This window comes from Myzus persicae, unplaced genomic scaffold (assembly GCF_001856785.1).
Source record: "Myzus persicae strain clone G006 unplaced genomic scaffold, MPER_G0061.0, whole genome shotgun sequence".
Classification (NCBI taxonomy): domain Eukaryota; kingdom Metazoa; phylum Arthropoda; class Insecta; order Hemiptera; family Aphididae; genus Myzus; species Myzus persicae.
In genome coordinates, this window is record NW_019100858.1 from 56,185 (window position 1) to 128,273 (window position 72,089).

The window sequence follows — 72,089 nt, forward strand, 5'->3', positions numbered from 1 at the left end:
AAAATATCCTGCAATATAATATGCAATGAAATGCATATAAAATTTAGAATCCACCTATCGGTATAAAAAAATATAAATACCTCTGTCCACGGGTATTATTTGCAATAATATCGATTATTACAATACCGTACATCAATATTATGACGTATCATGTTTTCACAATCTTAGTTCACTGCAATGTTTGCATAATATTGTATTATAATTAGGGCCAGTTCTTGTGATTTATTACACATGGGAAAAATTGTTGACGCCACTATAATGATTAGACCATTCTCCAAAAAAGGCCAAAACCCTATAGGGCTATTGGATATTTATACTAAAAACTATAGTATCAAAAGTAATAGGTAATAATAAATTAAATTCATTTGTTCATTGACGCAATATTATTATATGAAATCTAGTTTGCATGTAATTTTCACTAAAAATAGTGGTTTATAATTGTATAGATATTTTCAATTCGTGTGCTCCCGTGTATATAGAAAACCGAAAATCATCACCACCAACAAAATCATTTGATGATGTTTCTCGAAGTGTTATTGTGGCAATGTTAATAGTGCAGTTATTAGGTTTAGAACCTATTTCTAAATACCCACTAGTCGTGTGGACATGAACGTATTATGCTCGTGTCTGGAAACAGTGGAAACACGAAAATCGTTCGTGGGAATAAAGGGAGTATGCCTAAATATTTAACCGTCGGGGTTACCCATACCTATATATTATCACGTGAAGCTACACATATGGGACGTACTGCTCACATGCGTGTGCCGAGCATACGCGTTTATACGAAAAAGGTACAATGAATAATCAAGTTAATTATCAAGTGTACCTATATTATGCGTACGAGAAAATAATGATACGCGTGATCTCGGGCATTATAAAATTATAGTATGCGATCCGGCCGCCGTCGATCTGCTGGCGTGCGACGCCGGTCCTCGAGAGCTCGTCCGCCGCTCTCGTCCGTCCGCACACATCTATCATCCGCGATCGTCCGCGCTCGCGTGTTTGCGGGAGTTTGTGTCTGCGTTTGTGTTCGTGTGGATCAGACGAGTGCGATCGCGATAATGTCATCTGAACGGTTGTATACTTAATTCATGTCCACACCGTCGTGGTAGTCGATCCATCGATACATTATTTATAATAAGTAACCGAAAACCGGGTATCATATTCACGCATCATCGACATAGGTAATAGCCGATCGTCGTTTTACAAATATTATCGTCCCCCGTTAACCGAATCCTACCTCCGCAGTTGCAGGCCGGACTGAGAGTCGCCAACACAAGCACCTCAACACAATACGTAGAAAGTTTTTTAAATCGTACGTAAAATTGAAAATCATTTTTTATTTTTTATTTTTTTTACATAATTTGTTTGATTTTTTTTCATGAAATTATACGCTCGCAGTAAAATAAATAATCCGTTGTGTAGCTCACATGTTGCTATAAAGTACGTTAACGATAATCGGTATAGGTTAGGTTATGTCGATCCGTATAAAATATATAATAATATACGGTCTAACCTCGATAACTCGAAACAAGCGAGTTTTTAAGTTGTGACTGTGGTAAATAACTCGAAAAATACATACCGTGTTGAATTTATATTTATTCCCCTTGAGATTCGAGTCAACCGAGAATCAACTGTATTATTATAGGGATCTATATCGATAGCTTAAAATATATTTGTCGTATAGCCCAGTGACTCGTGACAGTCGGTGGTCGCGCGAAACGCGAGAGTGAATGTTTCGAGAGCTCTTTTATTTAGGACACTATAACACCGTCCATGATCCATTAGGCATGTCCTCGGGTACGTCTATAAACCCACTCACACATAATATATAGGTATACACCATAGGTATAGCATACATGTATTCAGATATACCTAGGTACTATATTGTAGGATATAATACCTATATCGTCTATGCGTTATGATAATGTTAACTCATAAGTTAAACAAATAATTGATTATTTTTCCATGCACGAAATCACAGGTAATTCCCATAAAAGTTTTCGAAATCCAAGCATTATTATTTATCAATGTTTTTGAATTAATACTTTTTCTTTTCAGGCTTATAAAATAATAATAGTGAAACATTTTTCTCAAAAAAAAAGTAAACATTATAATCATCAATATTTTGTTGGTATTTTTATTTAAGCTCAACAAGAAAAAGTCATAATTCAAAACATTAATAAATAATAAAGCTTGGATTTTGAAAACTTATGAGGAAATTGCTAGTAATTTGGAAAAAAAATTTGTATAACTTAAAAGGTTATATCGTCATGATTGCGATGGTTACGAATGATGCATATACATATACATTGTACAACTGCATTTACACTAACAAAATAAACATGAGTATAATATAAAATAATCAAATGATTAATATATTGCATCTAAATTTGTTGACTTTTTTTAGTAACTACGTATTTGTGTCTACTTAAATGGTCCTGGTCGGACTAGCATAATAACATATAGACTGTATTTTAAACACACTTAAAGTAAACCCATTAGTTTTTAAGTTTTAAAACAATCAAATTTATGTTTTTTTTTCAAATAATTAGTTTTGTTCAGATGTGATTTAAATGACCACAGTTTTTTTCAAGTTAATGGTCGACGTTCGCGTTTACTTGTCTTCAATAAAATTGTATTACGTAAACAATAGGAATATAGATTAAGATTATTGACATAATTTTAATCAACTTACTATTAAAATTTAATTTTCGAATAATTATATTTTTTACTTATTTTTAGACAATTATAATTGTTTTCCTGTACTGTTTAATAATATAAGTATATCCGATAACCTAATAAGTTTACTCTAGTTGTCATTTATGCATAATAAATAATCATTGTATTTCAGTATTTGTGTTGCCCTGCCGGATAATTAATCACCTTGTGGAGAACAATATAAATTTATTTTTTATTTTAAGAATTACAAAATGTCAAGGTATTTTAATTCAACGCGATAATTATATTATTAATTATTTTGAAATGAAATGAAATACATTTATACTATATTATATTATAATACACTATACCTATTTCATTTTCCCAAGTACAAATTTGTTTTATACATCATAAACCTAATTTTTGGCCCAGTCTCACCTATCTTATTTACTTTATGTGAATAATGTCATACACGAGATGACCATATTGTATACATATATAGGTAACCAGATTGGTATATTTAAAACCACAAACAATTACGGCATGTCGCAAGTAATACTTATGTAATTATATATATATTTGTGTTTCACACTTAATATTTAACAGCTAAGTACCTATTTCAAAATAATTCCCTACTTAGATATTATGTAGCTACTATTGATATTTAATACCAACTATTGTAGTTCAGTTGTAAGACAAAGTATCCACGTATGTCTCAAAAACTATTATCGACAAACACGTATACTCCTATATTTATAACAATCACTTATTTGTTGCATTTATTATTATTATTATTTATTTACATTATTGTAGGTAAATCAAAAGCAAGGTTGTTAGTGTTGCAAATGATAAAAATAAAATGAAATAACAAAAACACAATGGCATATTAATTTAAATACGATACAAAATATAAGATATGTAATAAAGAATGAATAAAAATTATTAATGGATAATAACATAGGTAGTTTAAAAAATATTTTAATATAACCCTGCTATGTGGATGCATTTTATGAGCCGAATAATATCTATATGATATATTTTATATTTTGGTCAAAAGGTTACTCGTGTTATTATTTACAGATATAGTATAATAATGAGTACAATATTATCACCAAACACAATTAATTTCGTTGGGTCGACTCAAAGTATGACTCATCTTTAAGTCTAAATATTTTAATAACGAATTATATATTTTATTTGAACTGATTAATATGTTCATCTTATTGGGTTCTAATATTTTTATCACTAAATATGAATTATTATATTATATATACTTCTTCGAATTTGTATTTTATTTTACCACTGTGTTATGTAATACATAAGCTTTCAAATTTATTTGTTAAAAATACAGATTGTATATACTTAATCAATGTAAATAATAATAATGATAACGGAATATTATTTTATACTTATAACTTATTAGTTATAACTTTCCGATGTATGTAAAAAAAATGCATTAATTAATTGCTCTAGCCTAAGCCTAGTTTTCAAATATTATATACAATAACTATTTTATTTTATTTTAATTGACTAGACTATTATATACTTAATAAAATTGTATAGGAGTAAATAAAAAAGAATTGATTGTCAAAAGCAATGTACCTATAGACTCTAACTACTTATTAAACTGTGCTTAATTTGACAGTTTAAATCCATTGACTAGCTCCATAACTACCAAGTATGAAGCATTCAAGGCCTATTCGTTCATTTATACCGGTTGATATTTACTATGGCAATTTACTGTTTACATAAATTATTTAAATACACTGCATCTCAACAACAATACATTTGGGCGTGGACAGTTTAAGTAACTATTTTAACTTTTAAATGATTTGGAGAAATTCAATAAGTACCATTATTTTATGCAGACTGTGGATCAATTAGTTAATTTTCCTATTTTAACAGGATAATTATTATTTCATTTCAATACAAAAAAAAGAAATTACAGTGGAAAAATATTTTTATTTATTTATGAAAATGACCAAAATTAAAAAAAATAATGATGAATAATTGTTTGTAATTTAACTAATAGTTAATATTAAAATATTCATAAATTATAACACAGGAAAGAAACGTATAATAGTGTAGTATAGGACTTAGTTTTTAATTGGTTTACGTTATAATGCTTTATTCTATTATATAGTACACGTACGTTGTACATTGTACAATGTACATTGTATAATGTACTTAGGTATAAACCTATTATATTTTCGTATAGTTTGGGTACAAATTATTTGAAATTTTTAAAGAATTTAAAATCAATCGAATTACAACTATTATTGAACCTTAATCTTTTATCATTTATTTAAGTAGGTACACATTCAAATTCATGATTGTATCAACTTCCTATTACGTATTATGGATATATACATCATCAATAAAGTCATTAATGATTCATATGGTATATCACGCTTATCTACACCATAAAAAGTATAAAAATACCGTGTTATTATCGGCAGAATTAATTATTCAAATGGATTTTAAACGTCAATATACTATGTAGTTTGTTGAAACACTAATTGCAGCATTTAGGTACTTATGTGTAACAACCAAATTTGTAGGGCAGTTTAATAAATAATTCGTTGTATAAACATTATATTGCTGTATTATAATAGCAGTAGACAGTAATCTACCATAACTATATTACATAATATTTAACTTCAACTATTTTAAACACAGTTTCTGACTATACTAAAGGGTGCTCGTAGTAAACATCTCAACTCGATATGCATAATACTCGTATGTGGATAAATACAGGTTTTTTATGACACTATATATATATACACAATTTATATTTTGTGGTACCAAGTACCAACCACAGGGTCATCACTTATTAGCCGACAAAATATGCTTCAACAAAACTAATATAATGTTAGGTATACTATTACGATAAAATGTGTTTGGTGAAATATGATACTATATAGACCTTTGTGAGTACTAAATAGGTATATCTACTTAAAGTGATTATATGGATATGAAATTTTTTTCATATTAAACTGTCTTCCTATTAGATTAAAATTTTAAAACGATATTTGTGAGTCGTGACTAAAATAATTACAACTAAGAGAGCTAAAGATTATATTAAGAAGGCATACAAAAACATCAGTATAATGACATCGTAATTGCAGCAATCTTAATGACATATCACATATATACTACATACATATGAGTATAATATGACTATTTATACTTTTGTAATCACAAAAAAATATAGATAAATATTAAATGTGGAAAGATATATAAGAACGTGATATTATATAAAACATAAAATACAGCGCTAAATCGCGGTGTGTCTCATTTTAAGTGTGTCTCGATCTTAGTGTAGGTACTTCAGTTTACAGGAAAATCGCTGTTGATGTACCACGCTTTTTGAACTAATTCGACGGAGATAGGAAATCCATCTGTGGCGAACGCAGTTCAAACTACTTTCTAAACTTAATTTTGTTCTTAAGAACAATCTCTGAAATTTTCATCAAAATTTATGGAGTAGTTTTTGAATTTATAGGTGATAGACATCGGCTTACACTGCCTTTTATTGAAAATTTGAATAACAAACAATAAAATAACATGTAAACTAAATACTATTTTCTTCATTAAAAAAAATCAATAGAATCGCATGGCGAGTCGGCTATTCTAAATAATTTTTTTTAACGTGGATATGTTTTTAGGCTGGGTACAACTTTTTTTCCTAACCTAATTTTGCAAGGCCGGTTATCATGGCGCTTTGTTTACTACTATAGAGACGCAAATCAACAGTAAAAACAAATCAAAAACAATTTTAATTAATTCCAAACAAAATATAGGATGTTACTATAGATAATACTATAGATAATTTTCTACTGCATACTACAGACAAAAACATATTTATGATTCATCAATTTTCTTTTCGGCGGAAAAAATAGCTATTAGCATAATGCTACTTATAAATTATAATACATACAAATGACATTTTCTATACTATTTTAAAATGTCATTTCTTCAACCAATAGCAGCTCTATGTATAAACAAAAAAATTATTCGATGTTCGTGAGCCTAAACGAAATTAATGTGTGAAATGTGAGCTGTCCTATAGTAACCCTTAGGGGTTGAAAGAAGCTCAAAACACTATCCGAGTGTCAAGAAATCTAGATTAATATAATTAACTAACATTCATAGAGTAAAGATCGTTAAAAAAAATTATTAAATGGGACAGTTCAGAAGTTAAAATTGCATGTATTTTACTGAAGTCTAAAAAAAACATATTGTTTTACTTCTCCCGATAACTAAATTTCAATCCGAGGTCACTGGATAGAAATATTTCGTGTTACAATTTAAAAGAGAAGCACACTGCTATATATCATATTTTCAGCTATTAATGTTGTTTACTAGTTTCTATATACCGGTTAGAAACTTGTCGATTCGTGTTATACGTCATAGAATACATGTTTATTTAAATTAATTTAATACGTATTTAATTTTTATATATTATCCATCGAAGATATGGATAAAAAACAATACGCTAAATATATGAGGTCGTACGATGAGTCACGATTGTTTTAATGTTTTTCCATATTATATCCAGAATGTCCCCATTAAAACTGTGAGATTTGTTTCATTATCTCCTTCCGAAATTACAGGGCGAACTGGCTATGTAACGACTGAAATATTATAGGTCTTATTCAATGTATCAATCGATCGGAGATATTGCGCAAAAGACAGGGATCAGGTATAATTTGCATTGGTTGAACGACTTAAATGTATAATGATAAATAAAAAATGTTCAATATTTTCGATGTTCGATGATGGTAATGTACTAATGTGTATAAAATATTGTTGTATTCCAGTAGTCTCGCTAAGCCGATACCTATCATAGGTATGACTTGTGAATACTGACCCGGTTATAATGTATCCTAATTCCTAATATAGTAAAATGTCTTTAAATACAAAAAATACATTTGATTTCATAAATTAATTAATTAATCATTTTAATTCATAATTGTCTTTACAATTAAACTTCCTGCCAATAATCAACTAAATGTCGACAAATGTTTGGTTTTACAAATCATCTTATTTATCATTACCTATGCTCTCAATGAATATTGTCTTAAATGAAAACCTTAAAGAAAAAATGTTGCACTCTTCAATGTTTTGTGCAATATAAGAAATGCATAAATGCATATATTATTGCTTAGCATAATACTACCTATATAGAATGCAGCATTGGAGCATATTGCATATTATTCATTAGTTGTTTTCTCGTTAATATGGTATGCAGGTAAGTAATTGAGGTAGTTAACGAAATAGTAAATTCCGATAACATACCAAATCCATAATTTTTTTTGCTCTTAATGCGATTATACTAGATTGATAAAAGTATAATAAAACATCATTCATTGCATTGAAGCAAATCATGTAACCTTGACATATTTAATCGATAAAAATTAATATTTTAAACATAATCAGGATTAAGCCATTGCTCAGCTACTGAGATAATAACATTAATTTTTAAAAAAACTTATAATATTGCAATAAACAAACCTACGGGGAAAGAAATTTCAAATACTAGTACCTATATAGATTCTCGACTCATCGAATTCTCGAGCAACCCTTCCCCCCACCCACCGAAAATTTGTTCTCTATTTGGCTTTGCATATTATATTATCTCCATGTTTTCTTTATTAAACGATTGTTCGCTACAGTATGGACTAATACCTAAATTCCTACATATCTCTTGCGTGTACCATTTATACCTATATGTACCTAGACATAATTATTATATTTATATACATAAAAATTCAACTATTGCCATAACTGCGTGCATATTTGTTGGGGTAAATATTAATCAACGAGCAACGCGCATAATATATCCCTCTACGCCCGAGGATAATGTTTTTAGTTTTTTTTCATTAAGAAAGAAGCCGAAGCAACTTCAATACATATAGCCATTACCTGCCTGTATATGTATATTACACATATCAAATATGATTAAGTGCCTTAACGTCAATTATAACTAAATTAATAGGTACATGTCCAGTACATTATATTATATAATAAAAAGTTTGGATATATTTGATTACAAACTTGTATAAACGATTGAGCGTTGAAATAATTGTTGGTGGATGTGAGGTCTGGACAAAGAGTGATTCGGTAAGGGTTGGAAGAATAATATATGTGAAGACAGTTTTGAATTCCAAGTATATACCTCTACATTGATACCACCATGATACCACGGTACCATCGTACCAATGTAGGTACAAGCATTTTAAGAGTATATAGTGTCTAAGACCTAACCGTTACTGTAAATGTAAACTTGTAAATTATAACTTTTCCAATTTGTGATTAGTAAATTTGTTATGATTTAAAACCACCTTTTTTTTTTTTTTTTTTTTCGGTTTAATCGACGACCGGGAGGGAACCACTTTCGCATTACTTCCTCCCGGGATTTAAAACCACCTGAAATATGTATCCGTGTACTTTTATATACTACTAAAAAAATTAAGTGGAAAGTCTTAACTTTTTTCTTTCAATAGATATACTTTATTAAAAAAAACAAAGCCTACCTATTCACGAATCCCTCAAAATGACAACCAAAAAAAAAAAATACCACCGTATTATTTACGATTATATAAATAACTTAATAACCTAATCTAAACTTTTGGTAATTAAGCGGTCATTAAAAAAAAACCGCATAGTCTGCAGTTCATGCATTGTTGTATATTATAAACGCTAATCAATCGATTGCTTTGTTATAGACTACGCGAGTATCGTCGTCGTCATCGGCGTCATCATGACGATATACGTGCCGAAACTCAAATCGTTCAAAACGTTCCGTTGCGCGGTGACGGTGGAGCCCATGCTGTTCTTGTACTTCGTGGCCACCGTCCTGTCCAACAACGTGGGCACGAACATGCTATTACACAAAGGATGTAACCCGAACGCGACCACGGCACCGAACCTACACGTGTCGCCAGAATGTCTTCTGGAGAACGTCGCGCAGCACGGTGTCTCGTCCATCAACGTGTGGAAACACATGATCCAGGAACTGCTGTCGCTGGTGTTCATCATGTTCGCGGGCCCCTGGAGCGACTCTCACGGCCGCCGGCGCCGGCCGCTGATGTTCGTGCCGGTGATCGGACAGATGACCTGCGACGCGTTCAACCTACTGGCCACCCTGTTCTGGCCCCTGTCGCCCACCGTCACCGGCATCACGCAGTCTCTAATCGTGTCCGTCACCGGGTCACAGCACTGCTTCTTCATCGGCATGTTCGCATACCTGGCCGACATCACCGACATGTCCAACCGGACCATGCGCATTGGGTTCGCGTCAGCCGTTCTGCCGCTGGCCGCCACCTTGGGCGCACTGTCCGGTGGTTACCTGAACGTGAGACTCGGGTTCGCCTCCGTGTTTGCCTTAAACATGGGCCTGAACGCTGTCGCCCTGTGCCTGGGCCTGCTGTTCATTTACGACACGTCCGAACCGTACAAGTCGACCGGTTCGTTGTACAAGAACACGTTTGATCCAAATATCGCCGTCCAGAGCGTCAAGACCGTGTTCGTCAGGCGCGACAACCACAAGCGCTTTATACTCTTGCTGATGATCGTCGCCTCGCCGCTGACCGGCGGTCCTTTTGTGGGTGAGATACAGAGATATTGATATTATGTAACCTAACCGACCCTGCAGTATGTCTAAGACTGTATCGCTTTAACGTTGCAACAGCGCTGTTGCTTTTACACTGCTTGTGAACCTATTTATACTAAATTGGAGAATTGGTATTAAGCTTTAATCATTCAGTTATACACTGTTACACCATAATTACACCCAAATACTATTTATTATTATTTCTCCAAATATGTGGATCATTTTTTCACTCACAAAAACCTATTTGAGTCATGGCCCCTAAAAACTCCATCATCAAACATATAGGCATGTGTTAGTTATAGATTTACGAGCATAGCTCTTATTTAAGTTCCACCTTTATCCATTTTTATGCCGTAAAATATTTTAGGATTTTTCAACTCATTGTAATTTAATGTGTGCTAAAATTTTTAATGACAATTATTCAATATGCAGAAAATGATATTATAGTCTGTTTCTCAAAACGACGTTGCTGAGGGGAGACCCTGGTAAATGGTAATACGAACTAAAGATAGTGTTTCTGGCAGCGTTAGCTACAGATTGAAGGAAAATAATAAATGGAACAGTGTATATGTGCCTATTTAATTTTGTAAGATATGAATTATTCATTTAAATAGTATTTCTTTTTATTCATTCACAGGTGAAATAGGTCTAATGTATTTGTATTTGAGAAAGCAGTTTGGCTTCAAAGAAATTGATTTTAGTTTATTCAATGCGTACTCAATGGGAATCATGCTATTTGGTAAGATTTTCATAGTTTTTTTTTTGATAAAGATGTAATATTAAAATGAAATACATTTTAGGATCACTGTTTTCCCTTGGAATTTTGAGTCGATACCTCAAAATGAACGATGCAATGATCGGTCTGATTGCTACTTTCTTCGATATTGCAACTGCTGTCGGATTCCTATTAGTTACTAAACTGCAATATATATTATTTGGTAAGTAAACATATTTTAATTACTGCAAACTCCCCCCCCCCCCACACACACACCACACACACAAACACAATTTTTGGCCTCGGTACAGTAAAAACAATTGTTCCCTTGTTATAATATTTCATTTACCTTTTTTACATAAAAATATTTGATAAATCAATTTTAGGACCTCAGACATTGTATACTAGACAAAGTTATATGATTTATATTTGATACTTTCTACTGAAGATATGATTAATACCTATTTATTTATCTTGGATATAAACTAGGTATTCATTTTTATGATAGAATAATTTATTTTTAATTAAAACATACACTTATTAGTATTATATTAATACGAATTACAAGCACTATCAGCCTATAACAGTCTTGTAAAAAAAATGCAAATAATTCCACTTGATTAAATTTTGAAGTACACTACTATATAGGTATTGACTGAATATTTTTCCTATATTTTTTTTTCTATGCAAATTTATGCTTCTAGCTGTTACTGGTGGAGTACAAAATATTCTCAAAGAAAGAAGTACTTCTAAAAATAGATTTTTTTCATACATTTCGTCGTTTAAAAGTTATAATAGAACGTATTTTCAGTTTCCGTTTGAAAAATAATGAATGGTAATAAATATTATGGTATACCTATATATTATTTTCTAACAATAAACGAATACTAATTATTGCAACTTAGTATTTACAATTTAGTATTTACCATAGTTAAATATATATATAATATATATTCAGCCATACTTTTTATTAAATTATCCAGTATACACACTGCAGTACTAGTGTATACTACACAATAATAGTCCAACTTTTAGACTCAATGACATACATTTACTTAATGTGTAAATGTTGTCTCTTACCTACAACCACTATAACTATATTATAGTATACACGAACAGATACCTACGATTTATTTTGTATGGAAAATAATATAAATATTTCTTTTAATATTAAATTAGGCATTTTTAGATTTTTTATTTACGTATTTTTTTTCATAGTAATGCACAGTTAATTATAAATTCATATTTTTCTTTTAAAATTAAATAATATATTAATACTAGAAGTGACGGTAAAAATATTGCTTATAGTTATTATTAATTATATTGTAGGTACCTACTTAATTTTACAATATTGCGGTTTACTATAAAATCAATATTTATACCTACCTACTTATTACTGATATTGAGTACCTACCTACTTGAATAAACGTAATGCAAATTATAAAATAATTAATCTGTTTATTTTTTTAATGTAGTACCTCCGTTAGAACTGTTTCGTGGTGCGGCATTAGCTCTCTGTGGTGCCATAGCTTCAAAATGCGTGGAATCTCATGAACTAGGTAAGTAATTAATTTATAACTAGTATCTAACGAAATCTCGACTTACTTCTCAAGAACCAATGTTTAAAATCGTTTAACATTATTATAGGGTTTTATTTTCTAGGATTATTTAAAACACATTCTAGATTCCTTATGTATTTAGTAACTTATTTACTTACCTACATATGTTTTTGTGTTTATATAATAGGATCTATGAACGCTGTGAGAATGGCCATGGATAACTTATCGAAAAGTGCAATCCTACCGTTGTATAATATAGTGTACAACAAAACACTGGAATCTCAGCCAAGTGCCTTTTTCATCATCAGCATATGTTTAACCATTCCGTTAATCGGATGTTTTGCGTAAGTTTTTTATAATGACACAATAACATAATACCTATTTGTTATTATTGTCGCTCAAATTTGAAAAATATAACAAGTCATATTCTTGGATTTTAGCATTACTTATTACTTGACCAGAAATCAAGTGACACCGGCGGTTAAACCAACCCAGAAAAATAATTTGGAAGATACATCAAATGATCTCAATTCTAATACTACTACTAATACCAATGAGATGAAATCCGACAATGTTGAAGGACTTGTACACATGTAAATTATTTATTTTATTTATAAGAGTATTAAGACGTACCTATAACATAAAAACATCCTAAGTTGTTTGATCACCTGTGGTAAAAAATAGTTAACAAGGCATACATTTCTTAAATATTTGCATTGCATTAAAAAAAAAAATATATATTATTAAATGTGAATATTACATTGAATAGACATTGTATTAATAATTTTGTCCAATGATGTTTGAACTATTTTTAATGAACTATTTAGTACATCTATACTATAAAAATTGTATTTATTTTTCGTATTTGTATAACTGCAGGCATATTTATAAATATGTGTAAGTGATTATCTCCTGCAGTCTTATTGTTGTTCGTTTTATTTTCTGTTGAGTTTTTACATTTTTAATTCAATCTTAAAATGTGTTTTTTTTATTTGTAGTATAGAGTTTTATATTTAAATTGATAAGAATATAAGATATTTATTTATGATTAATTATCATACCCATAGTACCATAAGAATACCTAGTATGTACATTTTCAATAATATTGTCGTGGAACTTTGTAATTTGTCAATAGATTGACACTTAAAATTTTGTGGTGAAAAAATCTACAAAACACTATCATTATTCTTTTTTAAAATCTTACTGGTTTGTGATAAAAATATTTATTTAACATTGTATTTTTCAAATTGAGATGAAAATTATTTGTTCATTGTTCAATTTGATTCAAGAATAATGATAATTGATGTTAATATACAATATTACGAGAATCAGTAGGAATTTAAATCTTACATTTAAAAAGAAGTTGTATGATTATGAGTAAATAATGTTAATTTTAAGTATTGTACATTTAACTATCAAAGTTAGTTTCATGTAAAAAATATATATAAATAGCTCAATTTTTGTCCTTGCCACACAGTATACTTATATTTAACTGTTAATCACAAAATGATCTATTATTTCTAAAAAAAATAAAGTCATCAATTATAATATAAAAGTTAGGAAGTCACTGCTTCCAAACATAATATTACGTACAAAAAAAGTGACTCATTCAAAATAAACTCAATATTTGCGTCAACACTCAACCTGCACAGGAAACCTATCTAATACATGAGTTTCTTTCCTACAATGAATTATTTTAAATTAAAACATATCAATAATATATTATATTATTATTGCATGAAGCTAATACTGCTTATTTCATTAGAACATTTAGACAAACAAAATACACATCAGATACATGGGTTAACGCTCCCCCAAATGAAATCATAGATTTAAAAAAAATATCATCTGTAATATAAATATTTATAGACAGAAAACTTTCCAGCAGGAGTCCATAATTCTCTTGAAACAAGAGTACCACGAGTATAATAGGTTGTACGTATATAGGCAAGTCATAGAAGTCTACTTCATAGGAACTTCAAAAAATAAAATATGTTTTTAAACAATAAATATTATAGATTATATTGAATGATATACTTGTATTACTATACTATTACTACAGAATTATTGCATCTTCATTTAGTAAACTACCATACTTTTTATTGCTAGAATGGTTTTTTAGAAGATTATAATGATACAATTTGAAATAAATAATAATGTAATGAGCAAACTACAGCTAAAAATTAATGAAAAAGCATTGCATATTATACTTGAAGATATAGTAAATAGAAGTAAATAAAAAACAATTTATACCAGAATCAAAGTTGATCCCGTCTTTGTTTATTTTTTTCTGCCACAACAGCCGCATTTCATCATCTTTGAGGAACCTATTCAACACTGTTCTAGAGTTTAAGAGAACCAACTTCTTTTTGCCTACATCCACTGGAACATTATTCGAGCGTTTTAAAATTGAGTCGAAAAAAATGTTAAATAAAGCGTAGAAATCAACGAATAAACATTCAATATGGTTGCACTTACAAAACAATCAATGAAGTTTTATATTTTGGCGGCAATAACATTGCAGACCGATGATATGCGAAGAATTACGAGCAATGTTTTCGCAGATTGAATAGTGGGAGATGCGCCAACAGGACGAAAACTGGTGTTTTGTGATCATACCTATTTTTTAGTCATGCATTTTACCTTATATCATATACCACTAGTATATTAAGATCGAAGCTTATTAGTTTATTACATTCCTTTGACCTTTGACTGAGCATCGAGCATGCCTTTGTCTGGCGTGGTTGGGTTGATGAATTAGGAGCGTGTAGTCAAAGGCATGAAATATACATATCGTGGAATAAAATATGATTTAAGATATACTGGTTACACAAACAATATGTAGAATAATAATACGAATGTGTGGTTCCTTTCATTATGTTCATGATTGGGCCATTCAATCTCTTTTCAATCGATTAGGCTCTCATATGAATATTGTAAAGATATCTTTAATCGTGGTAGGTACTAGGTACCCTCACTGCTCAGGGCTCAGGCAATAATAGCGACTACAGCAGCTGACCACGGTGGACTTACCCATAAATCTACCTTGCACTTTGCAGTAGACAGAAGCAGCCGCGCAGCAAAGCTATTGTTCTGTGTTATCGCTATGGCAGCAGCAGCTGATGGCTCTACGGCGTGATAACAGACAAACTAGTCAGTGAACGTCGCCTATTTACTTACATAAATTATTATTATTATTATTACAATTTATTACTATTATTCGTATTATCATTAAATATCATTATAATAATAATATATTTATTATTATTATTCGCGTAATCGACATTCGACAACCGCTCGTCTTGTTTTTTCGATTTGCGTTTCAACATTATTGTCTCCTCTCGCCCGGCGGGGGACCGTCCATCGTAGTTGTTATCGCCTCTGTCCGTTGTTTTTGTTCCGTGTAGACTCTACACTATACTGTAGACCACGGTTGACTGGTAGCGTCGTCCCGCAGTACAGACTGCAGTAGCACGTACGATTTTCCTTCCTGGCACACAGTATTGACATCACCACACGCCGCTTTCTGGCGCCGACTTGAGTTTTTCAGTACGAGTTTTGATTTGTTTGTGCGTGCGTCGAGCGCTGGTTCAGTGTTTCGAGCTTCAAGTCAAGGTCAGTTTAATGTACACAATACTTATGTGGTCGATGATTTTTTCGACAAAATATATTATTCCTGTTATGCAAGACTATCGCAACGCATTTGGACAACACCAGCTCTGCATTCAGTTGCGTGTGTTGCTGTAGACTGCGATGTCCATCGAATAGTAGTCATCTTCATGTCTAATATTCGATGACTATTACTCGTCGAAATTTCAAACTCTGTTGTCGTTGTTTTTATTATTACCGTCAAGAGTTTTAAGCTGCTATAATTATTATCGGTGATAGAAATACTGATCCTGGACCTGCTCGCCACTGCTGAAGTCTTTGTTGATTAGTTACAACATTTTTTTTTGCAGATCATGATCTACGCTGAAGGTCAGATTTATTTCAACTGCCAGTTACACATTGTATGCCCAGAATTACTGTAACGGTTTGCCAGGAAATAAGTAAATAAACGGGTTCTGAATACATTTATATTATATTGTCTTATATAGATTTATTGGTCTGTAATGTTAATGTAATAATGTCAATTGACAATTACTTTCGAATAAGTTATTTTTCACACGCATTATTGCTAATGATTGAAGCATAGAATAATAATGAAAGTATTTTTAGCTTAGTAAATCTCTTGTTAACTTGTATAAAAAAAATGATCATATATTAATGACTTACACCAAATACTTCATCAGTGCTAAAATCCAGTCATTTTGCTTAATGTGGTTTAGTTCATTTACTTTTTACCAGTATGTAAACACCAACATTTAACATGTATATTTAACAACACTTTTTGTAAATATGATTAGCTGATAAGATAACATAATAAGGTGTAGAATATATAACACTGTAACAGTATAGGCTAGGGGTCTCCAACCTTTTTTACGGCGAGCCAAATCTATGAAACATTTCAGCATCACAGGCCAAATGTTTTTAGATAGTGATAGAGAGGTAATAAAATTGCAAATAATGTATACAAATTATTTTTAGTAATTAATATATTAAAAACAATAACAATATATTTTCAAAACATCAATTAACTTGCCGAGACTAGTTCAAAACGCATGGTTGGCCAGAACTGGCCTGCGGCTCGTAGGTCGAGAATCCCCCGTATAGGCTATTATTCTATTTAGTGTTAACTGTTGTGTATAATATTAGATAATTTTTAATTAATTATTTAGATTAGATCAATTAATGCTCACATGTCAAGCACATAGGAAATTATTAAGTAGTTGAGATACCAAGTGCACATATTAAAAGTAAAACAGTTTATTTTATTTATTTATTTATTTATTTATTTTGGCATAATTAAATGACATATTAAGTTAGAGTAAATTATAGTTATATGATCTAATACTTATACCTACTGTATCTGATTGAATTTGAATGAAACGTTAACTGCTGGTAGAAAAATTATTATTATATGTTTTGATACATCTTTCTAAATATTCAAAAATTCTTTAGAAGTACATATATTTATATGTATATTCATATATATTATATTAGCCTTTTAGAACACTAGCTTGTAAAACATTTTTATGATAGAAGCAAACAATCTGAGAAAAAAATATTACTAACTTAAATATCACGTCACAAGGATGGAGATCCAGGAATGAAAAAGAGGATAAAGTGGCCATAAAAACTAGAAATAATGACCTAAGAGTAATTAACTTAAAACTGTTCATACACAAAGACAAAAGTTATTAGTTATTAGTATGAAAAAGGACAGTGGAACATTGAAAAAATCTGATCGTTTTAATTGAAAATATGTCATTTTAAACGCATCTAAGAATAAGATCTTTGCTACCATACACACTCGCTCTAACCTTATGAGAAAAAGACTCAATCAATTATAGGTACAGTTGGTGGAGTTTAATTTCCCACTAGCTACTAGGATGAGATTACCTACAAACAAGTCCTAAAATAAATTATTATTTGCATTTTTTTAATATTCTGATCTTTACACAAATCAAGTATGACAACCCAATCCCCCATTCAATAAATTAAAAAATACATAGGAATTATCTTGGACAAAATAGTAACATGGGCAAAACATACATATACATAGAAAAATAATTTGAACATACCAATGGCAACCCTATGCAAATAAAAAAATATTTGTTTTTCGTGAATCAACAAATCTCTGTGTGAGTCCCTCTTTAAAATGCAAAATTAAAAACATTGGCTTTGAAGTGCACATTTTTCGGTTTAAGATTATCTATGTACCAATTTTCAGAACCATAAGTGTGACTGTCTTGTCTGTGGATTGCTTACACACACTCTCAAACATTTAATTTTATTGTTTTATTGATATAGATAATAATATAAAATATATATTTAATGTGTCTCGACAGGAAGTAAACCAGTAGGCATCATAAGTATACCTTAAGTTAAGGAAAAAACCCCTATTTAATTGGGGGGGGGGGGTTCTACCTCTTATTTTTTTTAACAAAACAAAACTTGCACATTTTCTGAAATTTTTTATTACACAACTTAAACTTTATTTTATTATTATTTTTATTCAACTTTAAACTTATTTTTTTTTACTTTCAAACTATTTTTTTTTACTTTCAAACTATTTTATTTTGCTTTCAACTAACATAATTATTATAAAATTGACATTTTTAAAAGTAATTAATATACAAATTCAAGAGTTGAACCCCCTTTAAAAGGATTTTTTTCATAATTTAAGAAAAAATCCTGTCATATGACGCCGCCTGTTCAATATCTCCAGGGGCATGTACTATATTTCAACACTTTAATTGACCTGCCAAATATATAATCGTGTTTGAATGATAACTTATTTACTCTTTCATTTAATATTAAAAAGTAATAGTTCATAATTAATCTTGTATATTTGGTAAAAGACAATTTCTTATATCATTTTTATTTGTTTTAGTTGACTATCAGATGCTGTACAACTTTTATCAAAAATGTTTAAAAAGGCAATGGCATTTATTGCCTTAATAGCCTTTGTGACCACAGTAAAATGTGAAATTAACATATATAACGAGGAACAACAACAGCTAGATTTAGAGTTTTCAGATGCTCCATCTCTTTTTGGACCAGATATACCTTCAGATGGCATTAAAGTATTTCAATAATTTATAGATAAACTTGAAATCAAAATGTATATTTATTTTTAAATTTTTATATTGTTTAAGGGTTACATTTTGCGTTCTAAACCTGAAGATGGTTGTACTAAAATTGAATCTCCGCCCAAAAGCGGAAGTTTTTTTGCCTTGATTAAAAGAGGAAATTGTAATTTCGACGTAAAAGTGAGGAATGCTCAAAATAGCAACTATACATTAGCCATTATATTCAATGTCAACTCAAGTTTGATTTGTAAGTAAATTGACTTTGAATACCTAATCTTGTAACACTAATAAAGGTGATATTTTTATTTTTAATAAATGAAATTACATAACATCAATTTAAATAAAACTGGTAAGTGGATGTCGCTTTGCTGTACAGTAGGTTACATGTGGGTCACTATAATAAATGGTGTTTAATTTGAATTCATATAAAATCATTGTGTACAAAAACGATTCTGAGCGAAGACAGTCTGTCAGCCTATAATACAATTTAGTGTATTTTATGACGTTGTGCTGATTAAAGTAATTTATTTTACTATTAAGCATTAGTACTACAGTAGGTTAAATTCATTTTTGCCAAAAATAATTACATTTGAAAAGTCATTGTGTATATAAAATATAATCATATACTCGGTAAAGTTTCAAGTTCCCACAAATAATATTTTTAAATTAGAACAATCAGTCACGCGCGGACAGCCAAGCTGAATGTACACGTTTTTCATGCCTCCGCGTTTGTTTAATGTAATGTCGCTCAAACTTGTCGGAATTTTTCGTTCTTTATATCAAACGACTCAGTTCTTAGTGTAATTGCTGACCCCAGTGTCTACCAGCTGCCAAAACCAGCCTTTATTTGTGGAAATAGATTTAAGTTTACTAAGTATACGTATTTAGTGCATGGTTATATAATATACCTAATCTCACTACGAGGCATCGCCGCGGCGGTGACCTTTGTCCACGCGATTACGATAATAATTAATATTATAATAATATTATAATAATATACGCTACTCGGCGTAATTAATCGACTTCGCAGTCCGTGAAAACTTATCATTCTACAGTTAAACATTTAAATATGACCAGCCGTAATCATAATAATACAAATAATGCAAATCTTAATAACAAGACCTCAAATGCAAATCCTAAACCCAGGTCACCGAAGACACCTGTTAATAGTGATAAACGCAATCACTCTAGTACGTCCAGTTCAGAACCGTCGTCACCAAATCTACTTCAACATGTAAGCAAAAAACTATTCGCGACTCCTAACCGATTTGATGTATTAAAACCACCGGAATCTACAGAAGAAACTTTTGAAACTACTGCACAGGAAAAACAGTCAATTGCTGATCCAGATCCAGTTCTCACTTACTCTAAACCACCCCCTCCAATTTTCATACGAGGCGTAGAAGACTTCCCTGGTGTTTGTACAAAACTAATTGAATTAATAGGTGTCGATAATTTTATCTGCAAGTCAACGGCTGATCATTTAAAAATCCAAACTACCAATCCAGGAGCGTATAGAACACTAGTTCACTACTTAAGAGATGCGGAAGCTGAATTCCATACATTCCAGCTAAAAGAAGATAAACCCATGCGTATAGTTATTCGTAACTTGCACCCATCCACTCCAACGGAAATGATCAAAAGTGAACTCGAACTTCGCTTATATGAAGTCAGACAAGTTACGCAGGTTATTCACAGAATTAGCAAAATACCCCTGCCATTATTTTTTGTCGACCTCGAGCCAACAGATCACTCAAATGAGATTTTTAAACTTGAATCCTTATTGCACACAAAAATAAAAATAGAAGAACCTCACAAGCCTAAAATTATTAGTCAATGCCAGAACTGTCAAGCTTATGGTCATACCAAAGCCTACTGCGGATATAGTCCTCGTTGTGTCCGGTGCGGTGATGACCATTCTTCATCTGCCTGTCCAAATTCACGTCAAGACCCAATGCGATGCGCCCTCTGCACAGGTAACCACCCTGCAAACTACAGGGGATGCACAGTTTACAAAAACCTCCAGCAACGTAAGAAAACCAACCTAAATAATCAAAAATTACATGTAAACTCTAGTCATAAGCCTAACAATGTACAAGATAGCCACCCACGCAATACCACTTCCAACAATCCTCCTCCTAGCCAACCTCAAACGTATGCTCAGGCAACTCAAGGTCAACATCCACAATCTAATATTCCTCTGCCTACTCCCGATATTAATTCGCTAATGGCAAGCTTTGTAAGCGAGCTTAAAACTCTCATCAATCCATTAATCTCACTACTTACTCAGGTAATCTCAAGCTTATTGGCAAAAAAAAATGAATAATTCTGCTACAAATAAGTCCCTCCTAGTTTTACAATTTAATGCTAATGGTCTTAAAAACCATGTAAATATTTTACAAAATGTATTATATGATAAACGTATCGACATCGCCCTTATCACAGAAACACACTTCACTAAATATACACATATCTTCATACCTGGATACCAACTAATTAAAGCAAATGCTATTTTCTATAAACGATTCTATTATAAATTAGAAAACCATGTAAATCCTCTAATAAAAGGCTTACATATCCCGTCACTTCCTGGAAATCCCCGTCGCAGACTGAAAAGGAAATGGTGTAGGGATCATCTAACCTAATCCTAATAAGTTATAATAATCACATAATAAACAAGCTAAGTACTACCGTTGGGTGGCTTCTTACTCACGTAACCCCTTAATGCTTTGTTACCCCTATCTCACATATACTTATTGTGCTTATCTGTATAGATTGTATATTTCTTGTAAAAAAAAAAAAAAAAAAAAAAAAAAATTAGAACAAAATTACTTTTTTTTTTTTTTATTAATGTATACACAATCTATACGCAATTGGCACAGTAAGAGTATGAGCTAATGACAAGGAAAAATGACATTTTGTATGAAGAAGCCACCCACCAATGATACTTATGTCTTTAAATTATTTTGTTTTAGCCTTATTCTTTTTTTTTTTTTTTGTTAGGGATTAAGTAGGTCTCTGCACCATTTTCGCTTAAGGCGATGAAGAGGGTTACCAGGGATGACTAATGAAACTAGATTTTTTATAAGTTTGTTTGGATGAGAGTAAGGCGTAGGTGGAATCGTTTATAATAATTTTTTGCCTTTTCCTGAATTGTTTTCATGTGTATTTCTTTATGGAGGGAGTGATTTGGTACATATGGTGGAGAATTGGTAATTTTCCTTAATATTTTATTTTGGAACCGTTGAATTTTTTTTAGATTATAAATTTTCGCTTTCCTCCATAGCTGTAAGCTGTATGTCCAAATTGGCTTTACGAGAGATTTGTAAAGGAGTAGTTTAGTATTAGGTTTTAAGTGTTTGTTGTTGACGATTAGGGTTTTGAGCATTTGTAAGCGGGAGTTTAATTGTGATGTGTGGCTTTGATGTGGTGAGCCCAGGTGAGACAGCGATCAAGAGTTAGCCCGAGATATTTAACGTTTGGGGATGAGAGGATCTGAGTACCAAAAGGCAATACCTCTGGACATGGGGCTAATTTAAGTGTAAATGTAGTATGTACTAATTTGGCTTGGTTTATTTTAAAACGCCACTTTTTATACCAATCTTCCATTATTGAAAGATAGTTCTGTAGGTTTTAGGAGGGTAATATAGGATTTGGACTAGATTATATTATGACTTAGTCATCCGAATAGTCTGCTACTAATGTGTTGGCGTGGTTGGAGAACAAAATAACTTAAATCATTATTCTTGGTCATTTAAGGGGATCGGTGGCGGTGACGACTGTCTTTGTCTAACACACGCGCAACATAAGAATTCAGAGGTGTTTTTCGGCAAACGTACCGATTGATAAAGTGAAGCGATAAGAATTCTAAAACAGATTTGAATTTGTCGTCAAGTCTACTTGAGATTGGTCAGTCTACATTTTTGATTTTAGATTCTGAGTGAAACGATAAAAAAAAAAATAAAAAGACATTCATCGTTTCACTCAGAATCTAAAATCAAAAATGTAGACTGACCGATCTTAAGTAGACTTGACGACAAATTCAAATCTGTTTTCAGTATTCTTATCACTTCACTTTATCAATCGGTACGTTTGCCAAAAAACACCTCTGAATTCTTATGTTGCGCGTGTGTTTGACAAAGACAGTTGTCACCGCCACCGATCCCCTTAATATGTAATTTTTTTTTTCATTATATAAATAAATTTACAATCTGTAATAAAATAAAACAATAAGTAAATGTGAGATTTTTTTTACAAGGTTTGGAGGCTTGACTGAAGGGTGCGTCCATTGACACTACTTCAAACTGGTTTTTTTTTTTTTGTAATTATTTAGCGAAGTAAATCACGAGGCCAATTTCGTTTTAGTCGACGGGGAGGGTTATCCGGGAGAGTCTTAGAGGAGAGGTTAGAAATTAGCGGGTTTGGATGATTATTTGTTTTGGAATGCAATTTTTTATAGTGTGTTGAAGCGAGGGTGAGAAGAGTTGGAATATTCAAGTCTTTATGGAGTGTATGATTACTAACATACCAAAGTGTCAGAAGACGGAGACTGATCAACTGAAAGGATTGGAGAAGATTTAGATTTGAGATTTTGGTTGAGCCCCAGATTTCTATACCGTATGTCAATGCAGGACGAATTAATTGTTTGTAAACAAGAGTTTTGTCACTAAGTAATATTTTAGAACGGAGAAGTTGATGAAGTTGATGAAGTTTTATTTTCATTGATTTTCTTTTGGTTTTGATGTGAGTGGCCCATGTTAATCTTTGGTCTAGATGAATACCTAGATATTTTACAGAACTTTCTCTAGGGATAGTTTCGTTATTGAGAGTAACCGAGGGGCTGTTATTTGGTCGAAGCGTAAATGTTATATGTGATGATTTGTTTTCATTTATTTTTATTCTCCATAGATTAAACCAATTTGGTAAGTCATTAAGATGTGATTGAAGGTTCCCCGTTGAATTATTTATATCTGGATCAGAAAATATTATGCATGTGTCATCGACAAAAGTAGCTAGGCTAGTAAGGTTAGAGTGAGGAATATCAGATGTGTAAATATTATAGAGCGTGGGTGCAAGAATGCTACCTTGGGGTACACCTACTTTTGCAGAATGAGTTTCAGAAAGAACATCGTCACAGCGCACTTGGAAGGTATGATTAGAGAGAAATGAGTTAATAATGAGGTAGAGAGGAGCAGGAAGAAATCGGGTTTTGTATAGAAGTCCTTTGTGCCAGACTCGATTGAAATATGTTATTACATCCAAATTTTAACATGAAATAACTATTTTAAAAACGGGTATTTTATGGTTACAGAATTTTTTTTTCTATATATGTCAATAATATTTTATTGGTTGGGTCAAAAGTAGGAAAATTTAATTCAAGACTTGATATGTTGTTACAATAACAGTTGAAAACTATTAAAAATACATAGGCACAGTTTTTTTTATAAGCATTTGAAGTTTAAATTTTTACAATATTTATAGAATTAAAAATGATATTGTAATTAAAAATTTAGAAAATGTTCAATTTTTATAGCTAAGGATTGAAAATTTAAAACAAGGTTCCACTTAAGCGTTTTTTCTGTAACTAAAAAATCTAAGAAATTTATAAATATAGTAATTTTTTAGACATTTTAAGTTCAAATTTGCATATTAACACAAAGTACACGTTTATCATTTTGTTGTAATTCGGTTCCAAAACAACCCAATTTTACATAGCTATTTTTAATATTTTTCCAGCAATACTGATAGTTTTAGAATAATAATAATATAACTTACCGGGTATCAAATTAATAATAACTAATAAGTAATAACAATATAAAATATCCTATACTGACGCACCGTCCCCGCTCAGAATCATTTTTTGTTTATGATGATATATTGATATGATATTGAATTCAAATTGAATGCCAGCCATTACAGCAACTTCCTAGACACCTAATGTACAGCAGAGTGACATCCACTACCCTGTTTTTTTTTTTTTTGATAACTTCTAAGAATTTTCAATTTTGACCTTTTGATTGCACCAACTAGATTCACTGTCCCGTTGGAAAAGATACTGAAGTTGAAAATCTAAGCATTATTTCGACTACTTAATTGTACACTATAACAAAAAAAAAAAAAACATTAATTTAAAAAAAAGCCTGTCATTTTAAAATAATTGGTTTTCTCAGAATCTAAAATTGTAGTTGGTCCACCTTAATTTTACTAATTAAAGAAAGTATATTAAACACACTTCAAGTTGCTTGAAAACTAATTACTGCATTCAATTTAACTATTAATTCGTTTTTACTTTTTGTATATTATTAGTGCCAATGAATGGTAAAAATACAAGTGATATAGTGATTCCTTCAGTTTTTGTTGGCGATAGCACAGGGCTTATGTTGAGAGACTACTATGATTATTCCAACAAGTAATTATGATATTTTAATGAATAAGGTCTTATTTTTAATAGAATTAAATACAATTTAATACAATTTAATAGTTAATACAATAGTTAATACAATTTCATTGGAATAGGTAACACTTGTTTCTACCTTTTTTTAAATAAAAATAATTTAAGAACATTTTTGGAAATCTTAATTAAAATTGAATTATGTATTATCACCATAAGTGTGCACGGGTCATCGTAGCAGGAGCTACAGTGACCTAAGAACTCTAGAGGGATAATTAGCCCACAAAATTCTCCTAAACCCTTAAACCCTTTTAATACCATTAATATGAAATCAAAATTATGTCCATAGCCTTATATTATTTCCTTAAAAAAATATTCATTTGAGGTTGAAACATTTTATTGTGTCAGCAAGACAACCATGAGTTGATCCTTAAAAGCAAACCAGACATTTTGAAAATCATATCATTAAATAAAAATACATCAGAATTTTAGAATTTATATATTTCTCAAAATTTTCACATGGCTTACAATGTTTGACTGTAGTTTTAATACATCTAAGTCATATTTCTTTTTAAACTTGTTTCAATTTTGTCCAACTCTTCCTGGTTTGTGGTACTATGTAATTTTGTTAAGACCATTGCAAATATAGAGAGGCTTTTTTTTTAATCAATAATATTTGAATGGTATTAAAACATAAGAAGATATAGATTGTCCATCAAAACCTAAAAAATACATAGTATGTAATTTTATAAAAAAAATTCATACAAACAATTATAATTTTGTAAATAGTTTACAGTAGTGAAAAAATCTCGTATGGAAGGTCCCTCATGCCCCACTTATGATAATTATCCTCGTGTTATACTGTTCAATTATTGCCATAAGATCTATTTTTTTTATCTTATGTTATAATAAAAAATATCTGTAGCTTCTATTACATTAACTAAAATATCAATCACATTATATTAAAGCGCACAAAGCGGTGTTTTTAGATGTTTAGCTTAAGTATTTTTATGGCACAAAAAGAAAATTCAAAAATTCAAATATTCTATTTTAATAATGACTCCTGTGTTTGTATCATTGTTAGCTAAAATATAATGTTTATTTCAATTTCAGTTGTACGTACAGAAGTAATTATTCAGAAATCAAATTTATGCCAGTACTGTAGCCATAATTTTTTTAGGGGGAGGATCTAAAATATTTTATTGCTAGGGTACTACTGGGTATAGTAAGTTTGATATTTTTTTTGGGGGGGGGGGGGAGAAGACTTAAGCCCTAAAGAATTCCCTAACTACTGCACTACTTAGTACTTATACATTATCTTAAAGACAACATTATCTGTATTTTATTGTTGTTGATTTATTTCCACTTTCACTTATGATAGTTATCATCTGTAAAAAAATTGTATAACTTGGTTAATATTTAAGTTTTAAGACCAAACATTGGCTCTTGAAAACTGAAAGTTTGATTTCTATAGCAGACTACAATATTACAGTTTGAAAGTTCATTATCTATGTATTATGTTTTTCATTGTTATTATTAATAAAATTCGGTATGATTTAGTTTTTCTTAAATAATTTCATATTTATATACCTTTTTTTTTAGATTTTATGTGATTGTAGACAACAGTCAATCCCCATTTGATATAAACTTGAATTTATTGTTGCCATTTGCTGTGATTGTTGCGGTATGTTTCTTCGCAATGCTTGGGTTTATGGTAATATATATTTATAAGCTCTATCCTTAACGGATAAAAATTGTATATTATTATAAAAAGTATAATAAGTACTATACATAATGTAAAATAGTCAAAACAATCTTGAATACATAAACAATAAGAAAATATTTTTCAAACTATTATTTAGTTTTATTAAATTTGTTTTAAGATATTATAACAATTTGATTCAAATGGGTTCTTGTTAATATTTTGTTCGATTGTATATTTTGACCAGAAAGTTTTAAAGTCTTCAGTGTTGTGTAGTACTCACTAAGCAAAATACACATTAACTATTGCAGCCTGACCAATAAAAAAGCGTCTGATAATTATGTATATGTATTTTATTATTAAAATATTTATATATCGATTTTTGATTTATTATTTTGGTAGCCAATTTTATTATTAAATTTTAGTTATTTACTTACAACAATTAACAATAATTATGTCAATAAATTTTTTATAAAAATGTCTATAACAGTTTATCAAATCATTAAAATAATATAGAAAATATATATCTTAAGACTTATTGTTTGATTGGCTGTTGTTGATATTAAAATTATGAGTAATTTACAGTTAATTAAATGGATTAAAGATCGAAGACGAGCATTTAGACATCGATTACCTGCATCTATTCTTCGTAAAATTCCGATCTCAACATTTGTGAAAGGTGATCCATATGATACTTGTGCCATATGCTTAGATGATTATATGGATGGAGACAAACTAAGAATTTTGCCATGTGCTCATGGTAAGTATTTATTTTTATATTTTATGTCTGATAAAAAATTTTTTTATTAAATGCTTACAGCTTATCACTGTAAATGTATTGATCCGTGGTTAACAAGAAACCGAAGATTTTGTCCTATCTGTAAACGTCGAGTTTATGGTAACAATGAAGATCTACATGCTGTGGCATATTCTTCAGATACTGATAGTGATGAGCAGCCCAATGATAGGACTCCATTAGTTTCACCTGGTATTAATAATTCAAATTCATTGGGTGTTGGTACATTCCGTAGTTTCAGAGTAAGTAATAATGATTTTTATGTTGATATACAATGTCTCATAAGTGTTTTTACAGGGGCGTGTATTTGCTCGTGGCAGATCTGCTAACACTGTTGAAGTGCATGCTCCAGTTTTATCATCAATAAATGTAGCCAATGCAGACTATGATACAGTTTCATCTCAAACAGATTCATCAGACTCAATGTTATCAGATTATCAAAATCTGTATGATCCACCACCAGCAGCCCGCCAAGCAGTTCCATCATCTTTGTCAAGTAAGAGAAAAAAGAAATTTGGTTGTATTTTGTACACTTTTAACTTTTATATCTTTTTCACAGATTCAGAAATTAGTTTGGCTCCAGAACTGATGAACAACACGGAACCAAGTAGATCAAATGTGCAAAACCATATTGTTTAAACAGCTTATCAACAAAAAGGCTAATAATGTTTTTTGTATTGGTTTTATAAATTATATATCGCTTTTAAATAGTAACAAAATATGATTTATATTTCAAAGTTAAATATTGTTTTATAGGTCTTTGATTTATTGCTATAAGTTTTTTAATCATATAAATTATTTTTAGTAATAAATATATACATTTTAAATAACTTAGACAAAAAAAACAGACTGCTCACTTTCAAATATTGTTCTTATTCCATTAACAATTATTTTCATATATACTTAAAATTATTTTAATTATTCGTTTTCTGATATTAGTTAAAACAATAATCATTAATTTAACATGTGATAATTGTTATGATCATAAACAATAGTTTTGTTATTAATATTGATATGATATGTATAAAAACAATTTGTTTCTATTCATCTATTTTGATAAGTTGACAATATCAAATGAGCATTATAATATAATGTTCTGTCAATCCTATATTTACTTATTATGTGTATATTTTTTTTGTTTTTTGTTTTTTTTTTTTATGGTATTATAAATACGCTTGTCAGAATACCCGTTAGAATATATATTTTCTGTATAAGAATAATATATTTGTTTAAATAGTTTAAATGTACCTGCAAGAATGATATATAATTTCTTTAAGATTATGTATTGTTTTTATATTATTTTTCATTATATTTTTAAATATTTAAATACCTTTTCTAATGTTTATTATTATTTATATTCTCCTTAAGTTGTATTTTGTTTATGGTACAATATAATATACATCATGTATTACATTATTTGAATACATTTTTCGAGCAGAGAACTACTACTTAAAAATTAAATTGAAATATTATTTTACTCTTTCAATTTGCTTTTAGTTCTAGAAAAAATCTTAATTTACTTATTTTTTAGTATCTTTTATTTAATTTTTATAGTAATCCACCTTTGAAAATGTGCAAGTATTTAAAAATTTATTCTAAAAGTCTTAAAATACTTAGAAATTTATAACAAAGACAACTTGTCTTTTTTACTTGAATTACTCACTAGAGCTTAAACATGACTAAAATAAAATAAAATATAAATGTTCTATTTCTAAATTCTTAACTGTTCAAACATGGTATAAAAGTGTGCTAGATTTACACTTTAATGTTTGTTTTTTTTTTAAATGTTGCTAGTGTATTCTCTAATTACCTATCGGAAAAAAATGTCTCATTGCCAAAGACAAGTAAAATGCCCCTTCCATCTTATTTGTATTTTATTGATATTTATTATTGATTAATAATCTCTTCACAGTAGTGTTATCGCTATCCCTTTATTTTGTCAATTTAATCATTTTATAGATTTATTTTCATTTTAAGTTGCCTTCTTTTTGATAGTTACAGAAAACCATTCATGAGTGCCATGCTCTTGTTACAGTTGGAAAAAAATACTACACGCAAACATTAGAATTTTTATGTACCTATTATCAATACACAAAAGTCATCATAATATTCACATTAATGTAAACTATTTAAAACAATGACTTGATTAGAGATATATCTGCCATAATATTATACAAAAATAAAAAATATATTAAAACCATTTCCATTGGTACCTATATACTTTAAAGCAGGGGTTGACAACTTTTGGCCAACAACTCATCTGGTCCGTATACTTAATTTTTCTGTTGTACTTGTATTACATTTACAAATTATTTTGTATAATTTTAGCAATTTTAAACAATTTCTTGAATTACTGGGTTTTTAGATAGATACAAAAAATGTTGAAAGTGTTTAAAAATGTACCTGTTGATAATAAAATAATATAATATATCCCACGTTGTAAAGTTATAATAATAAAATATGACAATGAATTTAATTTTGAACATTTCATTACCCACTTAGCTGAGTTAGTTGTAGAATTCAAATAACGATTTGAATAAGTTGAATTGATGCGTTCTCAAATAAATGTATTTAATAATCCTATGGCAGTTGAAATTGAAAAGCATGATGCTTCACTTCAATACTAGGGATATCTGAGTTGTAAACAGATCCATTTTTATCTACAAAAGAGACTGATATGTCGTTGTGGAAAACATAACTAGTTAAAAAATATCCATCTCTGCGAGATATTGCACTAAAAATGTTACCCATGTTTGTTACTATATTATACTTAGTACTTACACAATATGTGATATGTGAATGTATATTTTCCAAAATCCTGCATAAAACATATATAGGAAAAATCCAAGGAAGACAAATCGCCAACATAATATGAAACGTTCGCACATAAATTATATGTGTTCCATCTTTCAACTACAGAAATATAAGTCGATTTTGTTGAATTAGCATCTACAACTACAAATTTTCAAATTTCACATTAAAACATGTTTTGGAAATTGTAATGCTCTTTTTTTGTTGCTTTCTATGCTGTCTAGTCCGCTAGATTTTAATATTCTAAAAATTGGTTCTCTAGCACGATTGAAGATAGTGTCTTTAATCGTGTTCTTTAGTAACTTTTAGTTGCCCATCCCTGGCCCCTGCTGTATAGGTAATTTACTTAAGTGTTTATAAATTTCATGGAAAATAATACTGTGAAATAATTCAGAATTTTATTAAAATTTTATTTTTTTTTTTTAATAAATTATTTTTTGTTTTTACGTATATTATATTTTTTCATTACTTTTATTTAAATGTGCTTATGTTTTTACATTTAGTCACGATAACAGTACAAGCATTATAGATCTTCGTCGACGGTAAGTCATTTTCCGGGGAAAACCGAGTTTTGCTATAAACAGTCGATAACATGTGCGTACCGATATGTCTATATTATGTACCTATGTCGATTTTGCATTAATAATTAATACCAATATTTATAGCTACAACACATGAACTACCTATATTATTATTAACTGATACACAATTATCATCAATACGTCTTGTATTAAAAAAAGTCTTATGCTTCACCTTTTTTTTCAAAATTATATCACTATATCAAGTTACCTAGGTATGTTCTACATTATTATCTAAATTAAATAATATTTTATGTTAGGTCTTAGGTATATATATTTTTTTTTACATTCGTTATGACTAATTAGATATAGAATCTATACACAACAACTAATTTGTATACATTTTATTATAATATGATAGTATGATAAAGGAGTAACTTATAATTACTTAAAGGAGTCACTGACCAACAGCCAAACTTCAAGGATTTTTTTTTTATAGGTACATTTCTAAACTAGTTTTTGAAATTTTTATTTCTAGAAGATACGTTTATATCACATTCTTTTATAAGGAAATATTATGATATGGATTCCTATATATGATAACGAGGTGCTTTCTTGTACTGTTTTCACGCGAAGGCCTATGAGTGAAGAATTTTATCTAAAATAAAAAAAGGAACGGTATTGATTAGCCAAAATATTTTGTTCTGTATAGTTTGAATTTTTTTAGTATTTATTTTTTTGGCACAGCCTCGGATTTGGGAGTACCTATTATTATGTGCTCGCAGTAATATGTCGCAAGAACTTTTGCATCATGTGGGCCAGGCTGAGGCCAACATTTTTAATTTATATATATATATTACAACCCCATAATTACACCCAATAAACCACACCATTAATTGTGATTAAATTCTAATAAAGTATAAAACTTAAAATATTTTTTATTTACAATAAACATATATTGTAATACCAATTTAGAATAACAACAACTTATTGACTAGTAAAGCGTAAAGCGTAAAGGTAAGCGTTCCGTTTTTATTACAACTATATAAAAATTATAAAAGCAATACCTACTTAAAAGATAAAAATCAAAAACAATTTATGTTGACATAAAAAAAATTGAAACACATTAAATTAATTGGCTAAATGAAAAGTAATAATAACTAATAATAATCGTATTATGACAAATAATATTAATAATATTATAACACAATTATCATCTTAAGAATAGTTTTAAAAACCAGCTAAAAATAACATATTTTTTAATAAAAATATTCGCATATAATTCATTTTAACAGTCTATCGTTATGACATTCAGTAAGATTATTTATAATATCGTCAATATTTAACAAATTTGCTTCAGAATTGTCCATAGCAGTTATACTTAGAGTCTTAGACAATAATAGCTACAAGTAAGTATCTGCTAGTGAAGCAGAGAATTTATTTTTCAAGTACATTTTTATCCTCTTCAAAATGAAAGTGTTCATTCATATACTGCAGAAACAACCAACAAGTATTGTTAATACTAATTACTAATTTATAATAATTACAATGAAATTGTAATAGTGGGTACCTACCTACCGGCGTCTTGCTAGTATCTACTAACATCAATTTACTTTCTTATCATATTTAGACGCTGTTTAACACAAGACACAAGTCTATTTAGGCGGCGTAAACACACATTTTTCAACCCTTTCAAAACGATATGTTTATACATAAATACACTAGCATTACAATTTACAATATTTAAATACAAATTATGATTACGTTTCTATATTTTTGTATTCTGAATCGTTATATAAGTTATAATTATAGATAATTTTCAATGATCGATTATAATTTGTTTCAAAACCATAAGAATTTAATGAATTCTAATAAAATTAATTTAAGTTTTAGGACGTGGGTAGGAAAGGTAAATCTAAGCCTAGCTCAATCACTAGCCTAGTCTATTTAGTATGTTTAAATATAATATATAAGTGTAATATACATTTATTACACAATATATTGTTTTTTTAAATATAACATTGAAAAAGACTGACATATTATAATAAATAAATTTAGTTATCAATTTTCAGTTTGATTTTATTAAAATATTTATAAGTGATTTCATTCTAAATTTAGCTCAAAACCAATCACCGGTGGAAATTCGACGAAGGTTAGGTATTAAATATCTGCATAACAATATATCGCCTGTCGGAGAATATAGTCGAAGGCGAGACGGAGATGTTAGTCGTCGCCCGTCGATGTAGGCGCCTACCTCACCTCAAACCAAATCGTATATATTTAGGACGTTTTATTTTGTGCGCTTGTTATTGAAAAGCGAAAACACAAGTAGATCGATTTTATAAATATCCATGAGAAGTTTGGCACTTAAGTCAATACTCAAATTCAATGTCTATGGTCTAACTATTTGCAATACAAGATTACTCTAAAAAAAAACACTGTGACACCGTCATACACATTTTTAAAATTATTATCTATTTAAAATTTTAAAGTTGTAAAAGATAAACCAATGGTGGCCCTAAATTGCCTACACACAGCGCCGTCGTTTATTTACGATGGTTAATAAAATTTGATTAATATTTTGAAATGTTTTTTCGGCCAAGTCTTCAGAAATATATATATTTTTAAATAATATAGGGACTTGTCATTTACTTAAGTTAATTCATTGGTGGATAACTGGAGGTAGTTCCCTCCGGTTGAATTTTTCACTGATCGATTGAAAGAATAATTGTTATATTTTCCTTTATGAATATAATATTGTCTTTGTAAAAGTACTTTGTAAAGAATATTTTTTTAATTAAAGTGAATATTGTAATATTTAAGTAAATATTTCAACCGAACATAATTCGCATTATTCATTTTTCGTGCGTAAACGATAACCCTCGCCCCATCTGTCGCCGCTTAATAACAAAAAAAAATCATCTCCATCGCCATGATGTATAGCTAGAGTCTATATTATACACACATAATTATTTACCGATGCACACTTTTTATAATATCATGTATTCATGTTATGAGTTATGACATTGTAGTATTTAACATTTTTTTGTCTATAAATATTGATAAAAATATGTTCACTTTACCAAACACCTTAAAAATCTATTACAAGGTTCCTCCAAATATTATAACTGTAGTTAAAAAATATTAAAGATATGTGGGAACGATTTTTTTTTTATTAGCATTTAAAGTTGACATTATGCACACAATATTTTGTAGTTGAACAATTAATTTTGAAAAAATTCTATAGCGAAGGATCAAACATTCAAAACAAGGTTTCTCATAAGCAGTAAGCTTATACTGTGACCAAAAAATCTAAAATATATACTGCTGATTATTAATGGTGAAATAAATTACATTAATAGCAATAAATAATAATATCAGTCTTCGATCAGAAACGTTTTTTGTATGCAATGAAGGTATTATTTTATCATTGAAATCACATCCAACACATTTACAGATCCATTATAGTGCATATATAGTGGCCTAGCTAATCAACATCTTCTACTGTAGAGCTGGTGTACAGCAGAGCGATGATTACTTGCATGCCTTTTATTTTTTAAATTACATTTTAAAATCTTCCAAGCATTTAATGTATCCGATCTCAGTTTATTGAAATTAATTAAAATATAATTGCTAACGCCATCTACTGTATGCAGCTTCATCTATTGAGCAAATACGCAATTTAAAATTGTTTTAAATAGGGTTAGAAGTTAGGACATTGATTCAGTAAGTATACTCAATCAATGGTTAGGATAATAAGGCAGGGAAATTGTTTTCCCCAGCATCTGGTCACGCATTACCCTGTCTCCGTGGCCCATACGGTTTAACCATGTGTAAATGTGTAATTATTACTTTGTGACTTGTGTACCTAATAATTCACTGTGATCATATTAAGTATTTGTGTGTGAGTGTTGTGCGCATGCGTTTGTATTCGTACGGCGACCTTGGTGTATCCACAGCGGTATAAACAACACGCCGAGTTCACGGCCTATCGAATTATCTTATCACACAATACACTATTGTGATAAGATCGACATGGCGCTAGGCAGCAGCAGCTGTAGTTTTGAAATATAAATTATATAATTTACCTATTTAAAGTAGTCTATTATAACATTAAACTATTTAAATTTAAGTAAAATATTTTAAACCACGAGAGTACTATACCGCGAGGTTTGTATTTTTCGAACATTTTTTTTTATTGTTGTGAAAGTCGCGTGAATTGTGATTTGTGAATACAACGATAAGCGGCGTCATTGCCTATTGGCATTTGGCAATTAGTGGCAATTGGTGGCAACCCTCCCGCGCGAAACGGAATGAGAAGACGTCGCAAATTCACAACAACAAAGCCGCGGCCGTCGAGATTGCGTCCAAATCACCGCTAGATCACGTCGTTCACGACCAGCGATTTCTTTATCTTCTCGCTCGTCGTTGGTCGTTCGCAAAATTCTCGAACGCCCCCCCGCCCCCTCATCACTGCCAAATGTTCAGACAACAACAATAATAATAATAGTAATAATTCGGCGTATTGCGCGGTTAGCAGGGTGCGCGCGCACGCGCTGCTCTCGCACACAACGAATGTTTATTGCCGTGTGCGCGTGCGCACGTTTTATACGTGCGAGTGAGTGCGCGCGCGTGTGACAATAATATTATTGCCGTAGTGCCGTGACAGTGTGTGAATGCGCGCGCATCAGCCATCACCGTCGTGTCCGTCCGGTCAAAATATCTCCTCAGCGTTCGGTACACGTTTTTTTTACCCAAAATTTGATATCGATCGTCAGGATTTTTACGTTTTTCCGATCATTTTCGCTGCCTATCGCCCACTGTATCCGACGCGCGTCAAACAACGTTGTGCGAGGCCCCGTGTACCAAGATAACTGGAGACTCTTATCTCGTTGGCGTTACTTCGATAGTGATCCGGAGCAGAACGCGTAGTGTCGTTTTGTTGAGTGGCGGCAATCTAAGACGACGGCCTCGTCCCAAACCATCCGGAGTGGCGTATGCCGATCCGTCGACGACCGTGACTTTTTGGACGACTTGGTGGCGGAGCGGTTGCTGCAACTGCTGGGGTCCGCTGAACGCTGGTGGTTGCAAAAGTCCCGACGTCAGCGTCCGTCCGACGCCGTCATCGTCCCTTCGACTGTGGAGGTGGTGAACAAGCAATAGTCGGTCCGATGTGCCTCCATGGCGACCGCCACCGCGTCCGCCGTCATTGTTCTGTTCCTGTTGCTGCACATGTCAACAGTCGGCAGTGTCGGTGAGTACACAAACATCATTTAACAATGTTGGTTGTAGGTGACAAGCTTAATATTAGCAGCGGTCGGTAGTAATACCCCTGTTAAGATTCTGATGAGTGCACTTAGTCCTATTTTGAGCTAAAAGCGTACGAATAAAGTCATAAAAAATATGGTTTGTGATAGTATGATATTATAATATATATTATAATGTTACTATCATAATTAGTATATCTCGACAATCGTCTTCGCAACATCTTACACCATCTACGCGAAGCGTAAGGACTTGCATCACGGTATTTTGCTCGACGATGTGCCTATCTCATATTATTGTTATCATTCCGTCTCCGAATAGAGAATTCGGTGACCAAATGAATCTTTATCGCTAGACAAATGATAATTATTGTTTTTGTTATTCGGCTACACGTGATAACGGCGATAGGGCGAGTGTACCACGACTATCGAGCCATGCGGTTTGTCTACTGTCTAGGAATGTCGAAATTTGTAAAACGTCACTTATCAGTTATCGCCAGTCATTGGCAGCGGTATTCCGTTATTCGGTTATCGCTTTCTGATTAAATATTATGTTTTTTCACGTAGTTATTCAACGTGTTTGTCTACCGTTGTTGTCTGCTCGACCGGCCCGCCGCCGATTGGACTTGTCGATCTGATATCGATATGACGATATATTTCTATCTACCTATACACATTTTCCCTCCCCCGTTCCCCCACCAACTTTTAACGATTCAATTAATGATCGATTACACGGCTGAAATGTTAGTAGGTTCGCTGTTATCTCAGCGCGCAGGCCGCAGACAACAATTGTCGTCATTCATCGCCGTTTGCCGTTTTATACTTTTATTTGGACCGTCTTCGAGAGTGGTCCGAACATGCGTTATAATAAAACTGTCATTATGTACACAAAATATCCTGATCGATTTCAGATTCCAAATGCAAACGCTAGCATTGTGTGATCGCTCTAACTGTGTTCATCTAATTGCTCGTGTTGAAAAAATCACGTATTTACTTATTTCCTAAAACATTTAAGTCTTTTAGGGTTACGAGTTACCCAGCTTTACATAACCTTATCCTACATCACCACTAGTTTTTCAATATAATAGTATTATACTGTTGTTAGTAGTAGACGTCGACTTAATCACAAAATTATTTACATTGGTTTGATTATTTTATAAGTGATGTTTATTCTAACTTGTTGGTATATTAAATACTTGTACCTAATAGTTCTAGCTCAGTGAGCACGATCCCCCAGACTGTTATTTTTAAATATATTATTATTTTTGGGTATCGTACTCTGGTTGCGTATTTTTCCTCTTCAAACATAATATTATCTTGATGTTTGCGAATTTCTAATATTTCAAAGTCCAACCAAGCTCTGTTAGGTAGATACATGTTTACTTTATGTACAAAATAATGTAAATATTTATTTTAAGTGGTACGGGAACCTAAATATTACAAAGAAAGCACCATTATGTAAAATACATTATTTTACATTACTATAGGTATAGATAGAATTGAATAACAAACAAAAAATATTAATGAAAAACATACATAATAATATTACTCTGTATAATGGCCGTCTTGGGGGTTATTACTTATTAGTTATTACATATGGCGGGGGTTGCCGGGGGTACCTACATTTTTAATCAATAACCGAACTGAGGTTTTATTGACGAATCGAAGGTTACAATATCCGTCTGATATTTTACTAGTTTTATCCTTTGACATTCAGTTGCATAGGATTGTTTTGATAGTATATTTAACAATTTTTTTAATGATAGTTTTATAGATTAGAAATTCAGTATTATGCACTCCTACGACCTACTTATTTATATAATTCATTTTTCATAAAGAATAAGCATTCATTCACTCATGTATATTTATTCTTATAAAATATTTATTGTAATTATGTAATATTTAATAAAAGCAAAAAGATGTTTTAAATTTTAATACAACAATTATCACATTCCTAATAATAATATGATCATAAGTGTTAGTTTGATTACAGCATGTTTAGTGTTTACATTATGTAGGCACTTCACAAGTTTGTGCATTTTCTCGACTGTCCGGAGAATTGCTGAATATTTCGTTAGATGAATTCTTTTTAGTACCTACCCAAAATTGTAATTAAGTTTTTAGAGATGCTACATACAACTTTTTGATCTTTTTATCACTCTTTAAAGTGTTGAACTATTAAAAATAAAAATACATCACTGTTGTAAAATCACTAAACAATATTATAATTCCCTCTCCCACGCAGAATCTAAAGCAAAGAAAATAAACTAGAAACATATATATATATTTTGATGTAATATTTTTCGGAAAATGTACGGTGTTTAAACAACAGTTACTGATAATTGTATAATGATATGCATGTATCTAACTTGCGTAAGTTTAAATAACTAGTCCTCAAAATTAATTTGTTTGTAATATAATCTGGAAGAAAAGTGGTTTCTGAAGATATAAATTAAAAATACATTTATTAGTCAACCGTACAGAACTCATTAATCAGCTGACAACTGGCAAGTAGATAGTGCCATAAAAATAGTGCAGTAACCAATAAGAAATCAAATATTTTCAAAATAATTCCCATAGTGAAACAATTTAATTTACTGTTGTAAATCCCGGATGGTAATATCATATATTGTTATTTATTTGTTTTTATTATGAAATGCAGTTTCTAAGTAATTTAAATGAAAAATGTTGTAAGTATAAATGTATAAACAAATAATTAAGTAGAGATTTCAAAACACTTTATTTTTATTACTTAGCTTGAGGACGCCTCATCCGCATGCATTCTTACAAATGTCTACATACCAAATTTATGTTCAGCAGAATCAATTTTGTATTTTTAGCATTTTGATTATCAGTAAATTGACCTAAATATTATTAATATAATTTCAAGCTAACACAAAATTGGTTCTTCTGAACTCAAATTTGCAATGTTGTACGTTACACGACGGAGACAACAATATATTTGCGGTCGCGTGGGTAATGGGTATATTACCAAAGCGTCTAAAGGCTAAGTTTATTTTCACGATTCTATAACCATATTCTAGAAATAAATGCAACATTGAGAATTTAATAACTATTGATATTTTAATATAAACAGAACTTTTAACACGTCCTAATATTCAATTGATTTAGGTACTTAAATCGTAATTTTTTGTTTGTGCGTGGTTTTAAGATTTTCTATAGGATTAGTATCCTACTATATGTAGTAGGTAGGTAATGAAATCCAAAAATAATTTATGGATAGTAGGTATTTACATAAAGTTCTCAACTTTCTTTTGTTCCTTATATTAGTTTTACTTAAATTGTTGATAGCGTGAAATTTCCAAGGTAATAAACGGGGTAATAAACTTACAATATTTCGTTTATGATAAAATTGATCAGTAGTCATAAAGGGTATTTAGGTATTTATATCTATTAATTATTTATTATTTATCTCTATAAATAGTTTTTAAGGTATTAATGAAATTGTAAAAATATATTTAATAGGCTACATTTTAATAACTACGAAATCATTAACCTATTTTAATTACTTAACAATATTCAGTTCTTAATAATTTATCATTAAAAATTATCATACATTGAATTTATGATTTTGTAATATAATACAAAATATTTGTGCATAAAAATGTCTATTTTACACAACGTGTTTAATGTGATATTGAACATTTGAATTGCAACTCAGTAGCCAATGTAGTAGCGTTTATAAGGGAGTTAGGTATTTGTTTATCATCTCGAGGGATTCTGCCGGAGGTTGTATCGTGCGCGCTTGTTATTATTGCCAAAAAAAGAACAGCTGCAAAAATCTGTCGGCAAAATGCGCACCGGTATGGATCTGCTGAAAAGAAACGATTTATTGTTGGTCCAAATCGAGGTCCAAATGGAAAACTGGTTTCTTTGGATCTCTGTCTGATATTGTGTTATAGGCCACCTATGCCTCACCACGGGTGTGAGACATAACAAAGGTTCTGTATGACTGAAGGCGAGGGTTGGGTTTTACTGGAGATGCCAACTCAATAATATTGTGTTATATAGTATACAGTATTACTGCAGTAAACACACCATTCGATACCATTAATAATAAAATTATATCGAGGACACAAAATTCATATTTATTATTTCATCATTGTGTCTTTTTTCATGATTTTCGTGCAAAGGAATGTATCTGTAATTTTTTTTATATTCCCTGCGTATAATAATGACCTGAATTTTGCAAGTTTACAAATCAATAAATGATCTTATAAGAAGGTAAAATATGGGTTATAGTATATGGCTAATAATCACATCATTTCGGTTTATTATGATTTTGTATTCACAGTACTTATTTTATAGAATAATATTAAACATTGATAAAAAAATATCCAAAATATTTACCTACGTCTTTTTCTATGTTTTTCGGTCTGACATACTTTGTACCTGAATGTAATCGAAAAGTAAAGTTTTTATTTTAAAAATTAATTAAATAATAAGTCATTATAATATTATATACTTAGCTATTTACATATAATGTAAATTAGCTATTAAAGTAAAAAATGTATATAATCCCTATAGGACATCGTCTGTATGGAATTTAATTTGAACGAAAATACCTTTTACATCAGAATTAATACATCAATCATAAGTAGTAAATGTTTTAAATATTTAATATTATTGAATATTGTTACAAAAACATATTTGAATAAAAATAACAAAGGTCAAAATGCTTATAATCACGTGATGATGAAAATGTACTAGGTAGTTATTAAAATAACTATTAAATAGTTAAATACAATTTATTAGTCTAATTTAATCCTAATTAAATTAAATTATAATATCTTCAGTGTGGTTATAATGTATATGAATTTGAACTGAAAATTTCTTTACAACAATCAAATAAAAATATCGTTCTTAGAATTGTTGAACTCGTCGTAGATAAATAAAAAACACTTCTTTTTTAATGTACTTTGTATATTTATTCGCCGATCTCGTGGGTTAAATACAAATTAAATTATTTTTGGCGTGGTTAAATTAACTGCCATTTCATTATTCGGTGGTCTTATTTCAACGAACTTTGCACGGGGCGTTTATAAAGGTGTTGAAGATTTAGTACTTGAATAGTTCTGTATAATGCGTGAATCACGATTGTGAAATTTGTAGTTTCGTAATCAGTCACAGGGATTCTGCGTGCTGTTTTCTGGATTTACCCTTGTTCTAGAACAATAGACCTTAGCGTTATAAATAGTACGAAAAAAATAACAACACACATTCTTGTATAAAAGAGTTCATTGTCCTCATTTTTAAAGGGGTAACGTTAACATTATTAAAGTTCGTCTATAGTTTTTTTCACTGAAAAAAGGTTAGTGGGATACGTGTAATTCTCAGTTAGTCACAGCTATCGGTATGTATTTTTTTGATACTCAATATGTTATTCGAATAATTCTACGTGACTGTTCCAATGCGTATGGGAAATATTACAATTGAACAATTTTTTACTCATCAATGCTATCTAATAATTTTGTACCTGTCATTTATATTACGATGTTTATCTACGAAATATTGTGTTCTCATCATTTTAGAAGAGATGTTGAGCGAGAGTGTATTTATGGCAATAGGACGTCTTTAGATAGTGCAGTATAATATTTTATTTTATTTATTATAATAATAACTTGTTTTGCTACTGTAGGTCAAAAAATACTTAGGGCCGATTTCACCAACAAAGTTAATCACGGTTAACGCTTAATCGGCTGATAACAGATATTTAACCGGCCAAATTCGGCCGATTAACTCCGCGATTAACTTTAATCGTGATTAACTGTGTTGGTGAAATCGGCCCTTAATCTGTCGAATATTTTCTATTTAATGAGTGTCGATTAATTATCTTATTCCTAGTAAACAATTAACTAACTTATTTCTCCTTTTAAAAATTGATTATCGTTATTTATTTTAATTCGCTGAATGTTCAACTCTTATTCTTAGCATTGATAAATTATAATTTGAAGTTGTATAAATATTGTAAACATTTGTGTAATAACTATCATGTTTATTAGTATCATTAGTAAAATAGTTGTATTTGTTAAATCTTGTTTATTTCGTGACCAATAAAATATGTTATAGATAATCAAAAAGTTGTTAAATATTTTTTAAGTCTAATTTGTTTGTTTACTTAATGATATATTAACAGTGATTAATGGATTTGTCTTTAATTTTTTTGTTAGGTGATCACCGAAACTATTAAAATTAGATTAAAATTTAAAAGTACATTTTTACCGATTGTAATTTTATAAGTACCTATATTTGAAAAACCATGGAATTCGCTCTACTATATAGTAGATTTCGATTTTCGGATGCACCTCATCAATTATCAGTAGTCCTATATAATGTACATCGTCATACACTACTTGATTTTTTTTGGTGGAGGGAGGGGGGTACTTAGGTCCCCCGTAATATTGATTAAAAAAAAATTGGAACGTAGTCATCTTACTACCGGATTATTTTTATCGATTTATAATTATTATGTAATTTGTAAGTACAGATACAAATTATTATTGACTTAATTTACATTCAATATTTATGTTATTTCTATTAAGCAAACAGAGTAGCTGATTAACTCACATAGGGATATATAATAAAATATTATATGGTTATAGGAGTTAGGACGGTTGTAGGTTACATGCTCATATTATTTTCTTACTACATTTTCTACTGTAATTACAATTATTATCATCTATTTTTATATTACCTACAAGAAATACCTACTGTATTCGTATCTACCACAAACACAACATTTAAAATATTTCTTTTTATCATTTTGATTGGGTTTATTTTCAAAATTGTAAATAATAATGATATTTACTAAGTGCTTACTCGATGAAGAACTTGTCCTCCCAAGTCCTCCTCCCCTCTATTTTAATGCTTATGGATGTGTTACATTTGAATTCAATGATGAATTATTGTAAATTTGTATGTTCGAAAAACTATTTTGCGTATTGACTAGATACAATTCGTTTTATCAATAACCATCCTTAAAATTAAAGATTAAACTATTTGAAGCATTTTTTTTTTGATCCAAAACACGATGATAGACAAAAAAAACATCATTATAAAATTAATATTTACCTACTTTCATTGCTCCACTCAAAATCTAAAACACAATTCAACTCGTTTAATTGGTTATTCATTATTCGGTATAATGCAATATTGTTATATTTGTTTAAAAAATGTATAGTTTGTTATACTAATTTATGGTCGTCCATATTAAAATTTTTAGTTAGTTATTAAAGTTAAAAAATTAGATCGGTAAAACTACAATTGTTACATAATAATACTCGATAACAACGAATAATGCTATTTTCAATTCAATATTAAAATAGCCGTTCATTGAAAACATGCATTTGTGATTTTCCAAAGTCACTCTTGTTACAATTGCATATATAATTATAACTAACCTATACTACTTTGTGTATATAATGATAGTCGATAGGTCAGTAAATGACGGTGTGCAAACAACGATTGGTGATGGTAGTGGACTATAATAGTGGAAAGGGTGAACATCAGTTCACATTATGCATAATATAACACAGTAATACATTATCTCTATTGCATTTATCTTTTTTTTCATACGATGCATCTATATACAAATATCAACTGTCATTCGCCGACACATTATACCATTGTTAACTTGTGCATTATTCCATTATATCGTATTCGTCCGTGAGATCCAAGAGCCATATAATATTATACTTATATTCGTTTTCAATCTTGATATTTTAAAACTACACTCTGTTAATAAATAATACTAGGTATACGAAAAGTCGTTCACATTTTTGGCATTTTCGACTATACAATTTACTGAATTTAATTTGGTTTCCGATAGATAATATTATAATTTGAGTAACTTTTTAGTTTTTTTCATCTGGTGTTATGTCAATATTAAGTATTTATTCCGTTCTTCAGTAAGTAGTATATTTGCTTGTTAAAATATAATTTTGTATTTTATAGTTTGTGCAAATGTTTTAACGATTTATATATTTCTACAATTGGAAATGTACGTGTAGTTATTATATAGGTATTGCACTTATTACTTAGGTACATAAAATATGCTAACTTAATACATAAGCAATTTTAACATTAAAAGCTATTATTTTTTTTGATCTTTAAATAACTATTTATAATTTATCTACCAAAGTTTTAATTGGGTACATTAGTCTTGTATTTCACAAAAATTAAAAATTGTATTTGTTTTGTTTTAAATTCCGTTTAATAAGCGAAAAATCAGGGGAAAAATCCTACGATGAAAAATTTGATTTTACTTGGTTAAGTAATTAGTTGAACAAAATGTAAGTTAAGAGGCTCTCATGAGATAGGTAATTACAATTTAAAGTTTTTTTTGTTAGAATCAGTGTTTTTAGTGACGAATAGTCTATTTAACTGATTATATCTTTATTTAACTAATTTACAAATATGTAATAACTAATAAGTAATAACCTATTGTAACAGTTGCTATAGTTTATTACCTACTAAGAGCAATTAAAAATTCAATTATTATTATTCATCGCATCTTATACCTCGGATTTAAGTATTAAACATTCAGTATATTATTAATTTCTGTTTAATGGATTTGTTGAAGTGTAAATTTGTTACAAAGATTAAATATGCATTGTCTATTCCTATTTAAGTACTAATTATTATTAAGTCTCTCATAATAACATCCTCCAAAATGTCTTATATTGTAAAAGTTTCTTCTTATTTAAAATAAAAATGTATAATAGTTATGTACCTACGTAGTGGTTGGCAAAATCCCCCTGATGAACAATATACTTATGATGTAATTATAACGATAATAAAGTATGTGCATTTTAATTATCACTGTCATCTTAGAAGTTTTTTCAAGTACGAATAATACCCGGAATAGTATACTCGTACTATGTTTACATGTTAAATTTTCAACATTTTCATTGACATATTAAAATGCCTTAAGTTCAAATATTTAGTAGTGTATAAAAAACCCGATTGGTTTTTAGTATTTAAAGCACTATTAAGTTTGTAATCATGAATAGTCTTAAATTATACAACAATTTATTATCAGGACATGTTGCTACAAAAAATAAAGCCCCATTAAAATGTATGCATCAATGAATAGAAGTGGAGAGGTGGCCATATCACTTTATTTCTCTTCTCCGAACGTACTTGCAGTTTAATATTATTAAAACAATGTTGTTGGATTATTATCTTAGTTTTGTTCGTATTAATAACGGAGGTAAAGTAATTTTTATTTGATTTTGTTATATGTAAATATTGTACCGTTCTGATTTTGAATTTTAAATAATGATTAAGAATAATAGGTTGATATATTTTGAACTGTACATATAAAATAATATATTAAATAAAATAATAATACCAAACATGTATTTGAATTAACCATTATTTGGATACATTAATGGAGTTTAAATTTTTTTTTAACTGTACACATTTAAAATAACTCAAATTAAAATATTTAATCAAGTAACATCATGTGTAATATAAGAGTACTATAACTTATAAGGCTATTAGAACATAATATTAATATCTGTGTCTGATACGATGTATAAGTAAAAAGAAATATACATTAGTGCTCGAAATACGTCACAGTTTAGTAGAAAATGTTTTAAAAGTTTATAACTTAAATCACTGTTTTTCTTACTGCGTCGATTATAAAATATTCTTTTACTAAATGTTCAATAGTCCTTTTTAGGCTTATTGTTTTCTGTTTTCTATACTGCTGCCATACCTATGTATACATGCAGGGCGTAACTTGTGTCGCGCGGCGGTCGTACGCCATTGATTTTTTCTCTGTGAATCCTTCCGCGACGACATTGACGTTATCACTAAGTATAAAACTGTAAATAAGCCCAAGAAAAAAATGACAGTGAAAAAAGGGCCAACTTTTCTTGAATACGTCGTTGTTTATATTTAATCTCCCTATGCGCGAGTCGATCGCTATTTCCTGAGACTATTCTCCGATCGTTATTTGTATGCATAGAAAAAACAAGACCGACCAGTCGTGGTAGTTAGTCCGGCATGTACAGTTTAAAATGTTTAAATAAAAATGACGTACGTATATTCTCATCATCCGTCAGAAGGGGTGTGTTCGGTTGTGTATTGAGCAAACGTAGCTAAACACTTATTGAAAAGGGGATGGAAGTAAATTAAAATGCAATTTAAATATAGTTCGTGTTTGAAAGACCGGAAATTATAATGCGTATAACACTATATAACGTATAAACATTGTTTTTCATTATTCATGCATAGATATAATATAATAAAATGGTCAATTGTAAGAAATGTATTGTATATACCTATCTACATAAAAATATTGTGTATAACGACGTGTTAAAATGAAAACCTGCTTTTTACCTACTGAAATTATAAATAGTAAACCGTTGATGGATAAAAGGACAGTTACTATAGTAAGATATTTTGAAACCATCATTCGAGCAAAAAACAATATATATATACATTATATAATAAGCTTATTAAATAAAATCTTATTTTCATCATCTTTTAAAATTAAATTATATTCTATTTAAAGTTTTGGTTAGTATTTTGTAATATTTTAATTTTTTTATATACTTACATTTTATATTTTAAATTCATTTATGCCACTGAATTAAATATTGATAAGTTTTTTTTTTATAACAATCTAAAAAGGTCACATTATAATAAGTGTGTACTTTTAAAAAGGCTAATAAAAAAAAAAAAAATGTATACAGAATCAAACAAGTTATAATTAATTGTAATCGGGGATGGAAATAAGAAAATGTATTTTACATATTGCAGTCATATGCGCTTATACTAAACGTATATTTTGTTTTACAGAAAATGTTATTGTGATTCAAGTGTAAACAATAGATGGCTTACAGGTTTTTGCTAACGATGGTTAGCATTATTTTATTAGAAATACAAATGTGTTAAGATATTATGCATGGCTTAAAATACGTAGAGAATAATATTTACTTACATTTTATTTCAAATTTCAAATTTCGCAAAACTTAAGCACATACGTGTACCAAAAACAACTTCATTATTACGGATTTAATATGCAGAAATAGTATAATACACGCGGTTTGTAGTACCTACTTATGTATTCAAAATATTTTATTATATTAAGTGTGTTAGGTTCAGGTGGGATCCTCTCTTCCGTTCGCTAGGCAAACATCTAATTTGTTACTAAGTAGTGTAGGTACTATATCAGTTATAAATTACATACGAGTTTAAATATATAATAATGCAAAAACAATCTATAAAGCTACATAACATTTTTATGTTTTAAACTGTTGTAGATACGTGAATATATTGAATATAGATGATAATTATACCTACTGTAGGGTAGTATATTATACGGTGGTTCTTTAATCAGTTAATCTTCTTGGTTTAAAAAATATTGTTTTTTTTACTAGGTATAGTTTGAAGTTATTACAATAGAACATTTTGAAAATAAAAATTATAAGTATTTTTAAAGTTTTTATTTTCAATAAACAACAACAACATAATGATTTTTGAATTATTGTGTTGACATATTAAAATATACACTCTTGAATAAATAATTGAAATATAAAAATTCACAGTTGCCAAAAATATTATATATTTAATTATTTATATTTCCAACGTATTGAGGCGTTTTATAGTACTAAAAAACTCCCCGAACTTCCAATAGTACTCAAAAGCTAATACGACCTAATACAATTACTATTTTCATTGTTTGATTATAAATAACTGTATTATGTAGAAATTATACTTGTTTCTAATTTAATAAAGTAATGATAAATTATATTATCTTTGACTCTACTTGCAAGTCGATGACAGAAAAACATCCTCTTCGTGGGCAATGAGGATATAATATTATGTCGTGCAACGATGCAGTAATAATACCGCTGGCAAACCACAAAACCGTTATCGGACAAGCTGAATTTTGAACTCTGTTGAGGAAAAAAGCAATATTTAAAGAAATCGTTTCTGTATCGCGGAGAATATACATAAATACCCGTTTAGATCGCACAATTTCCTTGTATACAATTATATACTTAATTCTTTAACATAAATACGCAAACATGTAATCGGCGAATATTTTAAAATTAAAATCCGTGCCGGTATCCGATTGCATCACGCGGTGAGATGTATATAGGTAAAAACAAAGAAGCTTGATTATCATAAATTTGGGTTTCCAGAAATCCGAAATAATTTCTTGAGTGTGTTTGTATTAGAAGCCGACCTACGGTATAGGTAAAGACCGTTCGAATAAAAAAATAAACCGGTTTGCGCAATAATAATAAAAACGCGTGCCCCCGTTGATTATTTGGCCTCAAACGAATTCACCTGCCGAATACACGCGCAATAACCTGGGTGTTATATAGCAATATACGATTTTTTTCCAGCGAAATATGTGAAGCATGTGTGCGTGTGGTTTGCGATCGATTTCGAATATAATATATACTGTGATTTTTCGATTTGTATATATTTATTTACTGTATTAGTTCCTATAATATTATTCATTATTATGTATAGAAGACTTGATTTTTACACTAAATAATATTATTTTATGATATACCCGTTACGTGTTAGGCCGTTAGGGATTATTATTATTATTATTGGGTAGTGTGTAGTTGAGTTGGAAGGGTGCTATTTAACGCTGACAAAAGACTAACGCCTGTTGGTAAAGAAATAATAAAAAACTCCACAATGATGATGACATTGGCCTTGAACAGGACGACGAGGAGAGTTTGAAAATATCCATCAGCGATAGCACACGCGGTTGATACGATAAAAGACGTAATAGTCCACTCGAAAACAACTTACTGATGCTGCGTACAGTCGAGGTCATCGCCAGGACGGATTATTACTATTTTTTTTTGTTTGTTTTTGTTGGCCGCCCAACGGTGGGGGTAAAATAATATAAGTTTCTTAGATAACTTATCAATTTTTTATTTTTTTATTTATTTTATGTGATATTATAGTAGTTGGTATAGGTAGTATTTATTTTCAGCTACTACTTATGTCTACTGTTAGCTGAGCGTGTTTTATCAGTGTCGTATTTATGGAAGATCCCAGGTGGACCCTATCCCCGCACAAAAAAAAATGTCTAAATGTTCTGACTTGGTTTCACTTTGCGATCCGTGAGTTATGAGGTACAAATAAAATATAGTATTTAATACTTGAATTCATACCTAATATTGGTAATTTATAATGTTCAACAAATCTCGATAATGACGCATCCTCAATGATTCGTAATTTCCGTTCTAATTTAACAAGCTCGTGATTAATATAATATTATGTTTTATTACGAGAATAAGAGTAAAAACTATTTTTGTACGATTTCGCTTGATGTATACTATAAATTAATATTAATATGGGTAGTATATACTTATTAGAATAGATAGTCATTCGGTCGGGGTTGCGTCCTGCAGACAACAAAGATTGAAGGGAATCGCTCCTCGGGGATTGGTGATATGGGCTGTATTTATAATTTGGTTACAAAATCGTAAAAATATGAAAGAATTATGGAAGGTTAATGATGATAAGTAAAGTAGTTAAATTGAGGTTGGCCTATTTTTTCTAGCTTCTAGCTATACTATACAGTATGTATACTATATACAGCATACTACCCAACCCAACCTATATGTCCCAAAAGTCCCGTATTTATAATACGAGTATTTAAGCTTATATAATCTCTGTAGTTGTAATTCAATCTATTAATTTATTCATTATTAATTAATATAATGGGTTTCTTAACAGTAAGTACCTAAATAATAAATATCTGTACAAGAAAATTCCAATTTAATGTCATCAATTAAAAAATAAACATTTTTGTGGTTCAATTTTTGAAAAGCCATTTTTCAATCTTAATTTATTTTTAAAATTTAGTTTAAAATTACCAATAATAAGTTAGGTTTTCGAACATTGTGAGAATTATTGTAAAATTTAATAATATTTAAATATTTTATTACTAAAATTTAATACAACTAATTATTTTGGTATTATTATGATAGACTTTATAAGTATCACTACAGGTTTTCAACCTGGATTAATTTTAAATTGTACTAACAAGTCTACTTATCATCAAATATACAATAATTGTATCAATTATACCTCTTGAGGTTGAGTTAGACAAATGCGATCAGTTTTAATTTTTTGCTAATAATTATATTATCTCGCAAATGCAAAAACTTAATTTTTAAAATTTTAAGTTTATAACTTAATTATATATAATTTTCTTTTTAATTGTATGTAAAACAAAATTTAAAATATCTATTTAAAGAAATTAAAAATTAAATTCCACAAAAATAAATTTTTTAAATAACCTCTATTCAATTTGAATTTTTTTTAAAGATTACTGTTGAAAAACAGCATTGAAATATTTTGATTTATTCTGAGATACCAGCGTTCTCAACTTTCAGGTCGCGTTAAGTACGATTCGATGTTTTATTTTAATATTACCTATGGTAAACTTATAACATTTTAAAATATATATAGTGATTTTGACTCTCAGTATAGCATCGAATATATTATATGGCATCATTCATCAGGATCATATTGTTATTATTATACGATTGCGATGATGACATACGGACTTGGATGAGGCTGATGGATATAAGGAAGAACATAGGCCATATCAAACGCATGTGGTTTACTGTGCACAATATGCACGACTAGGAATTTTGCGGACATGCAAGTACTAATGTACTATAATATTTATGTATAGAAGGTATATTATATACGAGTACTACGAATATACTCCTAAACAATGTCGTCGTCGTTATTGGTTTTGGGGCGGGGGCGTCGTAGGGTCGCCATCGTCGCACTCCTCCCGCTTAAATGTGCTTTCATTGATCCGGCATATTTAGTACATATTTGCCCCTTTGATTCCTAAGAACTTTTTATGTATCGCCACTACCGAAACCTTCAACCTGCGGGGCTTTTCGTTTTATCTAATTTGTCGTTGATGTATAAATCAACGTATTTCACGTCAGTGGCGTAGCCATAGGGGTGCAATGGGCCACCCCCCATTCGCTGTATTATTTTTTTGCGTAGTCGTATTTTTCTTCGGTTATATACAAATTGTACGTTGCATTCTACCGTATACTGTATAGTCATTTGTTTTTCTACGTCAGGAGCAACAGCGTAGTAATATGTATTATAGACGAAATACAGCGTGGGACTGAAATAAATCTTAAAAAAAGACCGTATACAATTCATATTGATTAACCTTAAAGATAAAAAATTATAGCAAAGCAGTTGACTTCCTGTATAGCAAATCGTAACTGTTTGTTCAATTAAAAATTAGCACGGGGCCTGTGAGATCGGTGTACTCGATATACCTAAATATTTTTTATACTTTATAGTTTCTAGTTCATGGCATATCAACTATCATCGACACTGTGCATTGTTCTCTGTTATTTATGCATTTCGACATCTCAATATAATATTATTTCTTGATCATAATCGTTTAACGCTCGTACAACGCGGACAGTGATTATAAAGTATAATAATATAGTTAGACTTACACCAAAATGAAATGTGAAAACGATTTAATAATCAATCAATTTTATTCAATTTTAATTTTCTAAATTAACTTAATATCTCCCTTTATTATATATTTAATTCGTCCCTTTCATCTGGTATTTCTCGATGTATGGAAATCTTGTAGATATAGTTTCTCTATCCCTCAATATATAGGCAACTCTTATTATTGTCTCTTTTACCTACTTTCCTTAATTCCTAAATAATTAATATAATATATCATTATCGAAGGTCTGACTAGGAAAATCAACAAATTATTGCTTCTTTTAAGTTTAGTAATTTATTTATTATTTTTAAGTATAAAAGGTCCACATGGATCAATTCTATACCATAATAACAAGTAATATTATTATGATTAAGATTTATTTTTTATAATTAATAACATATCATAATATAAACGATAACAACATGACAAAGGCATTTGTAATAATAATTTAATAACATTATAATACAAATATGTTTGATAGCATTATATCAATGAAAACAAATAATTAATAATTATTACGACACGCAGGCATAATATAATAAAGAACATAACCACAGCGTCTCCCCAGTTGGACTGAACCTTCTCAACCGACCGCCGGTAAGCTGATAGTCCAAGTCCTGAGTGACATGATCATTTGCATGTATCTAGAATTCTAGAATGCTGATCCTCTTCAATGTGATTTAAATACACTCGCATAGTGGTGTGATCAAGCAAAAACCTTTCCATGAATGTAAATTAATGTATTTCAACCAATCCCGTGTTATATCTGTTGCATACATAACGTATATTTAGAGCGGGTTCTCGATTTTAAAGACCTTGGTGCCTTAGCATTTTCTTTTGATAGCAAACTGACATTTGACTCACATGTTATTAAAATATATTAAATTCCAATTATCTCCAAGAACTTGGTTTTATCAAATTTTCTGATGGCTTATTTGATAATTTCAACGCGTTGTGTCTTGTCTATATTGTATTGTGGTCTTTCATTATAGGCCTCCTTCTTTCTTAGTTATCGTAGAAATATTACCGTGTATAGCAAGATTACCATACATCTTACTCTCCAATTTACTGCAGGTACTTTTACAATGCATCTGAACTTATTATATTTATTGAAGTCGGTAACGGAATCATCTAAAAAATGTATAATTTTTATTTCGTTCCTATTAATAGTACCCGTTATAAACCTTATTACTTGTATCATAATATTATAGGTAAAGGGAGTAGTACGACGAAATCATTGTTTCATGGTTTAATTTGAGTTTTAGTACCTAAGGTTTGGTTTTAAAATAATATTTTTTCTTCTTAAATACTACGACTAGGTGCTATTTAAAACCATGATGATTTTTTTTCATGCATCAGGAGAACTGATTATTTTATATAGGGTTATTTTGCATTGAATACATACATTATACATACATATTATTATCTGTATGCTATACTAGTAGACTATATAGGTATGAATCAAATATATATGTGTCACGTTCGTAAACCACTGATTGTGTATTATTCGGGTACCTATTTTTGTGTAATAGGTCAAATTAATTGACCCATTATATAATCATATTTTATTTAAAAATTATCGTTAGTATAAAAAACTCACCCAGTTTACATCTATGACCATATTATATGCAAAATAATGAGTCGATTTTATGGAGCCTTGCCTCTCAATAACTACTTAGTCTATATACATAAAAAAAGACAAAGAAGAAAATCCATCAATACTCAATAATGTAGTCAAAAATAGTTTTATTAAAATTCATTATAAAAATATTTAACGTGTTATAAATTTCTATAAGTTAAAAATCGGAAAATGTTTTTTTGTTTTTTCTAAAGTCGTTCTAAAAACTGATAATACCTCTTTCATAAATTGGTAGTTATAAATGTATAGAAAATGGTTCATTAGTCATTAGATTCGATTTTAAGGTTGATTACAAAAAGTTCACTAAAAATCACATTATAACTTATACTCTTATCTCTATATTTGTTGATAAGTGTAAAATTCTATGTTATTCTGTGGTTCAGCTTGGCCCGGTATTCTTGATCTATCACGTGTGTGAAAAATTGGCGGAGAACAAAATTGGCTACAAAATTATTTTTTCGATTTATATTAAAAAATTAACTGTATGATATTTTGCTAAAAAATAATTATATTATGTTCTAATAATTATCCAAAAGTGCATAATTAGCCTGTGTGATATAAGTGATATAAGATATTATACCTGCTATAAAAAAATTTACTACGACCTATCTGTATAATTTATGTTTTGATTTATTGAACAGCACGAGCGGACATGACGACCGACATTGGACCAGACTCAACGTGGATCACCGAACCACCAGAGGCTGGCGTTGCGGTCCGCAGTAAGCCTTACACGTTACAATGTCATTCAACCCTGCCGAATGCCACGTATCTATGGATATACAACAATCGCACCTTGGACCTAGTCAACGACTTGCGCCGTCAAATTCTTCCCAACGGCTCTCTGTTTTTCAAAACCGTAAGCGATCTAGTAGTTATTTCTGTTCGAGGGAGTAATCGGCTCGATGAGCGATTTAGCTTTTATATACTCGTTTGCCTACGGAGGATATATATATTTCCTATATGTGTTTGCAAACCTTGTAAAATAATTTGTTATTAGGTATACCTTGTTTAATGTATTATATTCTAGTATTCTATAATCTATTGCATAGATAACCACGCCAACATTATAATATGTACATGCACTTGTACTTCAAGATGTGCATTATTCGTATCCACTTTCAGAATATTGTATTCATAGATTATAATATTTAGAGCTATATAGGTACAGGATGATTCACCAAACATGATCACCTATAAGTTATTTCTTTTAATAATGAATTTATTCAAATTCTAATTTTTGAAAATATAGTCCTTAGTGCTTATACTTAAAAATTCCAAAAATTATAATTTGAATAAATTCATTATTAAAGAAAATGGGGGTAGTATGTTTGGTGAATCATTTTGTATGTAATTGTAGGTTAGAATATACCATTAGCTGAATTAGTTAGTACTAACTGGTGTAAAGGCACTGGTACTTTACTGCTTAAAATATATTGTTTAATGATTAATAATATCTAACAATATTAATAATAACCATGCTATCTGACACAGAATACGAAAAATAAATATTACGTGTACAATAATTACAATCCAGTCCACTTTGTACAACTGAATACAATTGGCCACTTCACTTTGTCGATACCAAATCAATGACTAGTTGTGGGAAACGAACCCTGAACACTGAACAACAGCAAAAAATACATCAATATACAATATGCAAATAAAATATTTGTTAAATTTCTACCAAAACTAATATCTGCTGTTTCCATAATATTATTACATTATACACATTTTAAACTAACATTAATTTTAATATTGATATTACTCTACTCATATTTAGTTGGCCAATCGTAGGAACATAAGATGTATGAATACGTTGTAGGTATATATTGCTCAGAAATTAAATTGGTCTCTGACCTATGTAACTGATGGTGCTTATTTATTTATGACTCGTATACTGTACCTATAGTGTTTTTACATATATGTAATTGTTATTACTTATTAGGTTATCTTAAAATGAAAATCCCTTTTTTTAATTAGGAAAATAAGCAATTTTAACAGAATAAAAAGTATTGTGATTTAATAAACGATGCAAAAAAATGTGTTGTTTGGAGTAATCAACCTATTATAGTCAATAGTCATCCTTAAAGCAGTAAAACATCGCTGTGCGAAGGAATTATACACAAGTCTTTATAAATATTTACTGAAAGCCCAGCTATAAATTTACAATTTAGAAATATTGTGTAGTAACTGCTTAACTGGCTTCCATAGTTTTGGTGAACTACCCATCTTCCACCCCTAGACTTAAATAGAGAAACATATCGAGGGACGGTACTTAAGCCTATATAGCTATAGTCCATTAGTAATTATTAATGAAGTACCCAACAAGCAACTGTAATAGATTTTTTTTTTTCCATTTTAAGGCATCAACTACATGGTTATTAGCCTGTTTTTACTGAGAGGGGGGTATGGTTGGTTTGGAACACGTGTAATATGTGGGACAAGAATTCGTCACTAAAAACTCCGGAGCTGGCGACGCCGCGTCGGCCGATACTGACCTCAGTGCACTATAGTTACTGTGGCCAACCACCATGCTACACTAGCCCCTGTAATAGATTGTTAATAGGTAGTTTTTGTTGAAAATCGTTAATTTTTTTGAGATCATCAAAAATAGATCATAAATCTTAAATAATTTTATACAAATACACTTAATTAGTTATAAATTTAATGATTTATTTTAATTGATTCAATTTGTTTTGCCGCTTGGCTAGAAAGTCATTATAGCCTAGATCGAAAAATAATTTTATTTGTGATACAAGGGCTAAATAGGAATTAACAATTTTCCCTCCCCAAACACAATATAAACTTTATTCGATCCCAAAATTATAAATATGCTCTTGTGTGGTAAAAATTATATTGATTTATAATTATTTGCAGTGTATGTGTGTAAGAAAATTGCGTATTAAAATTATTCATTAATACTATTGTGTATTTTTGACTTTTGTGTGGGTACTTATATACGAGTGAATGTTTTTCCTCGGGACTTTTGAATAACGAATATTTTCATTGTTCTATATACTGTAGGCATTTAATTAGAACAGGTACCAAGTTACTGAGTGGTGGTCAAGGGAGGATGAGGAGAATGATCCCATCATTTTTTTCAATGTTTAAGATCTGGTAAACATAAATTATAATTTTAATAAATAAATAGTGCATGTAAAAAAATCAGCCATAACTCCCTGTGACAAAATTATTTGACCGCCACTGAAGTGACTATTATTGTTTTAAAATAGAGCTTTGTACACAGACAGTACAAACTATTTTTTGAATGTTATAAATGCTATCATTATATGTCGATTAAGTGCAGAATATCGCTAGTCAGCGATTATTATTTATTGCCCCTAGTAAAATGTAGAAAAAGTTGCCTTTTATAACTAAAATATGGATACTAGTTATTAACTATGCAACTCCCTTGAGGTATGCTATAATATGCAAGTTGCGTACAAAAGGGGGATGCAAGGACAAAAAATATTAACTTAATTTTAAAATAGTACATGAAAATATACATGTATAACGTTTTTATATCGTGGTCTAGATCATAGCTATGGTAGAACTTATTATGTTGGGTGTTGCATTCCGACAAAAATTTCTATAAAAGTTAATTCCCCTCCTCTAAGAAAATTGAATGTACTCCACTGTAATATGCTATCGAGTATCGTTTATTTATTTTATTATTTTATTATTGTACATTGTGCTAATTGTTAGCTTATTGCTATAATTTTAATTCGTTATATCTCATTCAAGTATCGTCTATGTTTATGTATAATATATTATAATTTATAGGTGATGAACAAAAAAGGTGGCGACGCGGGATCCTATAGATGTATAGTACAAACGCCTCTCGGTGCAGTTTCCTCAAAAACAGTTACATTGCTGACGGCAGGTAAATATTTAAATTGACATTTTATTTAAATATTTAATACGATTGTCGACATTGCTTTTTGCTTCCACGGTATTATGCTCATTGGCTTAACTCTACCGCGATATTGTCAGGTACATGTGTGGTTACAGCATAATATGCAATATGTATATAGGTAGGTCCTAAGATATTATTATGTCATTATGGTATTAAATGTTATACTATATATTATGCTGGCCTCCCACATCAAATTTTGGTCCCCTTTACCAAATGTTTTGGCGGGCCGTATAGGAACTTCATTTCCAACTGCTCCCCTCCTTCTTGGAGGCTCTGATACTATACATACCTATATAGTACGATATTGGATGATTTTTAAACTCTAATTTAATTTAGTATGCGGATACCTACGACCTACGTGGAAACAAAATTTGAACCCACGGGCTTCATCATTATCATTGAATTCTTGGTAGGCGAAGCGCATGTGCAGCGTTGCTGAACATAGAAATTCTCGGAATGCGACGAGAAAATTCGAATTTTTTTCGTAATTTATTTTTCCGCGCCGTTTTACGTGACTTGTAATAATACGATGTTGGTGATTGACGCATTATATACGTTTCCAATTATTATTTTTCACGTTCGACTCGCGTACTCTCAGACCTCAGTGCTAAATATTTAGTCACGTAAAAATATAATTCAATACATTCCCATTTTCGACAACTAACAATTTGTTTTCGTCTCGCTTGATTATTTTAATGGTACGTGACACGATGACATTTTGTATACGAGTAGTTGGAACATGTATTATAATGAGACGCATGCTTTTTGCGGTAACGTGGTGGTATATGGCTGTTCTAATTGAATTCTAATTACAGATTAGTGTAATGGACTATTCATTTGTTTAAAATTACTGCTTATGGAATTTCACGAATTCTTTATGTATTTTACTCGTTTTAATATTTTTTACGGATTTGCAGTGTTCTGAAATTTGTTTTAAACTCTTAACCACACACTATTGAGTTCGAAGAAACAACGGATAATAATCTGTGTTGTTCACTGGAATATAATATTTCTTATTTTATATATCACATATAATATATATATATATATATACCTATTACTTTTATTATTAAATAAATTACACGAAGAGTAACCACAATAGTTTAAAGTAGTTTGGAAATGTGTCAAGTCTTATTACGTCTTGTTGGTCCAAACTCTAGAATTTCTATTTTATTCATGATTTAAAACTTGAGTATGTACTTTAATTTATGCGTTTGAATAAAAATATTTTATCAACAGTTTGTATCATCTTAATGAATCTATTTACTATTGTACATATATTGGTATACAATATAATTTAATATATCACTATATCACTATATTTAAATGATTAATATTTTTTTTCATATTTATTTCAGTTATTCATGACTTTGATGTACCACCGTCCAATGTAACTGTTAGTTCAGAAGCTAGTCGTTCTGTTATTCGATTTAACTGTCATGTGAATTCTGTTCCTTCAGCAACTATTACGTGGCAGAAAAATGGAGTTGTCTTGTCCAGTAACAATAAAAAGTAAGTATTATTGATATTAGTAAATTGATTTTTATTCTTAAATTTAAAAAAAAATTTTTTTATAGGTTTGTAACTAAAGTTCCTGGTGTACTGTATATTAAACAAGTTAGCGAGAATGATGCTGGAGAGTATAGGTAAATAATAAAATATTAATCAGAAATATTATTGAATTGGTCAACTTAATTTATATAAAACTTTAACTTAGATGCGTGGGAAAAAACCATCTATTGAACAAGACAAAATACAGTGAAGTTGGTCATTTGATCGTCAATAAGATAAACTCTGGAGGATCTTCTGGATCACAATCGGATATCCAAAAATTAGCATTCATTCCACCCAATGTCTTGAACACGAATGTTAAGTATGTGACTGAAGGTGAAAATGTAACATTTGAATGTGCTGCAACTGGTGTTCCGGCTCCTCAACTCAACTGGTCATTCATGAACTCTACAGGTAAACTAAAAACATTAAAACAATTTCATTAAATGTATGTTAGTATCATTTTGGTTATTATGTATAGGACACCAACACAATACTATGCTTAGTGATGAAGGAACTTCTGTCAACATATTAAGTTTAACAAGAGTAAGTTCTAAGGATTCAGGAACGTATACATGTCATGCATTACAGCCTGTGACAGGATGGCCAGATCTGCCATATGCTCAAGTAATTTATACTAAATACCTTTATGAATTTATTTAATAATTATACAGGACAATAATAATAATAATATGCTTGCTTCTTTTTTGTTACATAGTATTATCGATTAGAAGTGATGACACCTCCTAACATCAGTATTCCACCAGAAACACAAACCATGCCTATAGCAAATACTATTCGCTTTAAGTGTGTGGCTGAAGGTAATCCCACTCCTAATATAACATGGTATCACAATGGTCAACGTTTGAAGTTAAATGGTAAGCAAATAAAGCTTTGATAGTAAATTGGCTCAAGTCAATACATTTTTTTTTTTACATCAGGTCGTGTAAAGGCCAAGGGCAAACAACTTTTATTGGTCAGTAATACAGTATCGAATGACTCTGGATTCTATCAATGTTTTGCCTCTAACCAATATGGGACTGTATGGGCAGGAGCGATGCTTAATATTAGCTCATCTCCGTTTGAACCAGCACCACCTATTAATATCAGCTGCCGTACATTATCTCCTACTCAAATTCAAGTATCTTGGCGTAAGTCCCCAACTGATATCCCGGATGACCCGCCTATCCTTATTCGCGATGACTCTACACAACTGGGTTCTTCTCATGGTGGTGTGTTATCATCATCATCTGCTACCATGTCTACAGATATTGCAAATAAAGTATCCAGAGCATATTCTATACACTACATGCCTACAGGTACTGGATTCTATTTTAATCTTGTAGGTATTTCTTGTCAATACAAAGCATAACCTTATATTGGATTACAGATGGCGGAGAAGAAACTCAACAAGTTAGTGTTAACCATTCTATTATTGTAGAAAAATTGAAACCATACAAAAACTACACTTTTTATGTACGAGTGTATAATGGTAGATCTGGATCTGATCAATCTGAAAAAGTCACTTGTAAAACTCAAGATGGAGGTTTGTACATTTATTGTTAAAATCTTTATATTTAAACTTATTTAATTAAAAATGTATTTGTTTCTCATAGCTCCACAAACAGTTCCAGAATTAATGGTTACTCCTCTTAGCCCAATATCATTACATGTAGAATGGGCTGCAATTAACGTAAATTTGGCTAATGGAGAGGTTACTCATTATCAAGTAATGTGGAAACGATTACATAGTTCATCTAATTACGTACAATTGTTGCATAATGATGCCAGACAATACACAATAACAGGTAATTCACCATTTTTATCAATTAAAATTAAAAACACTTTTTCATACATAATATATTCATTGGAACCCATAAGATGCAGTAAAAGTAAAAGTGAAATGTGTACAACGCTCCAGAAATTGTGCCAAGCACAATTTTAGGCCAAAGTATGCCAACTGGTCTATTGCCTCCATAATAATTGCTACACATTGTATTCTCCGAAGCAACAGTATTATTATTGATATTTTATCGTTTTAAAGATTTCTTTTTAATTCTATGTTGCCCCTTATACTGTAGAAGCCGCTTATTCGGAACACTTTTGGATAAAGGTGAACTGTGTCAAGTAACCAATTGTTTTTGATGGGCGGTTGGTTTCAACTTGAAGTATACCTGATTTTTTGATTTCATATTTACTGATTTTATTATTATCTATAATGCCTCAGATACGATAAACACGTTTTTATGACTACCAATGGGTAGTCGATAATGCTTACTGAATTTAAATGTACTTTATTAACCACACTCAGAAACAGAAATTTTAATACAGATCCGTTGTATGATTCAACAGAGAGAATTATGGATTATGCTTGTAGCTTGTAGATGTACAGACCCAATATTTACGTACTGGAGTAGCGAGTCCTCGCAAAATCAACAAGAGGAGCCATATGTTTTATCTTTTTGCTTAGAACAGACTGTTGTGGTTCGGTAGGGCTACGTGTAGCATCAGCCAATGTTAGGTCTCGAGGAAAGGAAAGAAGCCTGCTGACCCAACAGCTTAGGGCTGAGAGTTGTCATGTACACCAGTGGGTTCCTATGGTTACTTCTATTTAGAATTAAGCACTATGTTAAAATTACAATGAAATTACGAAAAAGGTATTACATTAAAGTTATCGGTTAGTACATCTGTATTTTCTATCATTCATGGTTATCATTCAACCCAATGAATACCATTTTAATATGGTAAAACTATATTAAATACAATGATCAATGAATAGGTAGTTATTATTATACCCATAGGAAGTTATGGTTGTTCTAGATGGCAAAAATATCGATACCCATCTGATAAACAAATATTTAATCACTTGACAAACACCATCAAAAAATTAATATCAAAACTTAAAACAGAGTTTTTTGAAAAAAAATATCAATCCCTAAACACAAATGACGGCTCACTCTGGAAAACCACAAAAAACTTACTTAATATAAAACAGCAAATTCCACCGATAACTGGCCCTAACAGATCCATAGCTATTTCTGATAAAGAAAAAGCAAACCTTTTTGGCAAACATTTCTCTAACATTTTCAAACCTCATACTGATATACATCCCAACACTGAACACCTCGAAAACATCAACTCATTTATAAACAGTCCTCTTCCAATGTCACATCCAGCAAAACGTACCTCACCAAGTGAAATTAAATTTCTAATAAATAATTAAAAGAAAAAAAAGCACCCAGTTATGATCTTATTACCAACAAAATTCTAAATAATCTACCGAAAAAGACAATCATCCTCATAACTTACATCTTTAATTCCATGTTAATGGAAACCCAAGAATGTAATCACGTCTTATAGACCTATAAGCTTACTACCAACTCTTGCCAAATTATTTGAAAAAAATCATAAGATTAAGAATAAGACCAATACTTCAAACCTTCAACATAATTCCACATTCTCAATTTGGCTTCAGAATGAGTCACTCCACTGTACACGAAATTTACAGACTAACTGATCAAATTTCACCTTCATTTGAAAAAAACAATATTGCCCGGGAGTGTTTTTAGATGTAGCCCAGGTGTTCGACTGGGTATAGCACCGTCTACTCTTTAAACTAAAAATGTCTTACCTGTCCCGTATTTTTTGATAATCTGTTCATATTTAGAAAACCGTACTTACACAGTCCGGTATGGTAACTCTGTATCGTCATTCTACCCAATTAAAGCAGGAGTTCCCCAAGGTAGTTCTCCCAATTTTTTAATGTTTACATGGTTGACATTCCTAAAACCCCAAATACTGTTATGACCACCTATGCTGACGACACTGCAACTCTCTCCCCTGGTAATGATCCTGTAGAAACTATACATTTTTTACAAAAACATTTAAATTTAATATACAAATGGTCATCCAACTGGAAAATCAAGATTAATCCTGACAAATCAATCTATGTTCCATTTACACTAAAAAAGTCCATACCCCTTCCCCTCTATTTTCAAGGAATGCCAATCCCAATATCCTCAGAAGTAAAATACCTCGGTGTCCTAATTGACAAAAGATTGACCTGGGGCTCTCATATCAAGTCAAAAAGAAAGATTCTCAATAGTCGACTCGACTTACTTCGCCCAATTCTGAAATCAAAATTACCCTTCCACACAAAAATAATCTTCTACAAATTCTTATTACGGCCTATCTGGGCTTATGCAATACAAATCTGGGGATGTGCTATTAATATTAATATTAATATTTTTTAAATGATTGATGGTTCAAACCATTTACTTTTAATTTAATTTATGTTAAGTTAATAATTAATAAATAAATAAAATAACGTTGGGTTCCATCACTGGATGGCCTTCCTCCTCATGTGTTCAAGTTGTAAAAAAAAATTTTTTTCTATGTATGTGTTCAAATTTGCTTATTATGCCTTGTAGCATAGATTGTAAATATTCTTTTTAAATAATAAAAAAGGAAGTAATGCATGTTAAAATGTGTAAATAATAATTAGTATAATATACAAAATGTATAGAATAGTATAAATCAGCGGTTCCCAACCTTTTTAGTTGTGCGGACCACCAATTTAAAAAAAAAAAATCTCTGAGGCCCACTTATATAAGCACACATATATATACATACGGCAGTTATAATAATATAATAATATTATATGGTTTACGGCCCAGTACCAAGCTGCTAGCAGCCCATAAGTGGGCCGCGGCCCATGGGATGGGAACCGCTGGTATAAATCATTCCACTATTACTTAATTTATAATCAAATTTAAAAATTTTTTTAAGTTTTTTACTGACGTAAATAATTGTTTATATTTTTGTGCATTGAATGAAGAAATTTGACACATAAGTTAAATAATAAACTTACATTTTCAACTCTAGTACTAACTGTGCAAAACCATATTTTATGTCAGATCTTTGTGTTTGTGATCACCTTTTAAAAATAGCCTCATTCAAATTTACTAGTAAAAGTTGAGATTAGAGTATTTTTATAACTTGTAAAATTGCTGAAACCATAAGCACTGTACAAATAGAGTCCACTATAGGTATAACAAAGATAACAAAGTATAAAAAATTGTCATAAATATTTTGTTTTTTTTATATAACACAAATATGTAATTTTGTTTTTGGTTTTTGGTTTTTAGGACTGAAGCCAGGAGAACAATATGAAGTTCAAGTATTAGGTGCAACACAAAATGGTTTACCAAACATTGATTTTTCATGGCATTTAGTTGAGTTACCCAATATTAATCCTATCTTGCCCATACCTATTTTAAGATTTAGCATTGACCAATCAATTATTAAGGTATGTTGCATTTTAATGCTTACAAAATACTAAATTGCAATAATTTTTTCAATATTCTTTGATGAATAGTTTTGATAAAATGAGTGAAAAATTAAAAATAATCTGTTTAGCTGATTTCTTATTAATCATTATTTACAGCTTTCTTGGTTTGTCAATGATCAATCAATTAAATTTGACTCGTATAAACTAATGTATCGCATTACTAGCCAAACAAACCAATCAGTGATGTCACTGCACACACTCAGACCAGACACAAACCACCATATGATACATTATACCAGTAAGTCATTTTGAGTTAAGTTGAACACATCATAGCAAATTTGAGTTCAGCGGCATCTTGTGTTGTTATTTGTTGTTGGTTTTAATAATTAGAATTAATTGACCTAGAATAAAACTTAAACTAAAAATATTATCATAGCACCTATCATAGGCTTTCATCAATATTTTAGTGTATAAAATTCATATTTAATTGTTATAATGTGCATAATATATTATGTTTTTAGCCTATCCAGGGTGTAACAGAAAGAACTGATTAATTCAATAATTTTTGTTAAATATTCTTCTTTCTTGTTTAATATTTTTAACATCAAAATTCTTTCATATTACCCCGTTCTGTATAAATCTTTTACTATTACACCATACCCGAAAATAGAGATAAACAACATTTAATAGTAATTACCACGTAACATTAGTTTCAAAGTAAGTTATAAGTTATAACTATGTAAAATATTATAATAACAAAATGTTCATTATTCAGTTAAAATTAAAATATTAACAAAAGCAAAAGCATTTGAAAACCCCTAGATAATATTCTTACTTTTAAGTTAAAAAATAGGTTAATGCATTTTTATAATATCAATATAAAGCTAATAACCCAAAATTGATTCTGTTGAAAGCAAGTTTGCTATATTGTGTGTGCGCTAGAGAGAGAAAACAAATAGTGAGCTAACACCCTCTTAAACATAATTAATTTTTGAATTGTTATTAATTTTAATTTTTCAGGTGATTTGGATGTTTATGAAGTACTATTAAATTGTATATCCGAAAACGGTGAAGGAGAATCTATATCTAGAACTATAGCTGTAGCGTTGGATATATTGTCACCGCCATCCCAGATTGAAGCTGTTGCTACATCACTCCAGACATTGAATTTGTCATGGGTTCCTTCAGATTCTGTTGATCCATCATCTTTGATATTCATTATTACCTACAATCCAGTATCTAATTTTTCTCAGAACTCCACTACAATTTTCACTGATATGTAAGTAACAAATGTTTTATTTTTAATTTTTCACAAAATTGTATTATTGACTTTTTTGTTTTTAGGGGTGTATCTTCATTTGAACTATCAGGACTTAAACCTTATAGTTTATATGAAATCAAGATAGCAGTTCAAGATCAAAATAAAAGAAAAAGTGAATTCAGTCAAAAGATACAGATACGCACACTTCAAGGAGGTATACAAAATAAAAAGCGCTCGTCTCATATATTTCTATACTTCTAAAATAAAACATGTTTCACTTTTCAGTTCCTGGTATAGTAGAACAAATTGAATTGCAATGGATAAATACTAGTACTGTTCGCATAACTTGGGTAGAGCCAATGAAGTCAAATGGCGTGATCATGGGCTATTATGTTTCATATACATCCGAACTTCACATACCACCTACATCATGGGAACAGCTAAATGTCTCTAGGCATAAAAATTCATTAGATGTATGTATTTAATGTTTGAATTTAATTTTTGAAAAAAAACTTATTATTGTCTTTAATATTATGTCATAGTTGTATGGCTTAAGCAATAACACACAATACTTCTTTATGGTACGAGCTGCTACTGATGCTGGATTTGGTCCACAAAGTGGCATATTTTCCATTACTCCGTTAACTACACTGATTAACCCACCGGTTAATTCAAAATATCCCGCTGATTCACCAGCCTTGTATATGGAAGATCAGCAGCTATTAGGTATAGTCATCGGTTGTGTGATTGGAGTTTGTTGCATACTGATATGTACTACAAGTATTGTATTGAAACGTCAATGTGTGAAAGCTGAACGAGTACGAGATCCCCAACAAAATTCAATGGGTACTGACGTGGCATTCTGTGGTCAACATCTACGACCATTTACTATTGATCATGATCAACACGAGGAAAGTGTTCCTTTAAATGATGTAAATTACATTACTAGGCATATTGACGGAAGAAGCCGATATTCAAATAACATGTCTGGCATGGCATTGCCACTTCTTGACCAAAGTAATCCGAGAGATCATGATATAACAAATGTCCACATCATTGAAAACCCTCAGGTAAGTTTACTTTGTAGCATTGCAATTAATGCAAACAATTATTGTAACATTACTTGACTGTGATTCTATTGCTCAAGACCACGATAGTACTTTGGGACTAATATTTTATGTATTCTGTTTATATTTTAGTGTACTGTTGACGTTGATGGTTATGATGTGGACAGTCTATTAAGCGAATCAGCTGAAGGTGGTGCAGGCACTGAAGAGTCTGGTTGCAGTGACCAGCTGGCTAAGAGCCACAAAGGTGGCGGCGATTCCAGTGTAGTTGACGATGGATTTCATGAACATGTTGTGAGCTAAGCAGAATGTTAGTCAGTTGGTGTGTAGGTAATGGTATAAATGATGTGCCAAAACTGAGATAGAATAATAATATTTTTTATGTATTCTCTGAGGTTCACTATATTCTGTTTTATTTTTTTATACTTATATGATGTATATTATAACAAACATCACCAAAAATAAAAAAAAATCTGGTTTTCACTGACATCACATTACACATGTTATACCAACAACATGAATTATGTTGAATCAACCTGAAGAGCTAATGTAGGCCACTGTTAATTATTTGAAATTTTTTTTTTATCATTATTATTATTATTATTAGGAATGACTATGTATGACTACTCAAAACAATTGTTTTGTTTTCAAATTATATTATTATTATTTAGTTTGCTATTATGTTTAACTTTTGATATGTAATTTTTGGATTGATTTCTTGAAATTTCAATCCCTTAAATTTGATTTAATGATTCTTATAAAACACCGCCTGCAGTTCTTACCATTTTTAAATTATTATTTTCTTTAAGAATCACGAAAAAAAGTGAGATACATACGTACATTAATAAAATATTGTTAATATAGTTACTAAGTGTTTTCCTGAATATTATATCTATATTTTTTTTAGAATATTTAGTTATTAGGTTTCACTAAACCTCACAAATATAGTACAAATAATATATATCGTATATATTTATGATCTTTTAAGCCCTATCAGAGATGTTGGTATCAAAAAACCATGGCTACTCTTGGAATTTTTTCTGTTTAATTTTTGTGCATATTTTAAGTTATACATACATACAGTGTCCATCACCTTAACTACAAGCCAATAGCTTGCCAAAAACTTCATTAACATTAATGTTTACCAGTATATAATCCATTGTATAGTTTAAAGCGGAATGTTGTTCATATTAATAATAATGTTATTACTATTACTATAAATTATACAATATAAAAAAGTTAGCAAAAAAAATTAATTTTTTACATCGCAAAAGTTAAACGTAATTTAGCAGTTTTGCTGGTATATTTTATATTATTAATTAATGTTTAATTTTGTTTGTTAAATTGTTTAATTTAAAACAATATATATATATATATATATATAATATATGTAGTTCCTATTCCCCTGAATATTTTATATTTTGAACAAGAAAAATACTTACAAAGGAACATTTTCTTTAGAGATATAATAAAGGATCTCAAATGGCGCTTACAATTGAAAAAGTTCTTTTGTATATTGTATTAACCTATATACATACAAGTCAATTACATTATCATAGATATTCATTCCTTAGACACATTCCAAACAGGTTGTGATTAATTTATCTCAGTATGTTTATATATATATATATATATAATATGTATATGTATGTAAGTATAATATGTGTACGTATGTATAATGTACACATATTATATTTATTTCAATCTCCGATTATATTTTTACAACCTTTATGTACTTAGTGTATATTTTATACATACTTTTTTTATTATTATTATTAATTTTTTTTTGTTACTTTTAATGAATTAGGTACAAAATATTTTTTTAAGTTACAATGCTTAAGTTTTTATTTATTTATTCCATTGTTAAGTTTATACTTGCCAGCGTTAATTTTCATTCAAAAAAGCAATTATGAAATAAGAAGTTTTTTTTCATGTCTACTTATTAAATTTATATTACTATGAGTGAACTGAAGAAGTGATCATGAAACTACCTTCTATGGTTTTCATTACAACGATGATTATAATTATGTAAAATATAATGATACTTCACAAGTACCTGATAGTTTTATTAAAAATGTAATGTAACTCATACTTATATATTTTTAAATTGTGTTGAATCTATATGAGAGATATATACACAATTTAAAAAAAAAAAAATACACTATTATTGCTAATTTATTTATAAACATTTTAAAAATAAGCCAAGGTATTTGTATATTTTTGATTATTGATGTTTATTATCATAGGTAGTTAATAATCAATGGCTATAATAGTATAGCTGTGTTTAAATGTGTACAAGCTGAACTCAATTTTTTTATAATTTCAGTGAAATATGTAATGGCCTATTTTGGTGCTCTTTGACAAACCCGGAATTTAAAAAATAAAACCAATATAAATGTATATTCTTTTGGCACTTTTGGTCAATTTTATTTCTATACACACAACAATTTGTCAGAATATTTTATTATTATATAATTATATTGCGATGTTTAAAACATTTTTAATTCAAGTTTATGTTTGTTTAAAAAAAATTATATATATAACAATACATGTATTATATTCTTGTTCGAACAAAATTTTTTTTATTAAATCTTGGTACATTTTAAACGTATTTTTATATGGTAGCTATTAGTAAGTTAAACATTTTCAGGGCCTTTTTTTGTAGCTCGTCAAACGTATACTGTTTTGAATTTATGGTAACTAGTTCTAAGTGTATGGAAAAAGCTCATATTTTAAGGTGCTTCAACTAAAAATTATAATAACTTTTTTTTATAATACACAGTGTTCATACACACATATATTTATATAAATACCATATATTATACATGTGAAGACTGCCACAATTAAAGAAAATCTGATTGGAATATTATTTTGTACAATAGTCAACATAGGTATATAATATTATATTTGCTCCACATTTTTCAACTCTAATTGATCTGTTTTGTATGAGAAAAAATAGTACAAATTTTTTTTCAATGTCTATTAAACAATATGATAATTTGATCTATATTGATACAATTTTTTTTTTTTGCTATGAATAAATCTGTTGTACGATTTTTCCGCTTTGTTATTTTGTAATTATTTGTTATCGCGATAAAATAAACTAAATATTTTTATGTGAGTTTGGTTTCTGCAACACATTTCCCCCTGAAGAAATAATGCTGTCAAATTTTTTCGTAAGAATCTTAAATGTATGTAATCCCTTTTTTGCCATATTTTTTGAATACTTACTTAAATATACATAATATATTTTTCATTTACCGACATTTTACCGACGCCGATATTCAATACATTGTAATATTTGAATAATAATTCTGTATTTGTTTTTCTTTATTACAGTTACTAGTTACATGAACTAACTACCTAGGTACCTCATTAGATTAGTAAGTCGTTGCAGTTTAATTTGTTTTATTATTATTATTATTATTATTATTATTATTATTATTGTTTGACGTTAATTGTACCTATTTGAATTGAGATTATATGTTCTTGTGTGTTGTACAATTAGTACATCGTTTATATTTTGATTAAAATTAAAATTATACAAATAAAAAAAACTTATTGTGAATTTGCAAATAATTTTTTCATCCCTGCTACATTACTGTCATTATATGATATTTAATATTATTGATTTAAAGGGAACGATTTTCTGTTATTGAAGACTAAAAATATTTTTCATTTGGGTACAAATATTACAATAATAGTCTTCAACCAACCGCAGTTGCAATAGGCAATAGGCAAAATATTGGCCAAAAAAACCTATCAAATACAACAAAAAAAAGCGGGTAATTGGATGTCGCTCTGCTGTACATTGGGTGTCTAGAAGGTCGCTGTAATGGATGATATTAAATTTGAATTAAATGATATATTATCATAATTTTATATATTTTTAACTACAAAATCATTTTCAACTTTCAATTTGACAAATATTGTCAACATTGTTCTTTAAATGATTATAAAAAAAATGGTGCCCATAAATTTTTAATATTTTTCAACTGCTATTGTAACAATATATCAAGAGTGTATAAAATTTTCATGTCTTTTGACTCAAACAGTACAATTTTATTGACATTTAGAGAAAAACAATGAAAATTAATAATGTCCGTCAACAGCTTAAAACAAGTCAAAATATTTTGAAAATTTCATCAAGTATACGAATTGATGAAATAAACATATGTTGTATATTTCAAGTGTCTACAATTGTTCGTTTTTGAATTATAACAAAATAAGAAAATCGTTACATGAGAAATTGAGTGATTATCAAATGTTGTACACATTTTAACTCCAAACGTTCATAAAAATTTAATTTGACTTTCCAGTTTCCGGTAGAAATTTTTTTTGATAAAGGTATACAACCTTATAAGGAATCTTGTATTACATTTTTAAATCTTAGGTATAGAAAGAAAATTTTTATGAATTTCTAACCCAAAATAATGATCTAATTTTCTTGAATTTTAAGAATTTTGTCAAAATTCTAAATTCAAACACTCATAAAAAAATTATTGTGGATTAACGTTCATTTTGGTTTTTTAATTTCCGCTAACAATAAGGTACGAGGAACCTTGTATACATTTTAAAGTTTTTTGACAGAGCGAAAATTTTTTTATAAACAATATAGTTTAAAATAAACAAATAATAATCAAAAATTTCATATGCCTATAAATATTTTAACACGAGTCAAAATATTTTGAAAATTTTGTAGCGTATAGAGAATGGTAACACAAACATTCAGTGAGAATTTCATGTATTTATGGTAATTTTTTTTAGATTAAAAAACAAAGTCGATTTTTTCGAAAACTGGTTATGCGTAAAAATTCCCATTTTCCCTTTTTACCCACGAGTTTTGTTGTCTCCGTCTTACCAACTTACGACATGGCAAATTTTCGTTCACTAGTTTGAATAGTGTGCAGTTTGTTTTGTTATTAGAGTGAATTTAAGTATACTATCAAACTTTTAGGTAAGAACATTATGTATGCTTAAGCGTCGGCTGATTTTCGATATTTTCATTTTCAAGCGAGATACGAGTATGTGAAATAACAAATTAAAATATTCAAAAATCCTCCGACGCTTAATCATAGATAATGTTCTTACAGCCTTATCTAAAACTTTGATATTAGG

General features: G+C 29.7%; 3 protein-coding genes across 5 annotated transcripts; all 3 read left to right on the forward strand.

The window, feature by feature from the left end:
• The first annotated feature begins 941 nt into the window (after positions 1 to 941).
• Positions 942 to 14,011, forward strand: LOC111026485 (proton-coupled folate transporter-like). Of its 2 annotated transcripts, XM_022304583.1 has the most exons (7): positions 942 to 1,315; positions 9,393 to 10,274; positions 10,917 to 11,018; positions 11,080 to 11,217; positions 12,470 to 12,553; positions 12,741 to 12,897; positions 12,994 to 13,150. In XM_022304583.1, exons 2-7 carry the CDS (start codon positions 9,428 to 9,430, stop codon positions 13,148 to 13,150), a joined length of 1,485 nt encoding a protein of 494 aa, XP_022160275.1. In that variant the 5' UTR covers positions 942 to 1,315; positions 9,393 to 9,427. The 2 variants fall into 2 exon arrangements, with proteins under 2 accessions (XP_022160275.1, XP_022160276.1); XM_022304584.1 differs by lacking the exon at positions 942 to 1,315 and having other exon boundaries at positions 9,428 to 10,274; positions 12,994 to 14,011.
• Positions 14,012 to 15,813: 1,802 nt separating this feature from the next.
• Positions 15,814 to 28,845, forward strand: LOC111026477 (E3 ubiquitin-protein ligase RNF13). 2 transcript variants are annotated; one of them, XM_022304574.1, is made up of 10 exons: positions 15,814 to 16,168; positions 16,513 to 16,602; positions 19,050 to 19,242; positions 19,315 to 19,495; positions 25,555 to 25,657; positions 27,242 to 27,323; positions 27,927 to 28,101; positions 28,162 to 28,379; positions 28,435 to 28,633; positions 28,697 to 28,845. In XM_022304574.1, exons 3-10 carry the CDS (start codon positions 19,084 to 19,086, stop codon positions 28,774 to 28,776), a joined length of 1,197 nt encoding a protein of 398 aa, XP_022160266.1. In that variant the 5' UTR covers positions 15,814 to 16,168; positions 16,513 to 16,602; positions 19,050 to 19,083; the 3' UTR covers positions 28,777 to 28,845. The 2 variants fall into 2 exon arrangements, with proteins under 2 accessions (XP_022160266.1, XP_022160265.1); XM_022304573.1 differs by having other exon boundaries at positions 15,816 to 16,168; positions 27,242 to 27,353.
• A 7,802-nt stretch (positions 28,846 to 36,647) lies between these two features.
• LOC111026476 (protogenin B-like) lies at positions 36,648 to 67,919 on the forward strand. The gene is made up of 18 exons (XM_022304572.1): positions 36,648 to 36,720; positions 54,525 to 54,742; positions 57,670 to 57,769; positions 59,161 to 59,314; positions 59,380 to 59,448; positions 59,520 to 59,767; positions 59,835 to 59,980; positions 60,072 to 60,231; positions 60,295 to 60,672; positions 60,744 to 60,899; positions 60,970 to 61,161; positions 64,501 to 64,661; positions 64,800 to 64,941; positions 65,664 to 65,922; positions 65,988 to 66,118; positions 66,190 to 66,377; positions 66,447 to 66,974; positions 67,104 to 67,919. Exons 1-18 carry the CDS (start codon positions 36,648 to 36,650, stop codon positions 67,272 to 67,274), a joined length of 3,474 nt encoding a protein of 1,157 aa, XP_022160264.1. The 3' UTR covers positions 67,275 to 67,919.
• The last annotated feature ends 4,170 nt before the right edge of the window (positions 67,920 to 72,089 follow it).

What these genes read in the sequence shown, in the direction of transcription:
- LOC111026485 (XM_022304583.1), top strand. Translation starts at nt 9,428, where the DNA reads ATGACGATATACGTGCCGAAACTCAAATCGTTCAAAACGTTCCGTTGC. An exon ending in AATGGGAATCATGCTATTTG is followed by an intron (nt 11,019 to 11,079) that starts GTAAGATTTTCA and finishes AATACATTTTAG; the next exon opens with GATCACTGTTTTCCCTTGGA. An exon ending in CGTGGAATCTCATGAACTAG is followed by an intron (nt 12,554 to 12,740) that starts GTAAGTAATTAA and finishes TTTATATAATAG; the next exon opens with GATCTATGAACGCTGTGAGA.
- LOC111026477 (XM_022304573.1), top strand. Translation starts at nt 19,084, where the DNA reads ATGTTTAAAAAGGCAATGGCATTTATTGCCTTAATAGCCTTTGTGACC. An exon ending in TACTATGATTATTCCAACAA is followed by an intron (nt 25,658 to 27,241) that starts GTAATTATGATA and finishes CTTTTTTTTTAG; the next exon opens with ATTTTATGTGATTGTAGACA. An exon ending in AGTTCCATCATCTTTGTCAA is followed by an intron (nt 28,634 to 28,696) that starts GTAAGAGAAAAA and finishes TCTTTTTCACAG; the next exon opens with ATTCAGAAATTAGTTTGGCT.
- LOC111026476 (XM_022304572.1), top strand. Translation starts at nt 36,648, where the DNA reads ATGGCGACCGCCACCGCGTCCGCCGTCATTGTTCTGTTCCTGTTGCTG. An exon ending in GATACGCACACTTCAAGGAG is followed by an intron (nt 66,119 to 66,189) that starts GTATACAAAATA and finishes TTCACTTTTCAG; the next exon opens with TTCCTGGTATAGTAGAACAA. An exon ending in GGCATAAAAATTCATTAGAT is followed by an intron (nt 66,378 to 66,446) that starts GTATGTATTTAA and finishes ATTATGTCATAG; the next exon opens with TTGTATGGCTTAAGCAATAA.